The sequence below is a fragment of the Crassostrea angulata genome, chromosome 6 (assembly GCF_025612915.1).
Source record: "Crassostrea angulata isolate pt1a10 chromosome 6, ASM2561291v2, whole genome shotgun sequence".
Taxonomy (NCBI): domain Eukaryota; kingdom Metazoa; phylum Mollusca; class Bivalvia; order Ostreida; family Ostreidae; genus Magallana; species Magallana angulata.
The window spans coordinates 50,953,246-51,025,334 of NC_069116.1; the positions used below are offsets into that span (position 1 = coordinate 50,953,246).

Genomic DNA, 72,089 nt, shown 5'->3' on the forward strand with positions numbered 1-72,089 from the left:
ACAAGAACCCTTATGAAGGAAAACGATTGAAAACAAACACATTTTAAGTTTAAAGTTATGAAATACTTATTATTCATTATTATTATATACCCGTGTTACGTTGAGTTATGAAGACAAATTATTTTTATTACATATAGATATTAGTAAATCTGATAAAACTTTATAACATCTTTGTATGTTATGTAACCGAAGTAGATAATAAGTTAGAGCATCATTTTTTGATTTTCATTTGTTCGCCGACCCTTTGTTTGAACAGGCATTCATTGATTATCTTTTTATTATAAAATTAATATAAATTCAACCGTCTGAAACCTTTAAAATCTTAGTATTGATTTTCATATGACATCTGTGATAAATTTAAAGGACGAATTTACGTCATCTAGATTTGAACAATAGCTTAAAAATTTCAATTCACAGCTTGCCTACCTTTCTAATATTAAACTAGACGTTAATTTATGTCGCGGCGATTTAACATATATTATAACGTTTTAAACAATGATATCCTTTGAATTCTAAAACGATACTTAAAAAATCTATACTACTATATTGAAATAATAGACTCGAATTTTTGGGCTTTAATACCAAGAAATCGGAAGAGTATTGTCTTTTGTTTTATATATTTTAAACATCATTGGTACTTGAGGATTACCAATTTGTTTTCAGTTTTTCTCAATCAAGCTTCGCTAATTAATAATCATCGAAAATTCCTTTAAAAAATCCGGAAATCATCTGGATTATTTGGATTTTACAATTTTGCGCATGCGCATTACATTCATGCTAATCACGGGAGGCTCTTTAGTTTATGTTTCCACAATATCACATTTACATCAGAGACATATATAAGTATATACGTCCCTGTTTGCATGGATAAACTCAGAAGCGTTTTTACAAGTACATGTAATATTTCATTGAAAATTTGTCATATATTCTGTTCATCAAAGGAAATACGGAGATAATTTAACTCAGTGCAATTAATATGAAAAATTCCCGCCAGTTCCAAATGTTAACCTGGGGCCCGTTTCACAAAGTTGTCATAAGATTTATCATAAGACATGTCATAAGATTTGACTTATGATAATCATAAGATATGACATAGCTGTTTCACAAAGCTGTCATAACTTTAACTTATCTTAAGATAATCTTAAGATAATTATTAAAGGAGCGATTACATAAAAATTCAATCAGTAAATTGTAAAGTAAAGAATTTATTTACGAAATCTGCAGCATAAATATATATTTAATAACATTTCTGGATATATTGTACCGTATGTTTTTGTACTTTCTTTTGATAAGAATAATAAAAACAAACCAGTGAGGAAAATAGTGTTCTTTTATTGATTGTTGGTTATAATCTTTAAATTACTATTACTTTATTAATACCAGTATATAAAGCAACAGAAACAATTTTGAAATATTAATAAAATTTGAGTGAACACAATATTCAAAGGAAAGATGGCAATTACTTAGTTCTCAAGATCGAGTTTGAATTAATCTTCTAACTTCGGCACCGTCATTGTTTACTCCTTGGAATATAACATTGTCTGGTTGTTGAAAAACATGATAATTATTTATGTTTCGGGGCACATGGACGTTGTTTTTGATGCAAATATTATGTAGCACCACATAAGCAGTCACCTCTCGGGCCGAAAAAGTAGGGTCCCTCCGGAGCGTTCGATGCATCGGAACCTCATTTTAAGGACGCCAAACGCTCGCTCAATGGGGGCCCTGGTTTTAGCGTGGGCATCATTGTATACCTCCCCATGGGAGTTGCTTGTGTTCAAGACGGGTGTTAGTAAGTGATTCTTTAACGGGCACGCACTGTCACCAACTAGACAACCTCTGTTAATGTTGCCATTCTCAAACATTTGACACAAAACAGAATTTGAGAACACAAATGCGTCATGAGATGATCCAGGCCACTTTGCCTTCAAATTCAAAAATTTCAAATTGGAATTGCAAACTGCCATCACATTTATTGAATGAAAGTATTTTCTGTTAGCAAACAAATACTCATGAGTTGAAGGTGCCTGAATAGGAATATGTGTCCCGTCTATTGCCCCCATCACATTTGGGAAATTACATATATGAGCGAAGTCCAGTATAGTATTGTTTATATCTCTGTCAGTAGAAGGAAATTTAATATAGACAGGACGTAAGGCAACTAGAGTAGATGTAACAGCGTAAACAATTCTGGACACACTTGCTTTACTTATACCATGAAGATCTGCGCATACAGCTTGAAAACTTGCATAAAAGCGAAGCGCAAGAATGACTTGCAATGATGTTGGAAGGGCGTGTAATTTTTTGGTTTGGTGCTCTAAACGATCATTAAGCTCATTACATAAGTCAAAGATAACATGTCGTGGCAAACAGAACTTCTCTAAGATGTCACAATCGTTCATATAATCTAATGGGTTGATTCTGTCCCTGAATACACGCTCGCGCCTTTTAAGTTGCCTATTTCTTATCAAAACATAGGCCGCCGCCATGTTTAAAATTGACCTAAGAGAAGTATCTGGGTGTCTTAAGATTTTGAACAATCTTAAGATTATCATAAGTAAAGACACTTTTGTGAAACAGCTATGAAAAAAACTTATGACAAATTTTAGTCTTAAGACAGATATTTGTCTTAAGATAGCATTGTGAAACGGGCCCCTGGTGTGTAAATTCGAAGCGAGTAAAAAACGTTGGTGAAAAAGTGTTGAATTCTTCATTAAAATGAATTAAATTTTTAGATGAAAGGTATTTACAGCCTCAAAAATACGGAAGCGTATTAGTGCCACATATACACTTCACATTTTTTTATTTTCTACAGTTTGAAATGTAAATTTTACACTTTAATCTGTAAATTTCACACTTTAATCTGTAAATTTTACACTTTAAAGTGTAAAATTCACACTTTAAAGTGTAAAAATCACACTTTAAAGTGAAAAATTCACACTTTAATCTGTAAATTTTACACTTTAATCTGTAAATTTTACACTTTAAAGTGTAAAATTCACACCTTAATGTGTAAAATTCACACTTTAATCTGTAAAATTCACACTTTAATCTGTAAATTTTACACTTTAATCTGTAAATTTTACACTTTAATCTGTAAAATTCACACTTTAAAGTGTAAATTTCACACTTTAAAGTGTAAAATTACAGTTTAATCTGTAAATTTACACTTTAAAGTGTTAAATTCACACTTTAATCTGTAAAATTCACACTTTAATCTGTAAATTTTACACTTTAATCTGTAAATTTTACACTTTAATCTGTTAATTTTACACTTTAATCTGTATAATTCACACTTTAAAGTGTAAAATTCACACTTTAATCTGTAAATTTTACACTTTAATCTGTAAAATTCACACATTAATCTGTAAAATACACCACATGGCTGTTTTAATTAAATGTCTGACATTTCTTTGATCTTGCTTTAATAATAAACATTGCAATCGAGAAATGAGTTCTCATTAACAGTTTTCAATTTTTCAAAAACTGAAACAGTTATAATTAAATTCTCTTCGACAAAATGTATCAGTGTCGCATGGCCAAAAAATGTTCAACGCTAAGGGCTTTTTATAATGCAAGCTGTTTCCCTCGTCTTTTTCAATCAGATTAAAATTTTCACAAAAACTGAAAAAAGTGATAATTTAATGGACTAAAAACTAGCGATCACCACTAATTTATCTGACGACCAGCCGGCCACCACATAATTATATTTATATGGTGGCCGCAACATAAAATGTAGAATTATCTGTAACATTGTTTTGGGGTTTTGACTTTTTTGTTCACTTTTCTGCAAATACGCAGTCTACAAGCCTGCTAAATGTATACAAGACTTTTACTAGTTTAAAGCATCAATTTTATTCATTTGTATACAGTACAATTTTTTTTAAATATCAGTATGTAATGATGTCACTGCATTTAAGACAAAGTTTGAAATAATTGCTAATTAAAATATTTCAGTTCATAATGCTTCGATCAAACCATCGGAAATGATAAATACTCTCCAATGTATGAGTATATATAAGCCAATTTTACAAGATAGTGTGTAAATCTAACACTTTTAAGTGTAAAATTTACATATTAAAGTGTATATTTTACACTTTAAAGTGTGAATTTTAGAGATTAAAGTGTAAAATTTACAGATTAAAGTGTAAAATTTACAGATTAAAGTGTGAATTTTACAGATTAAAGTGTAAAATTTACAGATTTAAGAGTAAATTTTACGCTTTAAAGTGTGAATTTTACAGATTAAAGTGTAAATTTTACAGATTAAAGTGTAAAATTTACACTTTAAAGTGTAGAAAATAAAAAAAATGTGAAGTGTATATATGTGGCACTAATATGCTTCCGTACAAAAATGTTTGTTGAGAATAATTTAACTGTTATTTTCAATGCAGCTTCATTAAATAATTTTCTCCAAAATCGTTTCGAAGCGATTCTGAATTTTTTTGCTACATAACAGGCATATGGGAGGCATTTTAACTGTGGCAAAGGCGGTTAGATAATTCTAACTAAGCAGAGTGTAGTGAAATTAATATCATTATTGTAGGCTTAAAGCTTGGTTATATAAATGTCAACAATACGTTGTGTTGATATATGTATTTCGTAAATGTCCGATATCATATCCAATACCAACCCGTGCAAGCACGGGTCAAAGTCTAGTTGTTATAATTAAAATATGTTGCAGCCTCATTTTCAATAATACAGCACCCATTGGATGTGAGAAGCGCGATGCATTATGTCCTTTGAAAATCAGTACTAAGATTTTAAAGATTTCCTACGTTTAAATTTATATCAATTTGTATAATGTTGAATCTGATTCATTTACATCTTTATATAATATTTTTTTTCTTTTATTTTAAATCAATAATATAGTATTTGTTCTTCATAGGTGTTCTTGTATGAAATAACAATATTAATATTTAAGTTTCGCAATTATTCGCGAAAGTTTCGCGTTTATTCGCGAAAGTAACGCGTTATATCGCGAAAGTTTCGCGTTCATTCGCGAAAGGAACGCGTTATATCGCGAAAGTTTCGCGTTTATTCGCGAAAGTTTTGCGTTTATTCGAGAAAATTACGCGTTTATTCGCGAAACTAACGCGTTATATTGCGAAAGTTTCGCGAAGTTTCGCGAAGATAAAAAAAAATTTACCTACGAAAATGAGCTCAATGGGCTTTCGTACACATCAATGACCATAAAGTTCGTGGTTTGTTTGTTTTTTTCCAGTTTTTAACTTTGCATCCAACATTGCTTTGAATATTACACCAACCACTCATATATCATATGAAGTGGACTTAATTGGTATTGGTATCAATGGGTCGAAAGAACATGAAATTATAATACTTCATATTTCACACGCAGAAAAAATATATTGTAAAGATTCTGTAAAACAAAGCAGGTTTCTTATACACAAGTATATTATTCACAAAACATATTTAGATAAGTTAAGAATTTAATAATATAATACATGTATACCGATGCTTATCCCCCAAATGTTGAAAGAATTAACATATTGTAAAATCAATTTCAAAAAATATGTTAATTACTAGTATGTTATATTAATTACATGTATATCCGTTAATTTCAAAACTTTTCCCATCCCCCTCTGCTTACAGACCCTGGTCAAACAGCCGGACTCAATGATCTGAGTACAATTGTATGAAATCTAATTAACTGATTGTCCATTCCATTTAAAGTTTTTCTGTGTTCAAACAAAAGATATAGTCAAATATCAACGCGAAAGCATGAAAATATTAAAGTTAGACAAAGAGCCGGACGGTGTCGTATAATTTAAGGTCCGCCTCGTAAAATGGTCCGGGGCGGACCCATAATGTTAACATTTAGAGTCCGCCTTTGCTCTAAAAGGGTCCGGCCCGTATAAGAAAAGGTCCGCCTAACATAAAAGGTCCGGGTATACTAGTATTTTTCAGTTTTATTTTTTCAATATCGAGTGTTTTGTTACAAAATAAGTGGTATTATGTTGTAATTCTTATCAAGGAGTACCTACCCGAAGTGAGTAAGTAAATATCCAGCACAGTAAATAAAAATACACAATACATGTACATGAAGCTTGGTGAATACAAATAAATCACAATTATTACAGTTTAAAACTGGATTTTCATTTCAACTTTAATTTTCACGGTCGATCTTATATAAACAGGAATTGAAACTGATTGGTGTCATCAATTAAACAATGGTTCGAACCACGCGTTGTATACACACACGACCCTGCAGGTGCGATGGGTTCACATCTTCAGGTGTTTGACTGTTTGAAATAATCATGTAAACAATGGAAATTCCACACGTCCTCTTTTTGCACATTTTTCCAATACGGTACACGCCTAAAAACGTTACCCATTTTAAAGTCAAAATTAATATTCTTTATAATTCAATTACAGCGATACCTGCAAGCGGCATCATTGCTATTTTTTATTGCAGTACATATGTGTAAGTTATGTAAATTATTATAAATTGTTCAGTTCTTCAATCTTTCTTTCTATTTGAAATCATATTTTGGGATCGGACCTTTGCCTTTGTTATAAATATCAAAGAAGGGGAGTATCCAAAGGAATTGATTTGTTTATAAGAAATTGAACACATGTAAGATATATATTAAGTAAAGAGCCACATATTCCTTCGGCTGTATATGCATTTTGCATCTGGCAAAGAAAGTAAGGGGATTTCATAGAAAATATCACAGGTGCTTAAATATTACAGGTGCTTGAGGACAGGACTCCCTCCGAATTTAGAACTCGGGGCAGTTTACACATTTTTGGTAGAAAGTCATGTACACAAGGCGTCTTCCCACTTAGCCAACATGTTGGAAAAATACAGGTAAAGTGGTTTGAACATATTTTATTGCATAAATATATACAAATGGTTCGAACACAAGTTCTTACAACTTAGAGGTTCTTACCAAGTACATGTATAACAGTTTAGAATGGAAAGTACATAGAAATGGATATTACTAAGATAGTTAAATTATTGAACAAACGTACATGTATAAACAGTTCAATCTGTTGAATTTGGTTTAGGCAGCATAATTGAAATTACAAGAATCTGCCACAATCTCTTATAAATCTTTGAACAGCTAAATAAATTGACACTCGGTGATTCATCTCCCCACAAAAGTAAATGACAATTATAATGTTAATTTGATTTAAGTTCAACAGGTTTGAAAACAATTCATTTCGTGCATTGGTATAATTTTTACAACCTACAAACAAATGATAAGAATCTTCTGGTAATCCATATTGGCAATTAGGGCTTTCAATAATATTTTTTCTGAAAAGGTCGAAGTTTAAGATACAGTTATGTCTAAGTTTTGTGTGTATGATGTTAGGTCGTCTCTTGCCGAAGCAAAAATAGGACGGAGGTTTAATTTGGTTTAATTGAACACTGCTTTTGAAACCTGTAAAGGAGGAATTGTTTCTGATAAGTAAACTAAAACTATTCCATTTATTGATCGTGTCAGGAACAAACGATTTCTTGAATATTTCTAGTCTTCATTTTGGAATAGTATAGTCTTCTCGATTGCGTGTATTGTAATTCGATTCTAAAGTCCTGATAGAAGGGACAATTTCTTTTAAATAATCCGGTGCCAAATTATTATGAATTTTATACATTGTGCTCAATTTTGCTAATTTTCGTCTCTCGGAAAGAAGCATCCAACCTGTTTCTAAATAAAGGGACTCTCTTGAAGATAATATGGGTAAGCCAGTGAAGATTCTTGCTGCATAGAGTTGAACTTTTTCTAATTTTTCGACATCTTGTAACGAACAACCATCCCAGACAACAGAGCAGTATTCAATTAAAGGTAAATTTGTGTTGACTAAGTGGGAATGTGGTGCAGGTGGAGAAGAAAGGAATTTAATTACAGGTACACAACATACTCCATATAAGATATCTGAAAACTAAATGAAAAACAACCGATTTATTTAAAACAACCCCAACCTGCACATAAAAGATTTTTTTTTTCAAATGCAGTGGGGGGATACATTAATCATTTATTTTCCGTTAATTTTTAGAGATTCAAAATGGAACATGTTATGTACCTGACTTTAAAGGAATTTCTATAGAAAAAAGTCAACTACACCGAAGGTTTAGATAGGGAGGGGGGTCCTGTCCAAGCACCTGTGAAAAATATTTGTGTGAAAAGGCAAATGTTCACATCCCGGTTAAATGTTATTCTAGACTGCTGCCTGCTATCCCCACATATAGCATTCATTTTTCTTTTCACAAATATCGTATCAACATCATGACATGCATTTCTTATTGCCATTAGATAAAAATCGATACCGTCAGACAAATAGGAAAAACCTAGTATTTTAATATTTCTTTTCTTAATGAGCCATAACATTAATAAATCATAAGAACATCGGGGTCAATCAACGCAGTATTTCAACAGGCGGGCCTTTCCTTGGGCCATAATATTAGGTCCTACCCCTAAATTAAAAGATCATCAGGATAAATCAAAAGAAGTATCAATATGAATATCAATTATCTGCATTCAGTATTTCAACGGGGCAGACCTTTTCTTGAACTTTATTATTGGGTCCTACCCACTGAAATAAAAGATCATCAATAAATTAAAGTCAGTACAAGTGTCAACTTAATTATTTTCCTATATAACAATGATACCATTGCTGCATCGAGGCTGATCTTATCTAGGGATATGAAATTAGGCACTTCTCCTACATCTAAATGAGAGAGAGAGAGAGAGAGAGAGAGAGAGAGAGAGAGAGAGAGAGAGAGAGAGAGAGAGAGAGAGAGAGAGAGAGAGAGAGTTACAGTTATTAATCTATACCAATGCAAGACTGCTACTCTTAGACACTATCCCTTCTGATAAGGACGTCAATATTTTACTCCATGGAGATACATCTTTTTCTTAAATCAGCAAGGGTATTGTTTTTTATGCAGTTTACAAATATATTTCTTCATTAAAGCGCTTTATAATATAGCAGTTTTATCAAAAATCATATACATGTACCTTGCATATAAATCTAGTTGTTTTCTCCCTTAACGCAATTATTGTAAGTATGCTGTTAATTCAGCCTTTACTTTTCCATAAATGTGCTTAAATAGAAATCCCAACTTGGACATATCAAAATTTTGAAATTTGTAAACTTTATCGATGGAAACGGATTTACTTATTTAGTGTTAACTGGTTTCCAAATCCTTGCTAAATTATATGTGTGCATCATTATATACATATAAAAGTATTTTACGTTTTATTAAAGGAAGAGGGAAATAATTCTTTGAAAATAATGAGGTAATCAAATACTGTCGGGAGTAAACACTTATTCTTTTTAACAATATTGCATGCGCATTTTGGAGAGAGAGAGAGAGAGAGAGAGAGAGAGAGAGAGAGAGAGAGAGAGAGAGAGAGAGAGAGAGAGAGAGAGAGATTATTACAACATTATCACTTTTATTACTTTTTTAAACAATTTACCGGTAGTCAATTAAATCATGCTTTTTTAGTTATAGGTACGCGTATCATCTAATTAAATTCTTTTTTTCTTTTCACATCCTTATATTTACACGTTTTACGGGGCGGACCTTAAATTATACGACAAGTCAACGGACAAACAGGCTAAAACAGAAACTAAGGCAGAAAGCCTGACAGGACAAACACATAATGCGCTCGGAGACAGTTAGTTGACAATATTTCTTCGAAGATGTTAACAGTTCCAAGCGAGATAACTTTGATTTTTTAAATGATACGTATTAACCAGACAATCTGTTCAAGCTTGGACGATATCTGTAAAATAAAACTGGGGAAAAGAATGGAAAGTGTTGACAGAGTAAAAATGTATCACTTTATTTCATATAGTATACAGTGCTGTGAAATCGGAGTATTCTAGCAGGTGAGTCGCCACTTTGTAAGGTCCCAGTCCTTGATGAGCGTGATCAGTTGACGGGGGCGGTGACTGGAATGACAGACTTGATTCCTTTTATGGCTTCCTTGGCTGTGGTTGTCAACGTACTCAACGTGAAATACTGCCTACAAGACATATTGAAACATAATTAATTCAACAAGAAAAAAGTCATCGATCCTTACTTCTCATAAAACATCTTTAACCGAACTTTTGGATTTTGTCGTTCCAATTCAATTGATTATTAGGAAAGTTGTTTAACTTACTCTAACATGACCAATTTAAATTCTTACGATTGCAAGCGTGCCCTTTATTCTAGCTCTTCTGTCGTTTTATTTTACTTTCTTATAAAACGCATTACAACAGATACACGTAATTACATATTATTTATACAGTACACAATGAATACGCCTGATATAAGGGTGAAAGCTTAGGGTCAAAATACATGTAAGTCTTAACAGTTCGCCAGCCCATCTCTCATAAAGTAAATGCAAAATGAATTATAGAATTTAAGCTGTTGTTCATGAACGAAATCTATTACAAGGATACACAAAATAAATGAATTCTCTTAAGGTACATGTACCTTTCCGGCGTCGAAAAACGGCTGGTATTTGTTGCATTCGTTGTACTGAACACATTCTTCATTTAGCGCCCAGTCAAAATGGCTGACGAGGGAGTGAATCTGATCTACGTCATTCTTCAGTCCGACTGATAGACCTCGGGAATGGGCCTCTGTAAACAGAGACAGTGTACATGAAGTTTGAACATTTTCAAATTTTCCTTTTTTTTAGGGGGGGGGGGGGGGTGAACTAACATTCTTCGAGATTTTGAATTAATCTATAATAAATATTTCAAGATGGCTTGGTTCATGTATGTGCGACATTCCTGATCAAATATCTCATACACTATAGATTAAGATGTATTGAAGATGCCAAGCCTTATAAATGCTTTACGAAAATTCTGGTAGCCTCACCACTGGCCAGCCATTTGTTATAGCTGAGTTGGTCAGCTGCGGTCAGTCCCAGGCCGTTATGGTTAGTGTACCCATCTACATTGTCGGGCTCCACCCCGTCACAGCCACGTGTCACTGCCTTGTCCAGTCGCCGCCCCATGATGGCCTTCACTCTTCACCGGAAAAAAGGTTGACAGGTAAAATGTACTTTAAGTTAAGGAGGCTGCGTGGTCAACAAATAACCCATCTGATCTACCTTAATTTGAGTATATGAGTATTTAGTATTTTAATATAAAAGTATTAAGCATGGAGAAATTCCAAATTGTAAGCTTTAAAATTTGAATATAGTGTTTCTATACTTTTACACAGAGCTGATTAATGAAATCTAATTAAAACTGACAATCCAGGCAACAGTATTAAAACAATAAGCTGCAATTGCATTATCGTGTACTTTCATTGCTTTATTATGACAAAAAGTACCTGTCATCACGGATATCTAACCATTTCTCGCCTTCCCAATGCTCTCCAGATTATTGCCGAGAACATCCGAAGGAAAATCGTGTCTGTCCGGACGCCAGTTTTCGTAACTTCCGGCCGAAAAATAGCAGATCACTTTTCGACCCATGCTATAAAGTTAATTAAATGGCTTTCAGACATACACTTTAGTGACTATTGAATCTATGTGCTAAAAATGAATTGGGCGAGTATTTTCTCTGTCCCAGACGCCGACTTTAATCTTGGAATTACCATTATAAAACAAAAAATCTTATTAATATAAAAATCTTCATCTTGAAATTTCTTAATCAAGTTATCTTCTAAAAACAAAATTTTATCTTATATCAATTGTGAGAATATCTTTTTTTTAAATTTCAATTTCAATTTGAGTCCTTAAATTTTCAAATTCAATCTTGAAATCTTTAAATTGACCATAATTATATACACTGTCAAAATGAATGATTGAGGCATTCACTATAGAACACCGTTTGTTACATATGACAGGTATAATAGCTATTTGAAATGAAAAAGCATATTTTAATTCTTTGCAATGTTAAGAGTTATTTGATCCTAAATAATGATTCTCTGAGATTCTATGAGATTGCAACAATTTAGGGAGGTGAGGAAAGATTTACCGACATTTCAGTAGATAAGATAATGGGTGTTTTCTTGATATGCACTTTGATTGTAAGAAAAAAACAGGGTATCATTTCGTTTGATCAATTTTGCTAAAGATCACGTTGTTGATTACGAAAATATTACTAAATTATCGATTGGTTGTTTGGGTTTTTTTAAAGAGTTTTTCGATTGTGTATACCAAAGGCTGAAAAAGATGCCAATTTCAGTGCAAGTGAAAATTATTAAGCGTAAGATTGGAAATTCCAACTTTAAAGTAATATGAGCTGCAATTTTCATGTTGAAACTTTTTTTAAAGAAAATGTTATTTTCTGCTAAGATGACAAAAAAATCGTGGCTTTTAAATTTCTGTTAGCTTTATTTTTGTGGGAAAAGCCGTTAAGAAGCCTTAATTCAAGCAAAATTGAATTATTGTCATCCTGTACAAAAATTGATTTGCTATATATTTCTTAGAAGAGAAATCTTTCTTCTGACAAAATTAAATGATTTTTTCAAATCTTATTTTATCATAAAAGCTTAAGTTGCATGTAGACTTATCATTCTAACAGGTTTTTGAACCAAAATAAAATTCTAAAATAATACAGCTCATATTACTTTAAAAGTTATCATTTTGGGTGAAGTTTATTAAGAGACATCATTCCTCTTCTCTACTTTTGACTTTATAATACACGTGACCATTATTGTTATGAGTAACGGAATTATCTAAGACTGAAGGAAATCGCTGAATAAACATATTCTATGTTAAATCAACAAAAAGAAATAACCAACAAATTCAAAGGGTTGTAATTAACTGAGACAATTAAGACTGAAATATATCGCTGAATAACCTATATTTTCTGTATTGCAACACACATAATTGATTTGGTAAAATATTATACATGTACATGCCTGTGGAGTTGGGTTATGGCACTTTGATCGGCATCGAACAGATCGATATCGAACACGTGGGCGTTGACCGATGTATCGATGTGTCCACTGCTCAGCTCCCACTGCCAGGTATCGTGCACCCCGGGCTTCCACACCGCCCCCCGGGCCACGGCAAACCAAAGAACGACTGTCCAGATTTGCATGTTTTGAAGAAGGTCGCTGTAATGTTATCGACTGATAAGAATCAAATCATAGAGAGTTCAGTAATGCCTGATATAGCGTCACCTCTTACACATATGATAAGTCACAGATTATAATGAATTCATTGTTTACAGTTGAATATCATCATTAAAGTCACTGTCTGTATTCTACAATACAGGTTTTATTGACTCAATTACAATCATAAACATTGCTTTAACAGTCTTAAATAATACGACTTGGGTTTTTTTATCATTTACCTATATTCTTAATGAAATTGACTAGTCCACGGGGATTTTTTTTTCCAGTACTAGTTTCATGAATTTCATCCATTTAAGCATGGTGTTTTAGAGCGATTATTGTCGCAAAAATTACATCACCCGCGATAACTTTTCCCCGTAATGATTCCATTGCCAGTATGAAACACCAAATAAAGCATTTTCATTATTCATTAAACTATGTTTATCTATAAAAAGTAAGTGAAATTATGCAAATTGTCGGTAATGATAAAAAGATAGGCCCTCTTTGGTGTTTGACACAGACATACAGCCTTTTGTCCATTGTTTAAATTCTCTGTAATGTTACAGTCATTCTTTCCGTTGCTCAGTTAAAAAAAAAACTATCGGATAAACAGTATTGAATATGTAAAAGTTTGGCATGAATTTCTCCTCTGTGACCAGTATTACATATTTATTTACATCTTCCAGCAGAAAATTACAATCATTTGAAATCACATCATAAATTTTTGATGACCAAAGTATTCATAGCGCAATTAATACAACGTTATTCAAACTGTTTTGTTTTATGACAAATAAAACAATAACTGTCCTACCGTGTGTGTGTTTGTTGTCCGTTAATGAAGAAAACGATGATGTCGATGATCCCCTGTCTGAGAGTAAAAAATGTAACTTTGTTCAAAAACACATTTATGTTGCTTTGACTAACATCCGGGATCCGGTTTACAAATAAATAAATCAGAGATAACCTTCTTTTAAGGAATGATGTTAGTTTTAAAAAAAATTAAATTTAAAATTTGCATTTTTGCAGAATTGTCGAATGCCCTCGGGCTGATATTGATGTCTCTGGCTGATACAGCATGTAATATGGAAAAGGATAATGTATTTGATCTATTATCTTCATAGTTATATACAAATACATGTATATCATGTACACAAATTAATCTCGCGATCTTTCTATACTAAAACTATGGTGGCATATTGCTGCCACCTTCTTGAAAGATAAATTATATCAACATGCACGATATTTATGTCAACATGCACGGTAATTATGTCAACATGCACGATAATTATGTCAACATGCACGATAACTATGTCAACATGCAAGATAATTATGTCAACATGCACGGTAATTATGTCAACATGCACGATAATTATGTCAACATGCACGATAACTATGTCAACATGCAAGATAATTATGTCAACATGCACGATAATTATGTCAACATGAACGATGACTATGTCAACATGCACGATAACTATGTCAACATGCACGATAATTATGTCAACATGAACATCAACATGCAAGATGATTATGTTGACAAGCAAGTTATAATCTTTTTAATGATTTGATTTTTATATTGGTAATATGACCTACTTAAATGCCAGACTCTGACATCATAGCGAGCGCAGCTCGCCGGCGCGCAGCGCCGGCGCGAAGCGAGCTCTACCGGCAAGGCGTGTGTGAATAGAAAATTCGGACCAGTTGCACATTCATTCAACGGATTTTTTTGTCGTCAGCAAATCGGACCAGTAATGCATCGTTTTAATCGTCCCAGTAGTTCCCTGTAATCATGGCAATTTTTATCACTTCACACTCTCACGAGAATGAGCAAGACAAATTTAGACAGTTAAAACAATAACGATGTAAGCGACATACAGTCAATGTTACCTCTAAAGTTCACCTCAGTACACTTTCAATCAAAAATAATCGTGTGACGTCACAAACGTTTACACATTGATCCGATATATTTTTTCGGAGTCAGTAAATTTTGACCCACAATTCATAGTACCAATGGTTTCCAACCTCACGTTCCAACATCACGTTCTCCCGAGAATCAAAGTAAAATCTTTGAAAAGCTTATAAGATGTGTAATTTTAAGAACATCATGGTTTTTAAGTAAATAAAACAGTATACTTTGCATACTTTTATTTCTCAGGGGAGTTTTACAGAGTAAGACGATACTTAACCAACGTCAGCTTTGACGTCACAATAAGCACTGATAAGGGGAAATTACTCTAATTGAAGTTATTGTAAATCTGCTGAAATGACCAAAATCCTCTTAAAATCTTGCAAAGGCTAAGATAAAGAACAGCTGACGAATAAGGACATTTCTTCAGATACAGGAAACAGTTGTAAATTGCACTAATTTGGATGAATGCTCACAAATATTTTATTCACTATAATTACGGTAATTTCCTGAAACGTAACGTTATACGTAGCAGCGCCTTTTTTTAAAGTGGGTGGGTGGGTGGATGGCAGCCTCATCCAAAAAATCTTTGCAAGCAAAAAGAAAAATAAATCATGAAAATTCTAATCCTTCAGCTCTTTAGCAGTTCAATGGTTTCTTTATTTTCACTTCCATTTATTACAGGCGGGGGGGGGGGGGGGGGGGGGGAGGGGGGGACAACACCATGTTCTTTTAACATGATAAGCAAATATTTTTAAGCGTAAATTAAAAATAAAATTAAACATTAATTATTTTTTTTAAGTGGAGGGGCAAATCCATGGTAAGTCGATTTTCTATGTATAAATTGACAAAAATGAAAAAAAAATTAGCATGGGGGGGGGGCTCTATGATGAGTCAAGTTTTATATGTAAGTTTAAGAAAAAATGTCTACTGCAAAAAAAAGGGGGAAATCAATCAATCAATCATAATCACAATCACTTTAAAAGAGGAGATGCAGTGCAATGAATATTTATATATTAAAATCTTTATTATTTAACAACATTGTATCTGAGATTAAACTACTGTTCTACATATAAATAAATAAATTATAACAAATCTTATAAATTATGAATAATGAAAATTTACTGAAAAATAGGTATGTTTTATTTTTTGGCATTCAAATTTCACGTTGTTAATTTCATTTTATTAATTTATTATAATTCATTGTTTGATCACATGCTGTGCTCGCCCCAACGGTCGCACCGTAAAACATATTACAGATGTAGATACAAGATGCAACATAATTATAACAATATGTGACTTATTTATGTTGACATGCGAGATAATTATGTAGACATGCAAGATATTTATGTCGACATGCGATTTGTTCATGTCAACATGCCAGTTAATTATGTTAGAATGCAAGATATTTACGTGGACATACGAGTTAATTATGTCGACATGCGACTTATTTATGATTACATGCGACGTATTAATTTTTTATGATGATAGCGACTTATTTATGTCAACATGTGAATTAATTATGTCAACATGCAAGTTATCCCGCATGTTGTTATAAATAACTTTATAATGAATTCTAGTATAGTAGTACTCTAGATCTGTCAATACTGAAATAGCTGCCACAAATCTAGATGACATACTGTTACATGCAAATACAGCAGTTTTCTGTTAGAAATATTGCGCTCAGGGTCAACGGAATCAGGTTAGTCCTACCTAAACAAGAAGTGAGTTATAGATAAGAGAAAACTATAAATGCATCGCTCTTAAATGAATTTCCTTATCTAATATGTTTGTTCTAAATGTAATATTATTCACGCTCAGTGTAGTCGATGTGTTAGGATCATATTGGCATCCGCATCAGCATATGTCATGGAATGACGTCATTGGAGAGACCCACGTCAACAGCGGTATACATGGGGACGTTTACGTCGTTGATTTGTTCGACCACAGGGGAATTATTCCTGAGCTACTCAGGTACTTTAAAAACATATATACATGTATTTGGGTGAAGATAAAAAAAAGTGAAGGGGATGAGGCATGTATATCCCACTATACGTTTTCGACCTGAGAAATGTAATGTAATGCTTGATTTAAAATAATATCACATTTCCTCTAGATGTCAATTGTTTCAAAATGTTCAAAATGGCAAATCCAATGTGAATGAGTTAAAATAAATAAGTATGGAAAATGTGGATAATTATCTAATCTTCAACGATGTCATGGTAATTAAAAAAAGCATCTTTGCGAGAACAGTACGATAACTAAATCGTTAACCCCATATTTTAGCAAGGGTAAGAAGGTAGTCTGCTACTTCTCGGCCGGAACTTACGAGGACTGGAGACCAGATAAAGGTCAGTTTCCGCCTGACGCTCTGGGTAACGAGGACCCAATATGGAGGGGCGAACGCTGGGTGGACATCAGGGATACCAGGTCAGGGGTCAGATTATCATCATAACACCACTCAAAGACAGCCTCTGTTTTCTGAGAAAATAACAAGCTTTTAAATAAAAATATTATTTTGTGGTATTCATTTATAACCATAATGCATAATTACAAAAGTTTAAGATGCATTCAGAATAATTACGATACCACGTACATTGTACTCTTTTACAGATACGGTTATTTAATACTACATGTACTTTAAAAAGTTGATTTTGAATAAACCGAGTTGAATTTTCTTTCTCAGAATCAGAGACGTCATGAGAAAACGCATCCAGATGGCGCAGCAGCAAGGTTGCCATGGCGTGGACCCCGACAACGTAGATGGGTATACCCAAAGCGACCTGGGCTTCCACCTCACCTACGACAACCAGATAGATTATAACCGGTTCCTAGCCAGAGGTAAGTGTATATACTAAATGTACCATAAGTATCTCAACTAGAGCAGAGCTCGTGGCAAAGCCACGAGTAGGTCTTCCGTTGTTGCTGCGAGATGGAAATATATGATATGGTGTCAAACGATTTTATTTATATTCAAAATATTTTTTGCTTGTAAAGTGTGCTGAAAGCTACGGCAGTTTTAACACTGTAATGCACACAGGGTACTCAAAGATTAAAATGACGAGTTTTATTATGACGTCACAAACGTTGAACGCTGTTAACTGCAACGTCACAAGCGAAAATCAAAGTTCACACTTGCAGCTGTTACTGTGGCTCTTCAATTAATATGAACTAACCCTTAGAATAAGATAGGAATTTTAAGGTATAAATCACATTTGCAGACAAGGCATGAAGTTGAAATAATGTAAATATAAGCATTAAATCATGATTTTTTAAAGTATACAGTCTCATAACTGCAGCAATGTTTGCATACAAATTTTCATAATGCGCTAACGCGAGTTACTCAATTTGTATGCACACACCGCTGCAATTATAAGACTATATACTTCAAAAAATCATGGCTCAATGCTATAGTAATGACTAAACTTTCAGTTCTGCTTTTGTTTTAAAAACGTGTTTTATTTGAAAGCCTGTATATAAAACGTGTTTTGAAAAAGTAAGAAAGAAAATGTGTTAGGAAAACTATTTGTCGAAAACAGTTTATGTAATCGTTTCAAACATGTCTAAAAAATGAGATATGGCGAGTTAAATTTTCAAAGGTTAGCAAGCATTGTTATAAACAGTATGTACTCATGATTCATGTCAGGAATTGTATTTTTTTTTTTCGAACCCGCCTACTAAACACTTAACCTTTTCTCTAAGATAACTTCTATATTTGAATCTTTCAAATTTTTTTAAGACTGCATGTATGTGAAAGTTTAGAACTGTTGCGCGCTGACAAAATTTACAGACCCTGAAACATACTACTACACCAAAAAGCTGCAAATTACGTGCGAGAAACGTTTCGAGTAAACCGTTTAGCGTTTCGTGTGAATCGTGAAGCACTTCATGTAAACCGTTTAGCGTTTCGGGCAAAGCGTGCAGGGTTTCGGGCAAATCGTGAAAATCGTTTCGAGCAAAGCGTGCAAGAACCGTGTGAAACGTTCATCAGATTTCATTCGGAACTCTCTGACAATTTAATTGTTTCAAAATGGCGCCCGTGTTTTGCATTACTTTAAACTGTTTGTGATTGGCAAAACTCTTTTGTAGGTATTTTTATTAAAAAAATATATAAGAAATGATATACTTATCTTTTTACAAAATTGAATTAATTTTTAACAAACAAAAGAAATGTATATGTATTGAAATACGACTAGTTACAGACTATATGTATATATAACGTTTTTATACGATGTTTGTACTGGTACAATATTAAAATTCGCTATACATAAAAAATATTAAATACAGTAAGCAAAACATGATTTCTATTGGAACAAACCTAAATCAACTTTAACTTACACGATCGTTTTGATAAGCATGTATTTTTTTAAAATTAATTTACATCGATAACTCTTACTGAGATCATTCGGCTGTGTAAAAGCAGCACACATAACCTCTGACATCGGGTGAGACCTGCACCTGGCTGAACCTGTCAATCAAACTCTGTGTATTTGTTTTCATTGGATGGTCAAGCGTCTCTTTTTTTGTCAATAGCCAATGGAAAATTAAAGAGACAGTACGGCGCATCTTATCGAAAAACCGACTTGAGCAAATTTTCCGATCGGGTTCGGTATTTTTGTACTACTCATGAATGTATAAACTTTTAGAAAATTACAAAGTTCTCCGTGCAATAAATCTAATTATTTCATTAAAATTAATAATTATGTATAACCTATCACATAAATACATCGCAACGTGTTCGGGGTTCAGCCTTCTATACTATTACGCATGCGTATTTACTGTAAACAAAACACATGCAGGGCTCGCGAAGAATCTTCTGGACAGGTTTGTTGATAAAAATATGTTTTTTTTCTACTTCTCATAGGTAATAACTGTTCAAAGTTTTTTAAACAACCACATTTATTATCTTGTAAGCATGTACATGTATTTTTCGTGTTTATCATAGGAGTTGCTACAACCTAAATCTATTTTTATAAATGAGGCCCCTTGAGGGGTTAATTGACATATTTATGTCTATTCATTTTAAAATGAACCTAAATTAGTAAACCATTTATAAAATATCGAGTAAGTAAGGATGTGTTTCATTTAGAGAATCGCTTAAACCTCGTTTTCCATGATGACTGTAGTGGGACGAAGATCTTGTAGTTTTCAGCACGTGTCAATTACTGTCAATCAAATTTCACGTGGTACAAATAAATGATATAAGATTATTCCGGTTTGTACGGCCCTTGAATTTCCGGAAGCTCATAATTACGTTAATTAAATATGTGAAAGGGATTTTCATGTATTTCAACTATTATAATAAACGTTATTTCTTATTCCCTAACGATACAATAGGTAAATCTGAAGTTATTCACATATGTGTTTTCAGCTGTACTGTCTCTTTAATGACCTCAAGGTAATCGGAATCAGTATATGATGAAGCACACAAATTAAATGATAGAATATTTATTAATTATTTGAACGAAATTAAATGTAAACATAGAAAGATAATATACTGTTCTTTGGAATCTAGTTTATAGCTATTTTTACAAGTAATTATTTTAATTATTTAAACCACTGTTAACAGAAAACAAGAGGTCTTGGAAGAAATTAACACACAGGGATTTTCCTACAATGTACACAGTCGTGCATTTACATGTCATTATCATTGGAATCTATACCCATGGTACTTAATTCAAATAGATTATGATAATCTATACACTACACGCCGTTATACGGAGCGCCGGTAATATATACGAATATTGAGTAAAAAATTAAACCATTTTTACATCTTGTTCTCTTCAATACAAGGTTAAATAACTTGAAAAAAAAAATCCGAAATAGTAATTACAAATTTCTATTTTGTTTAATCATTTTAATTTTCTCTGAGGTACATGAATATGTACAGAACAAATTTATTTACGCGAATGATACGACATAGGAAAAAAATTATTGATTGTTAGTATAACATTTTTTTCTAACGATGGAGACTAATTTAATTTTAAATATTTTTCAACATTATCGATGTAAATAATATGAGGTTTATTTACTGTTTGTATTTTTACATCGTATTCTCTGAAACTAATAAAAGTACTTATGTTAGAAGAAAAATCAAATCCAGCCGAACGCTGAAAAACCGATTACAGTTTGTAATCATAGTTACGCATTTTATTTTAGGTATTGACTATTGAGTTCCGGTAACTTTTTTCTGGATGATTTTATTGTTTTATGTAGTAAAAGCACCCTTCCAACTGTTACTCAATTACATAACAATTGATGATCTTGGGCTATATATGTTCTGAGCTGTGGGCGCTGAAGCGACACAAGATTCTCGGTCGCACGTGGCGATTGAATTGACAGAGACTGACCGAATAAACAAACAGGTGGGAAATTGAAACAAAATTTTACACATACATGTGTAAGAAGAAGTCACCAAAAATGATTTTCGACAGATCTGGATATCTTTTCACCAATTAAAAAAAATCCAGTGCGAGCACCTGTCAGCGGGGCGGGAGGAGGGGGGGGGGGGGGGGAGGGGGGCGCAGCAATGAGTTCGCTTCCACAATGAAACGGACGACCATGTAGAAAAACTACAGAAGTGATCAATATGTGACCGATAGAATCTAATCTAAGGTTGTTTAAAACTCATGTGAATATTCTTTAAAATAATCATCGAATGCCTCAATTCAGGACATTCTTTTATCGTGCTAGCACCTACCGCAAACATGTAACATGGAACTTTGATTATAATTTGATTTGATTTTTAAACTACCTTGTACGCTATTGTATAAATCAATGCTTAATCAACTGTACAAGTAAAAAAAATTACCTTTTCATCTTAAACCAATATAATAGTTGAAAATATAATAAAATATAGTTGTGTCCGTGCAAAATATGAAACATGAACGCGTGATAAGGTACATGTAGATGAACACGAACCGACCGCGGATAACTTGTCCACTCGCGCCGGATCTCCTCAGCCATGTGCGAGAGATGGTTTAATTTTTTTTTGGGGGGGGGGGGTTGATTTTAAACAACAATTGTACAGTTTTTAAAATATTTTAGATAAACAAACCAACCATTAATTTATGTCTGACGATGTTTCCGATTTGGAGAAATATCGTTCGTAAATATTCATTTACACTCAAATGTTTAACTAAAAAAATACAAGATGGACAAACTTTTATAACATAAAATTAAAACAGTTCTTGTATTTACGGCTATATTACCTCAAATACGTTCATATAGATGCAAGTGAACGTCGCGGTGTGCAAATCTTGTGTATTAGATAACCGCTTACCGCTAGGTAGTGCAGCCGTGGCTGATCTCCTCGGCCGTGGGCGAAGAATAGATTACGTAAAGGTACAACGCACAGACACGTCGCATAGCTCAGAACCCAGGAAGATTTGAAAAGTTTGCAGTATAATGACCTTACTCTATCAAATAGAAGTTCTTTATTTTAAACTAAAAACCCACAATTGATCGATGTTTATTATTGCTTTAGATTGAGATTGACATTGCTTTTATTACTTAACTGAACGATTTCTTAATTGACACCCAATCGTTTAATCCAAAAAAAATTATGTGTAATCAAAACTAAAACAATTTTTGAGTTCGCGGCAAAATAAACTCGTACATGAGAAACGCAACTCTCGTGTATTAGATAACCACTGACCGCTAGGTAGTCCAGCCGCGACCAAGGTGACCGATTTTCTCGGCCGCGGGCGAGGGAGAGCTTACGTAATGATACACACACAGCTCTGACTCAAGGTAGATTTTGAATGCATGGTGTTTATAACAAAAAGGTAATGCATATATTTTTTCATTCCATATTTTGTGTTTACTAGAAAAGAAAAGAATGTTTTGTTTTCCAATTCGCGTTTTTAAGGATTGTGCACTATAACAACTTAACAACAATGACTTAAACTCCTAAAAAAAGAGCATGTATTCTAAAAAAAAAAATTCTTATGAATTAATGCCTCCTGTATAAACCAGCATACTTTCTGCGGTAACTTCATGCCAGTTATACGCACAAAGTCTTTCGTTAACTTGTCAAATAAAAACAGGTACATGCTAACATGTAAAGCTTTTTACACTCATACTACACAAATCACTTACAAAATAACATTGAAACGACCTTCATGAGATCCCAACAAACAACTTTTTCAGCGACATCCATATCAAAATCCTAACCGTTTTTGAGTTATTAAGCAAAATTTTTTAGGGGCAATTGGCCCTTAATTTAAGGGGCCAGCCCCTTTTTATTGGTGTCAAATAAAAGCCCTTGATATTTTGCACAACTTTTATTCTACATGTCTTAACAAAATGTTTTTCGTTTAAAAGATATAAAGGAAAACATGTCTAAATTTTTGCACTTTTTTAAATCCTGTTTTTTGACCCCCTACCTTTTCCTAAATAAAAAACGTAATCTAAAAACAAAAACAGATGTGCACAACTACAATGTCTCTGTTATTCAAATTCGTTAGATTCCCATTCCCTGCTATCATAGTCTCGGAGCCTTTGTCTGGAAACAAAAGGCCCTAAAAAAATTTAAAAGGGGAATAACTCTTTAACGGAAAGGGAATTCTACATTTTATGAATTGCTTAAGATAGTGTTTCGTAAAGTACATTAGCCCTGAAAATTTGAGCAAAAACCGTTCAGAAATGAGCAAGATATGAAGCCTCAAAGTTCGCGTCTAGGAAACAAAAAAAAAAAAAGAAAAATAAGAATAATCTTAATTTTTTTCCCGCACAATAATAGAAAGGTCTTCCGTTGGAAACGGAAGACCTTAATAAAGTATTCTTACCATATGAATCGTCTTTACTATTTTAATTTCGTCATGCAAAGCTCGTTGGCATTAATTTTCGTGTATTCGGTAAAATCCAATACTTCAAGAATGCGGTGCTCGATGGTTCTCGCAATACTTGTAAACAATTCTGCAGAGTTTCTTTCTTCCATGAATAGATCGGCTGAACAACATGACATATTAAAATTAGTGTTCAAATAAAAAAAATTGAAACCAGAGTATTTTGATATAAAACCATATCTAAGATGAAATACAAATAACACACATTACGCGTTACCATGGAAACTGTTGACAAACCATATATTCTTAAAAAAAAACCAATCGAAATAAGAACATGCATTTTAATTTAATAGTGCATATTTTTTTTTATTTCAGAGGCTCACAACCATGGACTTGCCATTGGACTCAAGAACGACTTGTTACAGATCAAAGACCTACTGCACGACTTTGATTTCGCAATCAATGAATCTTGTGAGAAATTTCATTACAATGGTCAAAGCAACTGTCTTCTGTACCAGCCATTCTTTGACGCCAGAAAGGTAGACATATTGTCAAATATCAAACTATAAAAGAATTTTCAGATTGATCAGATAAAACATATGCACAAAGGACATGTTGTGGCAATACAATAGGAGATATAGTTATTACATGTAATACACATGTACTTTATTACATATAATTTTCAATTGTTACAATATCTCATACAATAATTCTTAACTTGTGTTCGAAAAGTAAATTTCAAGTTAAAATCATCAAAAATAATTCATGACACTTTTTTTTTGTACTGATTTTATATTTAACTTGTAATTGAATAGTAGCAAAGGGCACATATATTCAATTTACTGAAATGGATGTATAAATATAATTATATAAAAATTACAAAAGAACCAAAACATTCAGTCATTTTTCCTTTCTCTCTGCAGCCTGTTTTCCATATAGAGTACGTACGCAGCTCTTCCGAGGCCCACACTCAACGTAGCGCCATCTGCAGCAACAGACCTTCCGACATGAACACCATTATAAAAGTCGCACTGACCAACTTCAAAGTCGGATGTTAAGCATTGCAATAAACAGGAAGACATTTCTTTTATATTTTTTTTATTTAAAACAAATAAATATCCATATCGCTGAATTTATGTGAGTATTTTCTTTATGGCGTACAGTTGTATATATGTTCATAGGTTATTGGTCTAAAGTTGTTAGCTTGGTTGGTTACATTGTGTACCAAGCCATCCTTTATAACATTTACATTCATAATTTTCAAAATCAAACACATGTACATGCACATTATGTGCAAGAAATAACTGCAGTCCGGTAGATTTCACCTAAGAATTGCGCACGCATTTCCCGTGTCCACTGCACAAAGCCGCACCGCATTTCTCGGCAAAATCGATGACTTTTTTGACGAGCGGTCCAAGAGAAAATTGAAGGTAATCCTTGACATTTTGGCAGTCCGCCCGAGATTTGAAGTTCTTACTGCTGTCCCAGAGTATTACCCCGTCCATCCCAGCGTCAAAGGACTGCCCAATGGAGTTAATTAGGTCCTCCTTCATCATCAAAACAGATGGTACATGTACTTAACAAACGTAACATGACGGATGGAAAATTTCCGATAAATTTCATAAATCTCAAAACATTATTGAATTTTCATTAAACTCCTTTGGATTATATGCGTTACCTGTGAATAGAACATGTCATTGTCCGTGTATCTGTAAGTACTGTATGCGTACATTCGTGTACTGCTTGTAGAAAAACGAGAATGGACTCTCAGAGTTTCGTTCAGGATCCCTTGTACACGCTTCTGATGGCTAGAAGGGGAGGGGAACTTGGAGGATAGATATATGGAGGGGTACAGCGAGTTACTGGCTCTGAACAACCAACTTAGTCTGAAATATTGGAGAGTAATTATACAATATTGTATGATACATCCTCTCCAGCTTCTCTCTCTCTCTCTCTCTCTCTCTCTCTCTCTCTCTCTCTCTCTCTCGCATGTATAGTCATTGAATTCTAAATATGTAAACAATCCATACTGATCATTGAATTTCATCGTCTCCTCGCTGCATTTATCTTCATCTTTTTCGTAGTTGAAACATCTGGGGAAACCATAAAACCCCCACGAACCACGTGGTCCTAAATCTCGGGCTATCATCAACGTCTTTTCCATTAATTTTCTTAAAAACAAAACCAATCTACTCACTTCATGTAAGATTCATTATAATTCTATATATCACTGATATAACAGTATTTTAAGGAAGCTGACACACCTGTCCGAATTTTTATTACAATATACATGTATATACCGTGATTAAGTACCTCGCTGACTCTTCAAACATAATTCCCGCCATTTTGTCTATTATTGTAGAGTTCCAAGCCGGGTATAAAAATTTGGCCAGTTTCTTGGACTCGTTGATGTATATAAGTTTATCTGGTTCATATGTATTTCGTTCAAATATTGGCCTCCAGCTTTCCCAATCAATAACCCCTTTCCCCAAAAAGTCTTTGGCGGGAACAAGAACATCGATGTCGTTTGCCACTTTCTGGAAGTGATGGTCGAATGGAACTTTCTGGTAATATAAAAATAATCATGTCAAAAACAGTATCGTTTCTATATTGTGATATGCGATATGTTCGATACACGTACATGTATGTGAAGGTTGCTGGGAGGCGAATCGCAAAGTTTTGAACAGCGACATTTTTGCAGTTCCGTTTGTATCTTTGTACATGCATTTAAGTACAATCTTACTTGTGGGATTCCGCCGTTTAGGGCCGATCCATTTGACAGATATTTCGGATATAATCCCGGAAGTGGTTCATAAAACAAAACCACTTCTTCTCCCATGAATGATGTATTTTTGTTACTATCTATCCTGAATTGTTTGAGATCAAACTCAATGTTGAATTTTTGAGAGCATACTTCCGATGGCACATTCCATGTAGCAACAAAGGCCTGTCTAGTTTCAGATCGACTGGAAAACAGAAACAAAATGGAAATGTAAAAGACGGCAAAGATTAAAGTTTCATACATGTTTATCATGTGATTGTTATAAGGAGTTGGTTGGCGGATCCCTAAATTTTGACTTTACTTTACTTTACTTGAATTTTGATTTTTACTTTTTATGTTTTCATATAATTTATGGCATACTTTAACATGACTCCGTTAAATATTATTCTCTGTTTTTGTTTTTGTTTTTTGTTTTTTTTTTTGGGGGGGGGGGGGGGTGTTGGATTTTTTTTTAAATATAGGTACTTTTTAGGCGAATGATTTACTGAGCTTAATGAACGAATGATGATAATGGCTGAATTAACAAGTTTCTGTCACTCCGGAAGTGGACGGAATTGTATAATTCCTCCGTTTTGTACTTTTATACAAAAATGGAAAAACAGGCAATGGTCGAATCAAGAGGTAATGGGACTATGTCAATATGCTCAAGCCAAATAAACATATCGGTTATATTCATTATATTCCTTCGAATTTTCATCAGTAGGTAGGAATATGGAACGCCAAATTAACATATATTCAAATATTTGTACCTATCTTCAAATAATTGTACCTATCTTCAATTCAATTGTACCTATCTTCAATTCAATTGTACCTATCTTCAAATTGAATTAGAGATAGGTACAATTCAATTATACCTATCTTTAATTCATTTGAAGATAGGTACAATTGATTTGCAGATAGGTACAAATGCAATGAATTGAAGATAGGTACAATTGAATTAAAGATAGGTACAATTGAATTGAACCTATCTTCAATTACTAAAATATTGGCAATAATGAATACTCCCTGTATAGTACTGCATCAGATGAAGGCGCATCCATTTTGAATATTGTTGCTGTTGTTGTTTTGTATTCATACGCGACGCTTCATTTACATTATTTACATTTTTGATCAATGACACTTCAAAGTTTCTGATATGAAAATGTTTTATTAAATGATAAGAAATGAAGATAATTTTTCTGTTGATCGACGTATCAAAGAAAAAATTGACCGGAAAACTTTTCCATCAATGCTATACGTCGATCAATAGAAAAATTATCATCTTCATTTCTTAAATCAATTGTTTTATGTAGAACGTTTAGACCAAAATACAGTCAGAATGCATGATTTTAATATTTTTTTATCTTTATTTTCAAAAATTTCTATAGGCACTTGATATCCCATCAAATAGAGGGGTTGTTGGTGCTTCCCTCAAATCCCTCCATGTTGAAATGTCTTCAAGGGAGCGTTCATTTTTTTCAACAATACACAAAACGAATTGAACCTAGGTATAATTGAATTGTACCTATCTTCAAATCCTTTGTAGATATGTCTGAATTGAACCTATCTTCAAATCAATTGTACCTATCTTTAAATGAATTTTACCTATCTTCAAATGAATTAGAGATAGATATAATTCAATTGAACCTATCTTTAATTGAATTGAAGATAGGTATAATTCATTTGTACCTAGGTATAATTATTTAGAGATAGGTATAATTATTTACACCTATCTTCAATTCAATTGTACCTATCTTTAATTCAATTGTACCTATCTTTAATTCAATTGTACCATTCAATTGTACCTATCTTTAATTCAATTGTACCTATCTTTAATTCAATTGTACCTATCTTCAAATGATTTAAAGATAGGTACAATTAATTGAAGATAGGTACAATTATTTGAAGATAGGTACAAATATTTGAATATATGTTAATTTGGCGTTCCATATAGGAAAAATGGTCTAGAGCGAAAATCGTATCCCTATAATATAAGCACGGGCGCTTGTTTCATACAGGAGGTCTATTTAACTATACACAATAACAATAGACCAATATGAAACAAGCGCCTGTGAATATAAGGCCTCTATAAACGTTAATCATGTAAAAATCGCTCGTTTAGGAAATGTAAAGTGGCGGTTGGATCTGTTGATCTGGATTTGTATTATTTACTATCTACATAAAAAAATTGTGTGTGCCTTTGGACATATATGGCCAGAAATTAGTGCAGTAAATGGTCCAATTGTATTTATTAAACTGGATGTACAGCTGTATATGTAATCTGCCCTAAGATCTTTTTGCTTTCCGACGTACACAAACCTGTGAACGAAGTGCATATTAAAATCGATGAAATGGAAAATATCCAAGATATCTTCTTGGCACATTGGCATTTTTTCAATTGGAAAATTCACACAAAAGCAGATTTCATATAGAGACTTCTAATGGAAAAATGTTGACATCTTTTCTCCATTCGGAAGCTATTAAGTCACCCAGGATACCTTGCACAATTTTTCAATATTATCATCCAGGTACTGTCATGTCTGTTGCAATGCTAAATCCCCATAGACTTTTTATATTTAGCTGTGTATTGGAACCCGACATGCTATAGCTAGAGGGGGTGTTTCAAAAGAGAAATGTTGGTGGGTTTTTTTTTAAATATTGAATGAAAATCGTTTGAACCTTGAATAATTTATAAATGTTATTTGATTTAAGAAAATGTGCTGAATAAATATCTTGGGACATACTATACAATATTTTACTAATTCATACTTAATAGTTAATCATTCCCCTTCTCTACTTTTGACTTTATAATACATCATTATTGTTATGAGTAACGGAATTATCTAAGACTGAAAGAAGTCGCTGAATAAAAATATTTTATGTTAAAACAACAAAAAGAAATTACCAACAAATTCAAAGGGTTGTAATTAACTGAGACAATTAAGACTGAAATATATCGCTGAATAACCTATATTTTCTGTATTGCAACACACATAATTGATTTGGTAGAATATTATACATGTACATGCCTGTGGAGTTGGGTTATGGCACTTTGATCGGCATCGAACAGATCGATATCGAACACGTGGGCGTTGACCGATGTATCGATGTGTCCACTGCTCAGCTCCCACTGCCAGGTATCGTGCACCCCGGGCTTCCACACCGCCCCCCGGGCCACGGCAAACCAAAGAACGACTGTCCAGATTTGCATGTTTTGAAGAGAATCAAATCATAGAGAGGACAGTAATACCTGATATAGCGTCAACTCTTACACATATGTTATTATAAGCCACAGATTATAATGAATTCATTGTTTACAGTTGAATATCATCATTAAAGTCACTGTCTGTATTCTACAATACAGGTTTTATTGACCCAATTACAATCATAAACATTGTTTTAACAGTCTTAAATTATACGACTTGTTTTTGTTTTTTTTTGGTTTTTTTACATATATTCTTAATGAAATTGACTAGTCCACGGGGGTTTTTTTTCCAGTACTAGTTTCATGAATTTCATCCATTTAAGCATGGTGTTTTAGAGCGATTATTGTCGCAAAAATTACATCACCTGCGATAACTTTTCCCCGTAATGTTTCCATTGCCAGTATGAAACACCAAATAAAGCATTTCATTATTCATTAAACGATGTTTATCCATAAAAAGTAAGTGAAATTATGCAAATTGTCGGTAATGATAAAAAGATAGGCCCTGTTTGGTGTTTGACACAGACATACAGCCTATTGTCCATTGTTTAAATTCTCTGTAATGTTACAGTCATTCTTTCCGTTGCTCAGTTAAAAAAAAAACTATCGGATAAACAGTATTGAATATGTAAAAGTTTGGCATGAATTTCTCCCCTGTGACCAGTATTACATATTTATTTACATCTTCCAGCAGAAAATTACAATCATATCAAATCACATCATATATTTTAGATGACAAAGCATTCATAGCGCAATTAATACAACGTTATTCAAACTGTTTTGTTTTATGACAAATAAAACAATAACTGTCCTACCGTGTGTGTGTTTGTTGTCTGTTAATGAAGAAAACGATGATGTCGATGATCCCCTGTCTGAGAGTAAAAAATGTAACTTTGTTAAAAAACACGTTTATGTTGCTTTGAGTAACATCCGGGATCCGGTTTACAAATCAATAAATTAGAGGTAACCTTCTTTTAAGGAATGATGTTAGTTTTAAAAAAAACTTAAATTTAAAATTAAATTTGCATTTTAGCAGAATTATCGATTGCCCTCGGGCTGATATTGATGTCTCTGGCTGATACAGCATGTAATATGGAAAAGGATAATGTATTTGATCTATTATCTTCAGAATTATATACAAAAAAAAGTGTACACAAATTAATCTAGCGATCTTTCTATACTAAAACTATGGTGGCATATTTCTGCCACCTTCTTGCAAGATAAATTATATCAACATGCACGATAATTATGTCAACATGCAAGATAATTATGTCAACATGCAAGATAATTATGTCAACATGAACATCAACATGCAAGATGATTATGTCAACATGAACATCAACATGCAATATGATTATGTTGACAAGAAAGTTATAATCTTTTTAATGATTTGATTTTTATATGGGTAATATGACTTACTTAAATGCCAGACTCTGACATCATACAAATGTAGATGCAAGATGCGACATAATTATAACAATATGTGACTTATTTATGTTGACATGCGAGATAATTATGTAGAAACGAAGATATTTATGTCGACATGAGATGTGTTCATGTCAACATGCCAATTAATTATGTTAGAATGCAAGATATTTATGTGGACATATGTGTTAATTATACGACGTATTTATGATTACATGCGACGTATTAATTCTATGATTACATGCGACTTATTTATGTCAACATGTGAATTAATTATGTCCTGTTGTTATAGATAACTTGCATGTAAACATAATTATCTCGCAGGTTGAAATAAATATATTGCATGTTAACATTATTTACTCGCATGTTGACATAATTCTGTTGCGTCTTGCATCTATGATGTCAGATACGGGCGTAAGTAAGTGATTTTACCATATTAAAAATCAAGTTCTCTTAAAAGATTTGTAAATTGCATGTTGACATAATCATCTTGCATTTAGACTTTTAAATTATCTTGCATGTAGATGGTAGAAATATGCCACCATATTAAATAAATAAAAAGCAAGTTGTTATATAACAAACGTGCCATTGAAGAGGTTTCAGAAAGGTAATTTCGACAAACTTTATAATGAATTCTAGTAAAGTAGTACTCTGTTAATACTGAAATAGCTGCCACAAATCTAGATGACATACTGTTACGTACAAATACAGCAGTTTTCTGTTAGAAATATTACGCTCAGGTTCAACGGAATCAGGTTAGTCCTGCCTAAAACAAGAAGTGGGTTATAGATAAGAGAAAACTATAAATGCATCGCTCTTAAATGAATTTCCTTATCCAATATGTTTGTTCTACATGTAATATTATTCACGCTCAGTGTAGTCGAGGTGTTCGGATCATATTGGCATCCGCATCAGCATATGTCATGGAATAACGTCGTTGGAGAGATCCTAGTCAACAGCAGTATACATGAGGACGTTTACGTCGTTGATTTGTTCGACCGCAGGGGAATTATTCCTGAGCTACTCAGGTACTTTAAAAGCATATAATTTATACATGTATCTGGAAGAAGATAAGAAAAAGTGAAGGGGATGAGGCATGTATATCCCACTATACGTTTTCGACCCGTGAAATGTAATGTAATGCTTAATTTAAAATAATATCACATTTCCTCTAGATCTAAATTGTTTCAAAATGGCAAATCCAATCCGAATGAGTAAAAATAAATAAGTATGGAAAATATGGATAATTATCTAATCTTCATCGCTGTTATGGTAAAAAAGCATCTTTGCGAGAACAGTACGATTACTAAATAGTTAACCCCATATTTTAGCAAGGGTAAAAAAGTAGTCTGCTACTTCTCAGCCGGAACTTACGAGGACTGGAGACCAGATATAGGCCAGTTTCCCCCTGACGCTCTGGGTAACGGGGTAACAACATGGAGGGGCGAACGCTGGGTGGACATCAGGGATACCAGGTCAGGGGTCAGATTACCATCATAACATCACTCAAAGCTTCTGTTTTCTGAGAAAATCCCAAGCTTTTATATTAAAAAAAATTATTGTGTGGCATTCATTAATATCCATATTAAATGCATAATTACAAAAATTTAAGATGCATGCAGAATAATTACGATACACGTACATTGTATTCTTTTACAGATACGGTTGATTTTGAATAAAGCGATTTAAATTTTCGTTCTCAGAATCAGAGACGTCATGAGAAAACGCATCCAGATGGCGCAGCAGCAAGGTTGCCATGGCGTGGACCCCGGCAATGTAGATGGGTATACCCAAAGCGACCTGGGCTTCAACCTCACCTACGACAACCAGATAGATTATAACCGATTCCTAGCCAGAGGTAAGTGTATATACTAAATGTACCGTAAGTATCTAAATAAAGTATTCTTACCATATGAATCGTCTTTACTATTTTGATTTCGTCATGCAAAGCTCGTTGGCATTAAGGTAGTCCATCTAACTAAGGTGAATTTAACATTTTTGATTGATCTTTACTACATCAAATACATATTTTAAAGCTATTATATGGCTGACATAAACAAACTTGGGTGTATGTATGTAGTCAATTAAATGAACTTTTTGCACTTAAAACTTTTTAAGAGTTGTCTGCCCTAACGGAAAATTTAAAAAATCATTTTCTGAAAATATGTATGGTAAACTATGAATAATTTTAGCATATTAGAAGACGGAGAAAGCTTTTGCAACTTTTTACCAAGAGAAATGTGAGAAAATTACTTGTACTAAAGAAATATAATTAAAAATGTATTTTTTCCATATAGACTTCAATGTTAACTTCAACATATGATAAATTTATTAATTTTTTTTTAAGATTTCAAAGGTGAAACTTTATCATTGAATAAACTCCTTAGGTAAGGTTTGCGGTTACAGGGAGATAACTCACACATTTTCATAACTACCCTTTATTTCAGTTATGACGTCAAAATTTATATGACGTCATAATTGATTTCAGGTTTTTTTAATTTCGCGGGTTTTTTTAGTTTCAATGAAAAAATAAGAGAACACAAGCATTTTATCAATTTCCACGAAAACGAAATCCGCATCATATTGTTTTGAATAGTGTTTTAGAAACATCAGATTACACATATTCTAAGATACGTTTTTCCTGAAATCGGTGGACTTGGAAAGGTTTCAAATAAGATGTTTTCGTTTACATAATAGTAGTCCAAAATTAAGACTTTTGTTGCATTTTATTCTATTTTTAGATAGTTCATCAGAAATCAATAAAAGTGAATCATGATATTAATAGTGATATTATTTTCGAACATTTTAAGCATAAATAACCCCCATAATAGTCACATATAAAATGTACATATTTTCACGAAATTGTTTACATTTCATCAAAATGAAAATTGGAAATCATGAACTTTGACCTTTTGTAGTTATAAAACGGGACGGGCAAAATTCATTTGAATTTCATGAGAAAAAAGACTTTAGTATAGTGAACAAAATGGTATGTAACTTTGGTACAACCTCTAAAAAATGCAAGCCGCAAACCTTACCTTAAAATCACACTAAGATATTAGTGATCAAACTTGCAATCTGTAAGATATGAAATATGATAGTTATTGATGGACTACCTTAATGTTCGTGTATTCGGTAAAATTCAATGCTTCAAGAATGCGGTGGACGATGGTTCTCGCAATACTTGTAAACAATTCTGCAGAGTTTCTTTTTTCGATAAATAGATCGACTCAACAACACAATTAATAAAAATTAGTGATAAAAAATGAAACCATGCATTATATTATAAAAAAGATCTAAAAGTTAACCATCTTTAAGATGAAATACAAATAACACACATTTTGCTTACCATGAAAACTATTGACAAATCATATATTCTTTCTAAAAAGGACAATCAGAATCGGAACGTGCATCTTAATTTCATTGTGCCTAAATTAATTTATATTTCAGAGGCTCACAACCATGGACTTGCCATTGGACTCAAGAATGATTTGTTACAAATCAAAGACCTACTTCACGACTTTGATTTTGCCATCAATGAATCTTGTGAACAATTTCGTTACAATGTTAAAAAAAACTGTCTCCTGTACCAGCCATTCTTTGATGCCAGAAAGGTAGATATGATATAGAGGTTTCGCATAGCTATTTTTACATATAATGTACTTAAAAGGATTAACACTGTCCCATGTATGAATAAAATAACTCACAGTCTGCGCATAGAATTTGCAACATTTAAACAATAAAATGCTTTCTTTGGTGATTCATTAGGGATATGAAGGTAGCGACATTGCAGAAAAAATACATAACCCGCGTTAGCGGGTTATGTAATTTTTTTCTGCAATGATCACTACCTTCATAACCTGCATGAATCATTAAAGAAAACATTTTATTGTTTATATTAACATCTTTTTTTTAACTAATTAATAAATTGAGCGTAAAAGCAAGTAAAATTCACTTAATTACTGTTAACATACATAAGTACGTTAGCGAAAAGAAACAGCTAAATCGTCTCCTGTGAGACTTTGAGCTTTGACATCATCATGATTATTTCTTGCAGTCCGTGATTTTTCTTTGGTAGTTGTAAGTCTTGACCGATCGAGAAACACGGCGTGTCAATTTCAGACCTGTCACTTTCATGTCAGTGTCAGCCGCTGTAAATTTCGATCAATCGATAAACGGGGCGTGTTTATTCCAGTCTGGCTGTTTCTATAGAGCTATGAATTAACTATAAGTTTCCGTAAGACATTTAGGGAATAACACTTGGTAGATACATGTAAATATAAAACTATAAAAAAAAAAATCAGATTGGCAGGTTGTGGCAATACAGTATAAGATGTAGTTTTTACAATCATGTAAAGCGTGTGCACTAACTGCATATTATTTTCAATTTCAAGTTTAAATCATCAAAAAAATTAGTCATGGCAAAATTTTCAAGCAATAATTTTCAAATTGTGTATTAAAATTATCACAAATAATTCATGACAATTTTTTATGTCATGATTTTTAACTTGTGATTGAATATTAGCAAAGGGCACATGTATTCATGTATATTTCTTTCAATTCACTATAATGAATGTATTGATATATAAAAAATTAAAAACTACAAAAGAACCAAAACACTGCAGTCATTTATCAGCTCCTTTCTCTCTGCAGCCTGTCTTCCATATAGAGTATGTACGCAGCTCTTCCGCGGCCCACGCTCAACGTAGCGCCATCTGCAGCAACAGACCTTCTGACATGAACACCATTATAAAAGTCGCACTGACCAACTTCAAAGTCGACTGCTAAGCATTGCAATAAACAGGCAGAATTTTCTGGGGGTTTTTTAATTGAAGAATCTAGCTGAATTTTAAAATGAGTATTTTCTCCTCTGAAGAATTTTGGTAAAGCTTGAATGTTAATGCAATAATGGGGTAAATATATGTTTATGGCGTACAGTTGTATACTAGTATATGTGCTGCTAAGTTATTGGTCTAAACTGTTAGCTTGGTTGGTTACATTGTGTACCAAGCCATCCTTTATAACATTTACATTCATAATTTTCAAAATCATATACATGTACATGCACACTATGTGCAAGAAATAACTGCAGTCCGGTAGATTTCACCCAAGAATTGCGCACGCATTTCCCGTGTCCACTGCACAAACCCGCACCGCATTTCTCGGCAAAATCGATGACTTTTTTTACGAGAGGTCCAAGAGAAAATTGAAGGTAATCTTTGACATTTTGGCAGTCCGCCCGAGATTTGAAGTTCTTACTGCTATCCCAGAGTATTACCCCGTCCATCCCAGCGTCAAAGGACTGCCCAATGGAGTTAATTAGGTCCTCCTTCATCATCAAAACAGATGGTACATGTACTTAACAAACGTAACATGACGGATGGAAAATTTCCGATAAATTTCAAAAATCTCATAACAATATTGAATTTTCATTGAATTCCTTTGGATTATGTACGTTACCTGTGAATAGAACATGTCATTGTCCATGTATCTGTAAGTACTGTATGCGTACATTCGCGTACTGCTTGTAGAAAAACGAGAATGGACTCTCAGAGTTTCGTTCAGGATCCCTTGTACACGCTTCTGACGGCTAGAAGGGGAGGGGAACTCGGAGGATAGATATATGGAGGGGTACAGCGACTTACTGGCTCGGAACAACCAACTTAGTCTGAAATATTGGAGAGTAATTATACATGATTGTATGATACATCCTCTCTCTCTCTCTCTCTCTCTCTCTCTCTCTCTCTCACATGTAAAGTCGTTGAATTCTAAATATGTAAACAATCCATACTGATCATTGAATTTCATCGTCTCCTTGCTGCATTTATCTTCATCTTTTTCGTAGTTGAAACATCTGGGGAAACCATAAAACCCCCACGAACCACGTGGTCGTAAATCTCGGGCTATCATCAACGTCTTTTCCATTAATTTTCTTTAAAACAAAACCAATATACTCACTTCATGTAAGATTCATTATAATTAGAAGATGGGTGAATAAGGCGTGTAAACTGCGTATACGAGGATAGATAAGATACTATAAAATTGAAATATCAACAAATCTCATAATTTCTTTCTAAATTATTGAAAACAATGTATATTTACCATAACAACCCTTAAATATATTAAATATTTGGAATAGGTTGATTTAAACTGGGGTATGCGTGTCAAAACCTCCTAATAGTGTCATTTTTAGAACTTCATTGACTTTTCTTTTATAGAGTGGGTCTGAGCTCCATATTTTTGTCATGGTCTATATAAGGTATAAAGGAAATCAAACCGATTTCAATCAACAAAAACGTGGAGAGATGACCCACTATGCTTTAAAAATCAAGTATATTTAGTTTGAAAAATTTTAATTTAAAATTGTATTTTACGACTTAACCAAATGGGCATTTGCGCTATCTTGTTCCCCCATCTTCTCTTTATATCACTGATATAACAGTATTTTAAGGAAGCTGACACACCTGTCCGAATTTTTATTACAATATACATGTATATACCGTGATAGAGTACCTCGCTGACTCTTCAAACATAATTTCCGCCATTTTGCCTATCATTGTAGAGTTCCAAGCCGGGTATAAAGATTTGGCCAGTTTCTTTGACTCGTTGATGTATATAAGTTTATCTGGTTCGTATGTATTTCTTTCAAATATTGGCCTCCAGCTTTCCCAATCAATAACCCCTTTCCCCAAAAAGTCTTTGGCGGGAACAAGAACATCGATGTCGTTTGCCACTTTCTGGAAGTGGTGGTCGAATGGAACTCTCTGGTCATATAAAAATCATCATATCAAAAACAGTTTCGTTTCTATATTGTGATATGTGGTATGTTTGATACATGCATATGTAAGTTGCAGGGAGGCGAATGGCAAAGTTTTGAACAGCGGCATTTTTGTACATGCATTTAAGTACAATTTACTTTTTACATCTTACTTGTGGGATTCCGCCGTTAAGGGCCGATCCATTTGACAGATATTTCGGATATAATCCCGGAAGTGGTTCATAAAACAAAACCACTTCTTCTCCCATGAATGATGTATTTTTGTTACTATCTATCCTGAATTGTTTGAGATCAAACTCAATGTTGAATTTTTGAGAGCATACTTCCGATGGCACATTCCATGTAGCAACAAAGGCCTGTCTAGTTTCGGATCGACTGGAAAACAGAAACAAAATGGAAATGTAAAAGACGGCAAAGATTAAAGTTTCATACATGTTTATCATGTGATTGTTATTAGGAGTTGGTTGGCGGATCCCTAAATTTTGATTTTTACTTTTTATGTTTTCATATACTTTATGGCATGCTTAAACAAGACACCGTTAACAGTGGTTAAATATTATTCTGTTTTGGGGTTGTTGTTTTTTTTTTTGGTTTTTTTTTTATATAGGTACATGTACTTTTTAGGCGAATGGGCTACTGAGATTTATAAACGAATGGTGATGATGGTTGAATTAACAAGTTTCTGTCACTCCGGAAGTGTAAGGAATTGTTTTATCGAATATTCCTCCGTTTTAACGTTTGTACTTTTGTACAAAAATGGAAAACCAGGCTATGGTCGAATCAAGAGGTAATGGGACTATGTCAATATGCTCAAGTCAAATAAACATATCGGTTGTATTCATTATATGGTGCCTTTGGATGCTAACGCAATACTTTTTTGACACAATTAAATCCTTCACCCACCGTGCCGATCGGAGGTTCTTCATGTTCTTATTCCATTCAGCTCTCTTCACCGTTTACCACTGTTTATGTAGCGTATTAATACTAGGCCTATAGTATAAATACTTATCATTAAAAGAGAGCTTATAGGATAAGATGCCCCAGTGCTTTACATGTTTACCCCTAAAGGTAAGCGCTGGTAATTGCAGTAAACGGTCCAATTGTTACAATTAAACTGGATGTATATATAATCTGCCCTAAGATCTTTTTGCTTTCCGACGAATTCTAATAGCAATACACAAACCTGTGTAAGAAGTGCAACTAAAATCGATAAAAGGGGAAATATCCAAGATATCTTTATTGCATATTAGCATTTTTCAATAACAGATTTCTTACAGAGACCTCTAATGGAAAAATGTTGACATCTTTTCTCCATTCGGAAGCTATTAAGTCACCCAGGATACCTTGCACAATTTTTTTAATGTTATCATTCAGGTACTGTCATGTCTGTTGCAATGCAAAATTCCCATTGACTTTTTATATTTAGCTGTGTATTGACACCGGACAAGCTATAGTTTCCACAGGAGAAATGTTTGGATTTTTTTTTTTATATTGAATGAAAATCGTTTGAGCCCTGAAGAATTTATAAATATTGTTTGATTCAAGACAATGTGCTGAAAATAATATTTTGGGACATACTATACAATATTTTACTAATTCGTACTTAATAGTTACTTTAAATTCCTTATATTACGCGAGTACAATGTACTTAATTCCGCGATAACACTGTTTTGTATCAAAATCGCGAGAATATAAATTCACGAACGCAGAACATTTTTCCATATTTCTTATAGTTCCCAACTCTCAGAAAATAAAGGCGAGATTTTAAAATCCGTGATGGGTGTTTCTCGCGATTTTACGCGGATATAAATTCCTCGCCTTTAATTACTAGGAATTTACAGTAATAACAATCAGATTTAGATTTTAAAAACCAATTCTACCAAAGTAAGTTGTGAGTAATTGCAATGAATATGTCATAGGTTCTCCCCACCTTTACCATTTTGTAAAACACTGATTGATCATCTTTGATAAAATATATCCTTTTGTGCATCCAGAACTGCAATATTTAATAACTGAATAATAATTAAGTATGATGCGTGTTAGTTCCATAAGACTGTAAAAATATGGTAGATTCGGTAACAGTTCTTTTAAGAAAATGTAATTGAGCAAATGGCTACATGTATATACCCATACATTGTTCACAAAAATGAAATTGTAATCAATATATTGCACTACTTTCAGACAAAATGAAGAAAAAGAAACTCCTCTTTGAATTGACAAAAGCCATTTCAAAAGTGGATGAAAGTATGGTGAAAATGACCATCAGTCAAGACGTTGATCTGGATGCAACAATAATTTACTCAAAGACTCCTTTGTCATACTCCTTAGAGATGGATGCTGAAAACATTGCAATCTTACTTCTTGAAAAGGGAGCAAACCCTGAAAAGCCAGCTACCTGTGAAAAGTCTAATCATGTTCTTTGTCCGATTCACTCTGCATCCAAATTCAATCAAACTAAGTTTCTTTCTGCATTGTTGAAAAGGAATGTGGACTTGGATGTAAAGACCAGTGCTGAGTTAAGTGCACTACATTATGCAGCTTATGCAGGTCACCTTAGTATTTGCTCAGACCTAATTAACCATGGAGCTAATGTAAACAGTAGAGATTCTCATTCTAGGACTCCTCTACACAGAGCCGCTGAAAATGGACAAACAGCAGTCATTGATTTACTCTTCAAATCTGGGGCGGATGTTTGTGCGGAAGATGAAATGGGAAATACACCTTTGATTATAGCCTGCTACTTAAACCAAACATTAGCAGCTAAATCCTTACTGGATATGTACAACAATGTAAATTTTTTTAATAAGGAAGGAAACTCTGCTCTTCATGTCGCTTGTAGTCAGTCCATACAAAATTCTGACAATTTCAAGAAGACTACATATGGACGTGCTATATTTGGACGGCAAATGTTCCATCATAACCATGTATTTCATTTTGAATACAAACTTGCTGATATTTTAGTTTCGAGTGGTGCTAATGTTGAAGCAGTGAATACAATGGGATTAACTCCCTTTGAATGTGCAAGAACCTTTGTGACTCTAGAAACACAGTTAGCCTTGCTAGAAAAATTTGTCAATGCTGGACTCTGGGTATCAGATTTTTCACCCGATACATATGTACCCCTGAATCCTACATTTCAACCTGATTATGAAGAAGTACTTTCATTTATGCGTCTTAAGCAGATTACTTTAAAACAGCAATGTAAACGAATCATTCGTAAAAGTATTGTTATGAAGGGAGGTAAGAGCATGCAGTGCTATGTTGGTTGTCTACCTCTTCCAATGCAGTTACAAAACTATTTACTATAAAAATGGCAAAGATTTACAAAACAGAGTTGACCTTAGATTTCTGTTTAGTAGCAAATCTACACCAGGTTTTGTTTGACAAAATAAAGATACCAAATTGAATTTCTAAAAATTTGATGAAGTTTACGGGCATGGAAAGTCAGTTTTGGTTTCCTTTTTCATATGCAATGGCAGTTAATCAAGTACGGTGTGTATTCGATTTCTGGCAAGTAGATTGCACAATATGCATGTAAATACGTAAATATTAGAAGTGTGAACTTGATCTTTTTTATTACAGCTTTTATGTAGTTTATGCATCTTTATTAATTTTTCACAAAGGTACTTCGGTAGTACACTTAAATTAATTTAGATAATAATGAATTTATCACATTTTCTATAGTACAAGATAGAATGGTTCAACTTCTTGTATTATTATTGGTCGCAATCTCACTATGGGAAAATAAGGTTGGTTGATCAATTTGCCCCCCCCCCCCTCCAAAAAAAATAATTATAATTGATAAGTGGTTAAGAGATTCAAAAGTGTGGCACAGATCATGTTTAATTTGTGACATCACAATTCTGTCTAGGAAGTTCTGTCATGTCTATTGATCACTAAAACCTTGCTAATTCCAAAATTATAACCTTTGTGTTGTAACAAACTTAGCATTGAAAAAGTGATTTAAAAAGCGCTCAAAATCAATTCATTTAAATTAAACATTTATTGGAACTTACATAAAAGTAAACATAATCAATAATAATTTACATGAGTTTCAGTTTGAACTACGATATAATGTCATAAATTGCTGGTACATACACTTAATGTCATAACATGATTGTGTGAAATAAAATAAAACCACAATGAATCTCCAATGTATCACCATATTCTGCGAATGTTGAACCATCAATGGGTTTAGAAGTAACATAAGATTTTCAGCTGGCTTGGGACATGAAGTATCTGTAGACAAATGCTGCAGCCAGGGCTACTCCTAGGGGTAGCAACCAACCAGTCCAGTTCCTGAAATATAAAACCACAGTTGATACTTGTACATACATTAAAATTAAAATGATCACAAAAAGTTCATATATATCGAAAATGTTTACTGATTAAAATCATTAAACAAACCCAAAACCAAAAATGTACTTGCCCTGATGCAGAGCCTGTATTTGGAGGATTGAAAGAGGTGTTGGTCTGAAATATACAGAATTAAAGATAAATCAGGCCTAGAACAGACTACAATAAAAATAAGGTCCCATAGGCTCAGAAATTCCAATACTTCACGACATGATCAAGGGAGCAACTCCAACTCCCCAACCTCCTTACCGGTACCTGCATGAAATTGGGGTCTGTGAATTTTTTATTTTCAGTTAAGATACTACATGTATTATACTATATCAATGTTAGAGCCCTCTCCAAACACCAGAATTACTGGCCCCTGGGCCGTGAGGTTCAATTATACATGTATTGCATTTCCTTCTCAAGAACATGTATTTATTCATCTTGTGTTCATTTAGTCACAAAAAAATTGTAATCTTAAATCTTTTAATGTTAAAATTAAGATGGACTGCTTTCCCATTATGTTTTAGACAGTGAAAATGTCAATTTCATCAAGAAAATCAAAAAGAAATACAATGTACAACAAAATTGTACGAGTAACTTAAAATTGGTCTGAAAGTATTGTTATAAGAAAACTTGTGACGGTTATGTTTTATTTCATTAAATTACATGGCTAAAATGATTAGTTTTTAAGAAATATTTAGTATAACATCTTCAAGTTTCATATCTTTATAAGTAGAGATTATTGCATAGGATTGCCCATGCATCTTTATTATAACTACATGCATTTTGAAGAAAAAAAATTATGTAACAATTGTCATCAAATATGAATCTGTTTACCGGTAATATTCCAAATAAGTAGGCAACAATTATCCATCATGATTTTAAGCTGATTACCGGTGCTCATCACCACCAAAGTCCCACAAGACCGTATCATTCATATATTAAAGAATATACTTGCATAACAAAAGTTAACTATATATAGTTGTATATATAGTTGTATAGAGATAGTTGTATATATAGTTGAATAGAGATACAGATAGAGGCTTAAACATTTGTTAAAATACTGCTTACCTTTACTGATGTTCCCTTTTTATCATCCTAAAGTAAATAAATAAATTAAAATAATTTTCGTTATACATTTATAGATATATGAAATATTTTTTCATCTCATATTTTGAATCAATTATATTATCAGGGTTGTGATTGTCAAAAAGTTGCTCCTTCAGGTGCATTTTAATCATCAATTTGTGAACTTACTGGGTGAAGTTCGCCTATTAAATAATCTTTCATCAGCTCTCTGGCATCATTGGAATGTCCAACATCTTCAAATGCTTCTGTTGCATCTCGGCCTGTAACAATGAAGACAATGATGAAAACAATGGCCAACTGTCTAGTAATATCAATTACTGATTCCAATGATTGACATTTACTATCAGGCCTATAAAAAAAAATTGTGTGTTTAGGGTAACACTTATGAAACAATTAGGTTAGGTAGGTAGGGATTTTTTTTAATTTTATCATATTTTTTTCTGCATGAATCCTAAGAATGTTTGTTTGTGTCATATTTAAAAACAGATTTTTTAATAGAAATAATATAAAATTCACAATCAGATAAAAAGAGACATCTAAAAATGGTAGGATAGGGGCATTTTTGTAGGTTAGGTCGGGTTACCCTATACACACAACTTTTTTTTTTAGGCCTCACTGATGAGTCAGTTTATAGATTACAGCACATACCTGCTTGTTCCAACAGAACCTCTTCACCACCAGGATGCTGTTCAAAACAAGTTAAATCAATTCAATTCATTGACAAAAACCACATGTGGCCCAAGTCATACATACAGTATACAAATAAAGTTACATGTAGTATATACATTTTTTATGTTAAATTCATGTATGAAGTTACAAAATATTTCTTGTTGACTTAACATCTGCTGGATTAAATTTTTTATAAGATATACATGTGTAAGTAATTAAAAAGTGAACAATATTCACTTCGTAGTTGTTTATAAAGAGGACATTGAGCAAATAAAAAATGATGTCCATCTTCAACAACAGTAAGACAGTTAAAACAATGTCTTTCATCCCTTGGAATAATAGGATTGCATTATCTGCCAACCTCTATCAGTAATACGTAGGCGCCAAGTCGCTTATTCTTCACTAAGTCAAAATAGAATGAACCCTCTTGGAAATGGAGAAATTTAAGTATGGTTGAATTTCTGAATTTCAATCTTGTTTAGATTTTGTATACTTATTAATCGGCTGTAGAATTGATTGACAATTTTCCATTACCTTTTTCTTTAATATTTTAATGTCTCTGAAAACTAAAAATTCTACAATGCTTTTTCAATTTATTTTAATTTCAATTATTTTTGAAAACATTTATAGATAATGTATTAGTATGTGAACCAATAATATCAAGCATTCTTTGTACCGTATACAGTTTTGCCAACAAGTTTTTCAATTGCCTGCAAGTTGCTCATTCTCTTAATATGCATGTTGTTAAAGCAAGATCTGAAACAATTTTCTGCAATTGTAATAATACCTGTAATATTGTCTGTATAATCATGATGATAATTCATATTTTCTGAAAACAATGGGAAGTGCACCCAACTCTTTCCTTAATGCTAAATAAGAAGCTTTGTTAATTATTACCAACCCGTAGAATCATCTCTCATGATAAAATTTTGAATTTTTGTCAAAATCTTTTGGGTTTTTTTTTAAAGCACACATCCAAATTTCAAAGCATAGAACAAAAATTGCACAATGCATGATTTATAAATCGAATAAATTGAACCAATCCTTAAACAGTCTGTGAAAGACTGTGATTGTTTGTTAGTTTTGATTTGATTTTAAAATATGCCTTCCTTAATTGCTTTACCTGCTAAATTCTCACATGCATATTTCAATTCACCATTTTTACTGTTTTCGTGCTTCCTTATTATGTTTCCTCAAAGATTTTAATATGATTTATATAAAGTAGTTATTTGGGGATGCTTGCAACTTTTTACCTAGTTTTTTGACTTCATTTCGAAGCTTTAAACATTGAATTTCAACATTCATTCTTTCAACATTTAATCAGTTATCAAATTGAGAAAATGGACAGGTGTTAAAGAAATTATACTGCAATATTCTTAACATTGATTTGGGGCGTTTAGTATGTTTAATTGTGATCTGACATCAGTAATCGGTGAGGAAGGCAAAAACCTTATACAAAGCTTCTTAAAAAGAAGCAGCCACGCCAAGAAAGATACATGTAGCTGCACGATTTCTTGGGGAATGTTTACTTGAGGAGGCGAATATTGAAAAAAAAATCACCCAAAATTCATTTCAAACGGTCGACCATTCATATCATTCATAGAAATATTACATAAAACTTCTCAAACTGACATTGAAACCTTTGTGAAATAGACATGATAGAGGTCACAGTTCTACTTTTTGACCAGTCTAGATATTGCGAAGTGATCAACTTGTTGCTTACCTCTTCCAAGAATTTTGTCACATCATAAACATTGTCGTGAATGATGAGCCACGTAGATTTGTCCTTTTTGCCAGTGACCTCAGACTCTCTATAAATCTTTTTCTCTGACATGACGATGCTAAAATCTTAAAAATTCTCTACGTGCTTGCACCTTGTTTTTTCACCGGATGTTGTGTAACTACAGAACCGTATACGAAAGTTCCCGGAATCATGTTCGTCAGTACGTGAACATGTGAAGTATAGATATGTGGTGTTAAAGAGATGTATTGATCATATTTTGAACAATCTAGAACAAAGTGTTTCCGATCTTCGATGAACAGCATTTTGAACATTTTTATCCAGGAGGGAGTTCAGAATATATACACTGTACCATTGAAGGGCACTGACTCTTATAATCATGATTGTTAAAACAAATTCATAATCATTGGCGGATCCAGAAGGGGGGGGGGGGGGGGTTCCGGAGGTCGGAACCCCCCCCCCTCCCCCTTTCTCTGGGACATATGAATTTTTTTGAAAACTTCTAATGCCTATTTAAAGTCAATTTTCCCATTCATAATATAAATACTGTAATCATCTCAAATAAATGATTTTACAATTGCTTATCTAAAGATTTTCTCACAACGTACCGTAATTTAATTACACGTATTTCTGATATGAAAAAAAACCTAACTATTTTTTTATCGAAAAAAGTACCCCCCCCCCCCTTCAGCATCCGGTGTTCACTTCCATGAGTAAACATACAGTTTGAACTGATAATCCATCGAGTAAAACGACGTTCAAGTACGAGCACACACATTCGTTTTACTTTTAAAAGCTGCTTTCAAATTTATTGTTTAGTTAAATTAAGTAATTACTAGTATAATTAAAAACTTTTACTTCGTTTCATATGAAAAAACATCTTCGCTAGCCAAGGGTTTACGATCCGCTTCTCTCCTCTACAACAGGAGAGAAGCGGATCGTAAACCCTTGGCTAGCGAAGATGATGAAAAAAAGAAAAATACAGAGAAAATTAAACCCGCTTATGCGGGTTATGCTATTTTTCTGGAATGCTAGCTACCTTCATACTCACATGAAACACAAAAGAAAGACCTTTTTGTTTTGTTTCAAAAAATCAGAAATCATGTTACAAAAATACCGTGTAAGGGGTAACCCATTATGGAAATGCACAACTTTTCAAAACTTTCCTGATTATGATCGCACCTGTACTAGTGCCGGATGAGATGGCGCACCCATTACAGAGGTCACATCAATTAAGTTCCCTGGGACGACTATATTGCTTGTACAATTGTATTACACACATGGTCCATCTTTTCAACAGATAAACTATCCCAATTTTTTGTCATATCCTATCATTTAGACCTTTCTTTGAGAAGGCAATCGATAGAAATCAAAATCGATAAATAGTTCAGAATTTACACATCGAAGACATAAAAAAATTACCCAAAAATTATTTTTTTTAATAGCTTGTAATTAGTCTGAATTATTTTTTGTTTCTTAGTGTTTCTTTCTATTAAACACAGACTCACTACTGTAGACTTGTTTTTTAGGGCTAGAAATTATGCAAATCTTCCTTACCTAAACCTATACGCTTAATAAATGCAGTGCACTCTGATATTAAAATAAATATGAAATAGATATTGACGAAATAACTGTTTATTAAATTTACGCACGGAGAACGTTCAAAAGACATTGTTTATTGACAAATAATGATTTTTGTACGCATTGATTTCATCAATTGGACCCCCCCCCCCCCCCCTTCCCAAATTGCTGGATCCGCCTCTGTTCATCATATCTTTTACATTTATATAGCATTTTTTATATATTTGATTTTACAATTTTGCTACAAAAAGATAATTTTCCAGTGTCTGATTTACTTATATATTTCAGGTATTAAATTTTTTACATATAACTTTTCAGAATGGTGTGAGAGATATTCAAGAAAGTTATGTTTTGGGTTTGTAGCAATGGAGACACTCACCTTTTCCAAAATACTGTACACAAATTCTTTATTTCTTTCAAATGCAAATATTACTAAATAAAAATATTAATAGCCAAGTTCCCGCTTCTTTTCTTTCAGCCTCTTATATAGTATTAAATCATATGAACATAACATTACTTCTGTACATGTGTCACAGTGGTACAAAGGAAAACACGCTAATTTACATGAAACAGTCAGATTTGATACATTTTGCACTCCAAGTATGTCTTTAAATATTAGGTGGTGTGTTTTTCAAAAGGAAATTGGTCCGAATAATTGAGACATCAAACCACATTAATTTGAAATTAGACATCCATATTCAGTCAAATTCATAACTAGAGAAGTATAATTTTAGGAGTAATTCTATGTATTAAGGAATATATCGGTACATTAAACCCTCGATCTGAACCATTTAAAAATTTATATCAGGCTTTTTTCATTAAGCACTCAACTTTTTTTTAAAAAATGCAGTTTTCCTTCATGATAACTAAAAAATTTCACTCAAAAGCTGAAAATATGTACGAGTTGCAGTTCTTAGTTCAGAGAGAGAGAGAGAGAGAGAGAGAGAGAGAGAGAGAGAGAGGAGAGAGAGAGAGAGAGAGAGAGAGAGAGAGAGAGAGAGAGAGAGAGAGAGAGAGAGAGAGAGAGAGAGAGAGAGAGGAGAGAGAGAGAGAGAGAGAGAGAGAGAGAGAGAGAGAGAGAGAGAGAGAGAGAGGACTCAATGAATGTATAGCTGAATGATGATCTATCACTAAAATTCACTAACTAGAACCGATTACTAATAGCAAGTTTTGATTTCCAAAAATGAACTTTTATAGCAATATTTCTTATTGCACTTTTATAGTAAGACAACTATCTCGTGTATTACAGGATGTTGTACATCGGACAATTCGATCGTTCTCTGAAAATACCGTTGACAAGATAGAGTTTAAATTCTGTCTGGAAAATGTACACGTTACATATTGCTTTCCATCAATTTCAAATACCACTGCTCAATAATTTCACATGTTACGTGTTTTAAGGATTAAGTTTACTCAGAGGTACAAAAATTCCACATGCATTAGGAAAAAAACTACTTATCGAACATTTGGTTGCCCTAGTTGAGACTTTAAGAGATGTGTAGATGATTCCTGAAATTTGTTTTTTCCAACACCATTCACTTATAAATGCATTACTTTTGGTTTTCATACTTCATTTTATACAAATTATATCTGCGTGAACACAAGGATAAATTTTGACGCGTATTATAAGTTTTATATATTAATTGATAAAAAAATCTGTGTATCTGCCCGTAATAATACTAAAGTCAATAAATTTAACCGAGTTAGATGTAAAGAACATTAAAACAAAAAACAAAATTACTGTTCAAATTTGTTAGTTGGTTATTTGAATTTCCTAAATATGTTTTTACTCGTTTTTCCATATTATTTTCCTGTCATCAGTAGCAAAAATTGAAATCAATTGCAATCGAATTACATATGTCCTATGTATGTCGTAGAAATAATGAATTTGAACAATTATTTTCGTGGTTTTTTTTTCTATAAATATATAAAGCTTTATCAACGTCAAAATTTAACCTTGTATTAAAACAGGTATTATTTGGCTTCTGGCCAGGAACGACAAATATATTTGCACCCTTTGATGTCAGCAACTTATTCACAAAAATTCCCTTATAAATCAAACGCACTTAATTCAAAATCCATCTCCATCAGTGAACTACTGCAACTTTGGGGTTGGTGTTTTTATTCAAAATGCTTCATTATTTTATCTAAAAATATCTTAATTTTCAATCCAAATCAAGCCAAACTTTCATTAATTTGCTAATCAATTAATTGAAACACAATGTCGCTTGCTTGTTCAGACGATCGTCTTTAATTTCAACACTTTACTCGACTACCGGCGGCGTATCGAGCGGCTATTTTATGACATTTGACGACATTTGAAACTTTGACATAGACCTCTGCGCCTCCCAGGGTCAAGTTCACGTATATTGCTTTGATGTGTTGAACTTTGACCTTGAGACCTGCACCCCCAGGATCAAGATCGTTTATGTATATGTTGAACTTTGGACTTGAGTCTTGTAGCTCCTACAACCAAGATCCCTTTTTATATAGTGAATGGTGTTCATAGCACCTTTTGGGATTGCTGGTCGCAGGCAGCTTACATGTACATCATTAATTGCTTTAGAAACATTTCAGTTGTACATTGTACCTTTCATCAGCGCCCATAACCCATAAATAGTGACAAATATGTTTTGTGTTTACTTATAACCTCTGAGATAACACAAACATGTGATAAAATTAAACGATGTCAAACATATGTTTAATTTCTAAATGAAAATCATTTTCAGTTATTGTATCAAATGGCTTAGCCTATAATGGAACTTCCCGTTCACATAAAAATAAAAGGTACAGAAGAAGAAATGCACATAAACTATTTCAAGCTCTACGAGGATTTTACTTCACAGAGAGAAATTTACAGGTCTAAAAATATATAAATTAAATAACATACACTATATCGATAAAACATATAAATACTGAATACAGGGAAATATTCGCCCGTTTCACTTTCACCCTTTCGCCATCGTTGTCTGCGGACGAATTTAAGACTGGGCAAATACTCCAAAGTCTCAAATTAATATCTCTCTTAAAACACAACTGTGTCTGGGCGAATTCAAGACAGGGCGAAACTGTTTGCATGTGTAGAAGGACGAAAATTACACGGGGCGAAAATAACCCTTTACACATTAGTAATACATTCATTTTATGATAGAAGTATATATAACAAAAAGAGTAATTATGCATGTAGTACTGTGAAAATAAGACGCAAGTATTCATCACACAAATCCACAAGCGTCCGATGTTAAAACATTTTTGTAATGAAATTTTTCCCTGTACTATAATAATAAGTTATCACGTACTTATCAGACACGTTTATACGGGACTCAAAGTTTATACTCTGTCTCAAGTTTTTTTTTCTTTAGAACTAATTTTATAAGACAAAAGTTCTTGCTATACATTATACCAGTTAAACTCTTTTATCAAATAGTGAAACTCATTCAAATGTTTTGTCCAAATATCGCAAGTAAAGATTTCATGTTCTAAAACTATTGTTTTCATTCATACTTTTCACCATTCAACGCAAACACTAGATCGATTTTGATGATTTTTATGCGCACTTTGTGACAGTAATTTGATATGATATGACTTATGAACTAAAAGAAATAATGCCATGCAGTGCTCTGTTTAATTACCTAGAATTCATTAACGCTTAAAAAATGTCTGCTCTTTTCATTGCTAACTGTAACATGTTTAATCTTGAACGCATATACTTTATTATAACCTTAAAATAAATCTTAATTTACACCCTATTCAATTCATTTTTGAGTTATTGAAGATAGCATGCATGATCTAGCTATCAAAGTTCATTATTTTTATATTTCATTAATGCAAATTTGATTATTAATATTTTCTTTTATCCTTCGTTTGATTGAACTCAACCTTATGACTTTTATAACGAGGTAGCCAACACCTTCAACTTCGGGGTGAATTCATTCTCACAATAAAGAATTAAAATATGATAAACTTTACATATTCATAACAACTGTCATACAGTGGTAAGGGGCTGAGAAATGACGTTTGACAATCACGACACCTTAACAAAGTCCTGGGTATTCGGGGGTTAATGGCTAAAGCCATCTATCAAATCACAAGTGTTGTGTGATATCTCAAATGCTATTCATCTTATTTATGACAGGCGGCCATTAGAGGGTGATACACAGGGGATCCCAAGAGCCGGGTTTAAAGTACCTCAGTTTGATATTAATTTATCACCTTCAGTGGTGTTGCAATGATTTTCAAATCAGATGAAAATCCTATAAAAAGTGACGTTTGTAAAAAGTCAACTGGTGCGAGGCACTTTTGACGGTCTAGGCATCTTTTTATGTAAGAAAACCTACCTTGATTTAAACCCACTTTCTAACCTGACGACATCATGCCTTTTTTTATCAGCAATACCATGCAACAGAAAAAGAACAGGTACAATAAACGCTTTCAGTCAGTGTCATCAGCAAATATTTAATCAGATTTATGAGGGCTAAAACAATATGTGCTCTGTACTGCATGCTCCCTGAAACTCGTGATAACCCCATTTATGACACAAGTTACAGTCTCTTTTCAAAGTTCACTTTTTAAAATTTCATTTTGAATAAGAGAGAAACAGTCCTTGATGAACCGGACAATACACTACACTTTGAATACTTCGACTACTAACTATCAAAACTTACATGAGTTCAACCAACGTTCATCATTTTGTCTTTTTTCTTCATTGTTTAGTACCGAATTTGTTTTTATTGAATAATGTTCTCCTCTTAAACTTTAACTAAAACTTACATAAACCATGACTACTTATTCAACTAAGTAACATTTATTCGCTGAGTCATAGCTTAAAGGACGAGAAAAGGGGAGATAATGCATGAGTCTGTTACTCAGCGGTCGCACGCTGGCTCTCTTGCCTAACTTCTTTTGGACACCATAATACAAGAACAGTGCCTTAATGAACATAACAGCAACTCAAATTAAAAATCTCCTGCCAAATTTGTTTGATCTAATTACCAAACATTTTCTAGTCTGAGCTTTCATAAATATTGATTAAATCTTTATTCATTTTTATAGAGTTAATTAAATAATTTTCTACAAGTTATTATGATAGGAAATTGAATTTATTTAAATGATAGGATTGTCTATACTTTTCGCTTTATTTCAGGATACTGAATAAACCAATTTTACGCCGAACATTTATTTCTGTTGTGAGAATTGACATGACTCAGGCATCTATTAATTCAAGGACAAATTCTAACCGGAACAATTTTAATCATTTTGTTGTGATTAACGTTGAAAAGTCCAAGAAATGATACAGACACCGACAGGAACCAGAATGAGTCATTTTGTACCTAACCATGTTGTCTACTAGTGCCACTTGCTTCGGTAAGATTAGTTATATCAAATCAGAAAATTAATTCCATATAAATGTATGTCTTACAAAGTACGAATCTGAAATATTTAAATGAATTATAGATACACTGTATATGTCTATGAAAGTTTCGGAAAAATCATGTGTGACCATTTAGAAAATTCACACGCATACAAGGGGTCTTTGTCGGTTTGTAAGGAATAAATCACCGATACGGAACATAATTAGTCTAGAGTCAATATTTGTCGTTTAATATACTATTAGATCAATATTATAGAGTGAAGTTATGTTTGCTAATGAAAACGTACAAAAACGTATTATTGGTTTAAGAAGAAAAACAATCAGAATTTTACATCTTTGGAAAAGCACTATCGTACAAAAAACATTACAGATACCTCTATATATTATACTATTTACGTTATTAAACCTTTCATTATAAAAAAGCAAAACCCAGACATGGCATGGCTCTAATCTAAAAATTATATTTATTGCGCTTTAAGAGTGTCAAGTCAATTACAAGTCCCAAGGACTCCTATTAAGGACTTAGACACAAATTTAGCTAAAAATGATTTAATTAATCAAATTTTGACGTTTAGAACAATTAACTGGAGTATTTGTAAGTAATGCTTTTCCAAATTTGATTGTTATAAATCAAGTTACAAGAAAGATACAGAAATCAGAATTATTTATTTAATCAACGAAACCCAAGTCATGATTTTGTTTACCAATAATTTACTGTAAAGAAATTACTTTATTTTCGCAAACTGACTTTTGACAAACATACTGTTTAATTGTATTCATAAATAAATTAACATGAAAAACAATTAAACATTAAAACAAGGTTTGAATGGTACTTCTATGAATACATCACCACTGTAAACAAAATCAAGGCCCCAGCTTTGAAAATAAAACAAATAATTGCGAATTATATACCAGTATCTCGCTTGTAATTCGACTAGTGACGAATTTGGTCAGGCATTAGTCCTAAGAATTCTCAAGTTAATCACTCAAGATACTGAAATTGAAAAGTTGAGCTCGAATCGTATCTAAGCCCCTTTAAAAAGAAGTTTGAAAGAACAGCAATTGGCACATACGCATTAGTATTCCGCTTTCTTTGGTTCAGAATTTTGAACCACAATTAAAGCTGAGATATCTCGAATAAATGAAATGGGTTTATTTCTGAGAAATCCCAATAATAGTTATACATGTATCAGTTTGCATTGCAATTGCACTAAAATACATAAAATATAGAGTGCAAAGTTAATTTTGATAGTTTCTTGAAGTTAACATCTTTCTTAAGGCGTTGCCTTGTCGGTGACTTGTGCCATCCAGAAACAATGCGCTCTTGCACTCCATACATAAAAGGAAAGAAATGACAAAAATGGAGTTTCTTTGAACTTAAGTTTTTTTGCACATCACCCACAACTTTACACTTAGACGTCTTTCCGACTCAGTTAGTTACTACCATTTATGCTAAGTCATTTGACAGTTAAAACGCTTCATTCATATTAAATGTACAAAAAATTACTGATCGCTATCGGAAAATATTTCGACGGCGAAATACGACCCGCAAGTGGCGGTTGTGCGGAGTTCTACTAATATCAGGAAATGATATGGAGGAATTTGCTTTTGCGCCAAAATGTAATTGAGATCTAGAATTTGAAAATGAATGATTGTCAAAACCTGATTAGCATTACAAAGCACCTATTTGTACCCTAATATTCACAATACAGATCCCGTATTTTTTTTTACTACAAGATGTTTATGATTCTGGTTTCAAAATATATGCACCGAAAACCTTGAGTTTACCATTTAAGTTTTGATAATATTTTTATTTTCTTTAAGGTTTTAAATTCTTATTCTTAACTGATGAAATTGAAACTGATTGAAATTTTATTTTGTTGGTTTTAATAATTGTGACGCCGTTTCCTTTTTTTATCTAAAATTTTCTACTTTTACGACAATGGAGAAGACATTGGTGTTTATATTTGAATGGGTTTCAAAGGGTAAATTCTTATCTTTAAAAGAAAGAAAGTATTGTCCTTAGATTTGAGAAAAAAAATTGAATTAAATGTCAAATACCAGGACCAGTTTATCAAGTGCGTTAATTACAAGCGATATCCTGAATCTCAACCATTGTAGACCAAAGAAGACGATGTCGGTAATAAGGTTAAAACTGTAAGATCTCCTATTTTTTGTCAAGCCCAAGACAATACTTGCGTAAGTAAACAAATGCAAAGTATAAACATGGAAGATAAGTAGACATGAATGCCAATACCTTTATAAATGATGGATGCATTATATTTTAAAACTAAAAACGACTAGTATTATCATGAGATTAAAAAAAACTCGCCAAAAAAAACGAAATATATAAACTTAATTTTATTTCATTGAATAAACACAAATACAAAACCGATGTAAAATAGATTATAGTTTTATTCAAATTAAAACAGCAACCCTTCATCACGATAGATATGGATGTTTGAATACTAAATACATTATATATTATACGATACATATTACGTACTATAAATCAAATATTGGTACCCGAATATCTAACGAAATTAAGCTTCAGATTAACTATAAATCGCATTAATGTTATCCATACAAATCAAAAAATACACTTAAGATATTGTTGATAAATTCATTTCAATTAATAATTTTAGGTATTGGAATACAACTTATTTCCAATTTCATTAATTTCTAGGTCAAGAGCACCCGAGTTAAAAATTCTAAGTAAAACTTAAAGTTCAACCGTTATTAATTGTAAAAACTTGATATTCGTAACCTTGTTTTTTTAGTAGAGTCGATGACTGTCGCATTGGAATTTTTTCAACCATACAGCTAATTGGAAAATCACAGTGACATTACAATTTTTGAATCTATTGATTAGAAGTTCATTTGGACTTATAAGGTACTTTTCTATGGTTTATGCATATTTCTTCATAAGTTTTCAAAATCAGTTTTATACATAATATAGCAAACAAGCTAAAGAAGTAAACAATTGGTATATGTACAGTTAGAGAATTGAAAAAAAATATTAAAGATATACATGTACATGTTCATATTTACTGATTGAAATATTGGCACATGTACCATTGTATTATTTGTCTATCTGTTGGAAAAAATATATCCAAATACCTCTGTGCAACCTTCCTAGATTCATTACTGTTTCAGTAGATATAATTTTGAATATATTTATTGGTATTTTCTGTCATAATTAACTTACTTCAAAAAAGATTAAAGTAATAATGTGTAATCAAAGATACAATATTAATTCTACATTTACAAAAAATGAATTTCGTGTTATTGTTTTTTTTACATTTTCGAAAGTCACATTGGAATCTTTATTAAAGCCGTGGGGATGGTTACGAAAATTAATTTCGTGTATTTAAGCTGTTTCAAGTTTGGATACATTTGCAATCAACTTTTTCGGCCTATAACATCTCATTCACTTTGCAAGTGACCTTCACTATTGGCACGCACTCAGTTTCTTTTGCTTGAGTTTACCTTATATATGTTCTAATTTCGTTAGGTTTCTTTTTCATACCTGCACACAAAGCAGGTGTGCACCTAGTAATCCACTTCGAACATTAACTACTATCATACGAGACAATTAACTCCACAATCCGGCGTGCTGTCTTTCACTATCGTCGCCATCTTGTCAACGTTTCCTCTAGTGAATGAACGCTTCTATAGTCACTTAAATTACTTTAATCCGCTTAGAAATTATAATTTACTGATTATCCAAAATTATGTTTGAAATTGGGAGTCATTGGTACTCTTGAGGCATATTATCGTATTTTGCCATTGGTCGGCGGTATCGTTTAGTCTAATAAGTTGTGTTCAAGTATACGTGAAAAATCAAAGGTCGCAGTAAATAAAGGAAACTCTATTTTGGATGCAAAGTAGGGATTAGTTTTATTATCATGAAAATATTTCCAACAGAGTTCTCACATATTTTATTGATGCGCATAGTAACGCTTAACGCACCGATATAACCTTTACTGCCTTTAGTATTTTGGTTCACTTTGATGAAAATTTTTATTTGTCATTGAATGTGGCTGTATTAAACTCTGCTCCAGTTCTCAAAATGTCGTTCTTTTCTAAAAAAAAAAAAAAAATAAATAAATAAATAAAAAAATAAAAATAAATGAAATACCTGTATCACTGAGGAACACTTTAAACGAATACGAATGTATAGACATGTATTGATTTCAGGTGCAATATACATTGTACTGTTAAAAGTATGCATACATTTTGAAAAACTGGTCTTTCCAAACTGGGACAGGGTATTTCCAACAAAACATGGTATAAAATGAGTGCATCCTCGGCTATTTTAAGCAGCATACAGGCAAATGTATCATATGCTTTATTCACTGGCATATACTTTTGAGTTATATTTATATATACTTTGTGGGTAATTGTATATCATTATTATTGTAATATAATATCTATCTAAAGGGGAATTCTCGAAAAAATTAAAAGCCTGGCCTTGAATCAGATAGACGTGCCAAAAATATAGGTGAGGATAGTTAAAATAGTACTATACATTTTTGTCCATAACTAGAATTGTTTAGATTCATAACAAGATAACTCTTTTGACATTGAGCAGTATTAAAGTCATCTTCAGCGTCAACAGTGTAGGGATAACAGCATTCCAGTCTCATTGATAATCTGGGTAAAACCACAACCGCCTTGACAAAAATTTCTACCAAAGAGTAGTTAGTTTTTAACACAAGGCAGTAAAATTGCATACTTAAAAAGTGTAAATAGATGACAACATTTTTAGTTTGGTACATTTGGTAAATTGTACATAGTCAAGTATGATATCCAGCATATAGAATGTAATTGCATCTGTTAAATTAGTACACTGTATCTTGTTTAGATTCAAATCTTGATTTCAAAAATATACATCATGATACTTACGAAATACGATGACATGGCTTATGATTTAGACGGAAAAGATGTCAGTTAGTGGGCTAATAATGATTGAAAAAGATGGGATAATTTGACATAAAACTGTAAAACTGAAAGTGAATGTTTCATATTTTATTTCGATTTTTTCATGCAAAATTGAAAACTAGAGTTAGAGATAGTCATCAAAATGAATAAAAGAACAACAGTTTTTAGCCTTACGCACAATTTAGAATAAGCTTATTATTACAATTTGACCACGTTTCGGCGGTCGTGTCCTATATTTTGTTTTTCTGTATATTCAGGAAATCTAGATACCGCAATAAGGGTGTCAACGGTAGGCGGCAATCGGGTGTGTGCAAGCTTGATACATGTCAGTTATTAATAAGTGTAAATGACAAAATATATGATATTGAAAATCAATTATTAAGATGTAAATCAAAAATTTCATTAATTTCAAATTTCATTTCTTTTTTATTTAAATGAAAACAAGGTATATTTAAACACGACATCGGTCTTTCAAAGTATCGCTTTTCTAGGACACCGGAAGCTAAATCAATATCGTTAAAATTCGGTTATCTCAAGGTTAACATCTCCAAAAGAACTTGTACGTTTCTCTCTGATTATAACATATATTAACATGTCGTTCAAATATTAAGGGGAACAAACATCACCTACCTCTTACCTAAGTGTGTTTGACATACTACCTTAGATTTACTTATCTTTGTAGTTGTTGGCCAAGATTCTAATGTTTTGATATCAATTTGGAGTAAAAGACATTTAACACAGGTGCGTGTGTACTTTGTGAAAATGCATTACAGCTAATATCAAAATTTCAGTGCAGCAATTTTCTCAAAATTGGGTTGGTTATACCCTAGTCAGTAAATGTGTTTTAAATTCTTTTCTTTTTTCTCACTAAGCTGTTTATCATTTTCTTTGAACAAAAAACTTGCATGCAATGCTATATATCAATTGTACTTTACGTGGTTGAAATTGTAAGTTTGGTAGTTTTCCATAACAACCTGAATGATATGGTGCCAAACGCTCCCTTTATTACCCATTAGTAACTGTTATATCGCAAGACTTTTTCTTCATTGTCACCTTAGTTTGGTCTTCCTGGCAGATTTAACAATTATTGCTAGCTTTGTTACTTCATTTCACCGAAACAACACCGACGAACAGTTGTTGTTCTCCAAAGTGTCGGGTTTATGATATCTGACACAGTGGTCTGTATTTCTTACGTGAATCACCACGATTTTGTCGCCAAAGGTTTAAGGTAATCTTGACAAATAAACTAGGGAAGACGGGTAATGTAAGAGATAATAATAATACCTTTGTGTTTTTAATTAAAGTTGTTTTGATTGGTATAGACTCCGTTTTATCTGGAACACCGCACTTTGATAAGACTTGCACTTATAACACTGCAAGTTGATCAGGTTTTGTGTTGAAAAAAATAAAAGAGCTTTACTCTAATCCGAGACACGCATCAAAAACATAAACAAGGAATAATTAATGAGGTTATAAATCTGTTAATATACCCTTTTCTTGAACCGGAAAAGAAAATGTTTTAAAAATCCGTCTATTACTATTGTTACAAAGAATTGTAATACAAAAACTATTAAAAAAAGATTTTACTTACACTATTAGATAATCCAATTTAAACATTCTTGCACACTGCAGACAAAATGGTTTTAGTTGTTGTATTTTATATCAAAGACTAAAAGCTATTTTTAAGGTTGCCGAACAGTTTTCAAATTTTGATATTTAAAACTTAATCACTGTTAATATTTTTACGAAAATTTCCTTTAGGCGATAATGTTTTTAAAACAGTCAATGCGTATTTTACCTTTAGATATAAAGCCCTCAAGAAGCATTAAAGTATGCGTTTCTAACATTAGGATATCAGAGGGTTTTTTTTTATAATATCATCCAAACTGCCATCCAATTTGCCTGTGTATATACAAGCATGTGTTCAAAAAGGTTCAGACCAGATGAAGAACATCAGTTTGTTTTAGGTATTTTAACCTCTTTGAAATTGATAGTTTTGTATTAAAAACAAAAGAGCGGAACTAAAGAATATGGGTCTGTTCTATTTGGCTGTTCTATTCCATATGTTCATGGCGAATTCAAGAAATATGCTGTAATTTTACTGATATAGAAACCGTGGTTTGATCAACTTCGTCAAATACCAAATTTCGTAGGTTTCGATGTTAAGAAGATCCACGAAATCTAATGAAAACCAAGTAACAATTTCTTATAACATGTGGCATTGTAGTGATATCATCGTTATCTGTAAAATTACAAATTTATTAAAACCGCGATTTTCATTATATCCACAAAATTTGATGCCCACGAATATCAAGGAAACCACGGCATCGTTATCAGTCTGCATCGTGAAGTTGTTGCATTTTGTACTCCCATTATATTTGTTTTAAATTTTTTCAATGCAAGTTTTATCTTTCAGAGCCAACGACATCATGAATATCTGTTACATGTTTGTTCTTAGACCACTGCTGAATGATCTGACCAGTATCAGGGCTTAATAAAGAACTCTTTTTTGGTGTTTGACATTGAGTTTTTTTAATCAAATCTGTTCTGAACGACATAGGCTTTGCTTATATGGAATAGTGCACTTTAATAAGACTTGAAGTTATTAAAAGGTGATTAGGGGTTGTGTTGAGAAATCAAGATAAAACAAAACACAAACATAACAGTAAAACAATGATTGCATAACACGCATGTCGAATATTATTATTATGGGGGAAAGTTAAGAAAACAGCTTTCTTCAACCTGTAAAAAATGAGAAAAAACAATGATTATAATCTTGTATCATACACCAAAAAGAAAACAATCAAAAGGGTATTTACAATTTCGTTAATCTAAGAACTAGTCTATTAATATACTTGTCGATGATGCTTTAAAATATATCTTTGTTTTGATCAGTTGTTTGACAACATATCAAAAGCACAAAACGTAAAAAGCGTTTTTTTTTTTTACATTTCAACAACCATTCAACTGATTGAATTCATAAGAGAGTTTGCATTGAAATAAGATTTGAGATAAATGGTTAAAAATCTCTGAATTCCGCACACTTTAAACACACCAGCCCATATCATTTCTTTTACTATTTTATTCCCTCGACATCATAAGCTTTTAAATCACAATACATGCTCAAATAATGTTTTTGAGAACGAACATTTTATAGAAATTACATTGAATTATAGATGAAGACATTGTGAGAAACCATTCTCCTGGATTCCTGTATTGTAGGTCAAATGACGCTAGACTCAAAGTAAAAAGTAATCTGAGAAAGACTTTTAACTGAAACATAACATGATAGAAATAAAAATCGAAATTTCCTTTTTCTAAAAGGATGCTTAATCGATTGACGTTTTTCAAGATTCTATATAATTTTTTTTGCGAAGGAGGATGGTACATATCTTCACTAACTCCACGTTGAAGTGTTAGTATCAGTATGTTAGTGTATAATTCTTGAGAAGAACCCTATTACAACAATAATACAGCAAAAGTACAGTACAGCAATAAGTGAATCGATATCCCTCCTTCAACATATATTTGTATACAAATTATAAAGCTCAAATAATCAAATATGTTCTAGTTTACGGTAGAATGAATAAATGTAATTCAAAACCATTTTCTGCCATATAAGTATGCTCTGTTTGGCTATGTGCTTGATTCTTTTGATTAAAATTTATTGTTATGTGCATAAAAGCTAAGCTTTTGCAAAATTGTTTACGTTTATTCATATACAATATGTACCAGTTACATAAATCTAATATCCAACTCCTTGCGTTTATTAAAAATATATCACTTACGTAAGACCAAAGAAAACCTATTTTTTTCACTAATATTTTTGTATATTTAATCAGCTCTTGATAGAGTGCTAAAATTGCCAATTTTTAATAAATGTAACGATAGTGAAAAAAGGTGTATGAATTATCATTTACTTCTTTTGAAATATGATTTCAGAAAATACTGACAAAAAAAAAACCAATGAATGTTTTTTTTTCTCATCAAAAGCCCGACTTGACGTTTAATATTGGCAGGGACTATCGTTGACATAGGTGATAGCCTCCAAATCTATTTCCAATATAAATTGCGTGACACTGTCTTAATCTTATTCTTCTCTAAATTAGTTTCTTAAAAAAGACTAGCGTGCCAGTATGAAATACAGCCCTGAATTAAATTTTCTTATTAAATACTGACTTTTAAGTCGTCTTTTTTTAATTTAAACTTTAAAGTTGATTTTACAAATTATCATTTGATAATTGTACATGTTTATTCTATTTATACGGGGACTTTTATCAATGAATCATTATCAAGGATAGAATAAAATGATTTACTTTGATTGTATTTCTTTGTTTTATAATGAATACAACGCCAAAGTAAAGTATTCTTAAATTAATTTCAAAAAAGTAATTTAAACAATGGTTTATGGTTTATTTAAACTCGTAAAATATACAAAAAATCGTCAAGTTATATGGCAACTTACTACAAGAACTTCTAGGGAAAAATGAGGTAAATTCATTTACATGTACCTTGTATTAGCAACATTTATTTCAAGGCGTTTGTCTGTTAAGTGGAATGGTTTTTTTTTAAATTAAAGACAGTTTTATTGGTTTTCAATTATTATTGAAAGTTTGATCATGGTTCTTTAATCCTTTAGATGATCTCACTTGAAGTATTTTCTTCTAAATACAGTTATAAACTTTTGTAATGTATCATGAAAAAAAAATCAACTTAATGAGATTAAAATAAAGGTTTAAACAATTGATGAATGAGCATAACTGACATTGAACACAAAAATACTGTTAATTTTGTCTGGTGAATAATTGATGAACACATACTGCCAAAAAAAACCTTCAATATGATAGTTAAAGCTCATTTGTAATGAAGTCAATGAACTTGCCCCCCTGTGAAAAAATGTCAGAGTTAATGATAAAAAGCTATTAATCTCAGATCAGTAAGTATATTTTGAATCAATATCAAAATAGAAATAAAATAAAAATCCAACATACGTAATATATGAAAATAGAAGCAAGTAGAAAGGAAACTTTAAGTACTATGATTCTTTTAAAAAATTAAAGTTTCAGATTAAATGTATGTATTTTGTTTCATAAATTTAAATGCGATATGACAAGCATAAAGATCCCGTCGAGCATCAATTAACCTGATACTTCCAAGATACAATTGTTGTTACTTGAACAGTTAAACACTGCAGTCTTTATCACATTGAGAAGGATGACAAATCTTATCAAAAATTGAACGTAACTGAGCTAATAAGAGATCAAAATTAATGAGTTTTGTACTGATTTCTTTAGTATGGTGACCGTCTGTCTGTTCGTCGCTCATTGTGTTAACGTTTTCAATTGTTAAATGTTTTTAGAAAATGTTGATAGTTCATGTTTGAAAATATATATATAAATCTTCTGCAAAATAAGATGGATATTTATTGTAAGACTATATAGGAAGCAAGCAACATGCAATATAGGGGAGCATCCGAAAAATTTTCTCCATTATTTGGAGACATTTTTACGTATTCAAAGAATATCTGACATATACATGTAGAATGGTAAAAAAAAAAAACTGTGCTCAGGTAAGGCACTGAACTCTCGTTGCTATTCTTCAATATTGGAAGAAGAATTTGTTTTTTTAATAACATGTCATAATTATAAATTATAATTTTAATTACATGTCATAATTATAAACACTCATAAAAGTATTTTTCAAAAATTCAATATAGGATGAAAACATAGCTATAGAGTATATTTGTTGGAATTTTTTTATTTTATTTTTTTATTATTACTTATGCTTTTAAGTTTTAATCTTTCAATTACACGTAAATCAATTTGAAAAGAATTTGCTTTAATGGAAAACTATTTGCTAATGAATACTTAACGTGCTGAATAATTTAAACTTATCATCATCCCGTCTTTATACCTATTTACCGTATTTATATTCAGTTTTAAGCAATAGAATGCAAAGATATGTTTATGTCTAATGACCTTCAACCCCAGTATGGAAGATACGATTATATTCCACTTACGAAATGTCGTTCAACCATTGGACGGTAGCACTGAATTAAACGTGCTTCTGTAATTATGGTATGGGAAATTTGTATATATTTCACAGCGAATGTAACAACCTTATTGGTCAAATGTTGTTACTCTTTACAGAACCAATCAAACCTCGTGATACGTCCATCAATGCAATGATAACAATGTGTAACATTAATGTGTTGTCTTTATCCATTGGTTAATTTGTTTATCTTCAGAAAGCAGTCTATTTTTGTTTCAAAACATAATTTTGAATCATTAGCTTTTGTTTAATGGGCATATAAAGTCTGCATAAACTGTACACACTTTGTTTTTAAAGTATATATTTATTCAAATACATGTTGAGGAACCCACAGAAATGTACTATAAGAGCTTTCTCAAGGTCAAAAATTTGAAATTCAGCATATTCTTACTGACTATTTAAAATTCCTTCCCTCATTCACTTTCATATCAAAATAACCCTCATCCAAAGATTTCTTGACATTCTCAAGAGCGAAAAAGTTAATAAATGGTTCTCTTTAATAAAATTTCTAAAAAATAATGACACATTTGTACTAAAACTATAACCTTGTCCATTCGCCATACATGTAGGTACATAACCTTGATAAGTATGTTTTGTTGTGCAATTTTGATTATGCTGTCACAAGTAAATGTCAATGTTCTCATGAAATGTTATTTCATGTTTAAAGAAAAAAAGGAGTTATTCTATTTCTTGATAACCAAAAACTCAAATGAAAATCACAAGGTAATGAAAACCCACCCCTTGGGTCTGCATTGACTTCGTTGCAAATATGATTTTGAATTCTATACATACAGTACTAATGTTCTGACAAAATTAGCATGAACTACTGAGAAACACCAACAATTCAAAATGTAACTCTTAACGGCTTTAAAAAAGACTCGTAAGAAGCACTTTTCTCGAAATTTTTAATGTGTATTGGAATACATATTTCTTTAATGTATATGATACATGTATAGCCTTTTTTATATGCATGAAATCCATTATATTGATTACTAATATATATTTTGCAAGATTCCAAATATGTGAATTTAAAGTTTTGTTCTTGCAAAGTACTTTTAACCATTATTAACATTATTATCTAAGAAATTTCTCTTAACACAAAGATGAACTTATATTCTTTAGAATAAATAGCAAATGATAGCGAAGAAAATGTCTTCGTAAAACCTATTTCTGAGCACAAGGACTTAAGATATAAATTTTCCTAAATTACCCAGTTTACTGTGTAGAAAACTTTATTTATTGATACGTAAATGAATAATAATTCCGTCAGTTTTCATGTGAATGCATAAAGGCCTTTTTTATGTGTACCCATTAAAGGAGCAACAGAGTTTTACAATTTAAGTGTTTAAGTAAATTTTGTGTACGAGGGTCAATCAAAAAATACGAAGACATTTGCCATATGTTATTTAACGTCATACAATTACTTAATTAAATGGACATAATAATTTTTTTTTTCAAAATCATTATTTATCAGGAATAGAAAATAGCTGTATGAGTGTATTTTATCAAGTGTACTAAGTAATCTCCTAAACTGGTCGTATATTTTGGGCGATATGCATTTTTAACTTGAATTACTCACATGCCTTTTTGCTTATTTCAATAAATGCTTCCGAACCCATAAAAATATCAAATAACCCCCTGTTTCGTTTTCCTTTAAATATTTATATAATGTATATATTTTGTAATGAGCGTTTAACCCTCTGTACCAGAAAGCAGCCAATAAATCATGGCTGACGACAGTTGGCGGTCAACCATAACTCATTCTCTTCATCATAAACATAAAACGTGTATTATTAAATCAGCCAAAGTGATTTACGGACACCATTTGATATTCAGCTCAGAGGGAGCCCGCGGTAATGATGGACACGAATTTCTAATTCCTCCCACAATCCATCTCGTTCAATATCGCATGTCACGTGATTTTTATCGGTTCCTTGATATGCAGATTCCGCACTTTTCTTTTCTGGTTTGAAAAAGTCGATACATTCCTTTTCATGAATAATGGTTTCGAACTTATCGTGCCTGAAATAAATTTCCCCTTTTCGATAATGCTTTTAATGTAGGTGAAAGGGGTTAAAAATGATTTACTAGATGTAATAAATATGAAATAAAACTGTGACTGAATCCATGACTCTTTTTAAAAGATATTCTCAATTTCAGTTTGACTGAAAGGAAATTTTGATGGTTTTGTAGATAAAGCCAGTTTTATTTTATTCTCATTTAACCCGTGCCCCTTTTTCTTTTCATAAACATGAGTTTATCCAGTTAAAAAATATCACTCTTTTGTCAAAAACTGAACTTATCGATAGTATGAAATTTTCTAATTTGTCATTTTTGATGCATAATTTCTATTTTTACATTCCACAAATAGAACGATAATGATTCTAAATTCTTAAAATGTCGTAGTCTCAATTTTAGCATATATTAATATTCGTTCAACACAATTAAGGATATATATGAAACTAATAAATCATCTAGGACAAATTGGAAATCTATGCTATAATTCTTAATGTATGTGTGCTACATCTTGAATCATGTTAATGTAAGATGTTAACTATACGAACATTTGAACAGGTTTTTCATATATCTCTTCTGTTTAGCTGTTTTGTTGGCGATTAACTTAATGTTTTTATATAAAGGGTGGTGGGTGACACGAACTAAACAATATTAAATCAATAGGTAGAATAATCTGCTATATTACTATAAAACGTTATTTGTACAAAAATCAAATTATTTTAAAAGATTAAAATGCTAGTTCTAGTTCACTGGTCAATCAATATAACAGTAAACATAACTTAATAAAGGATTATTTATTTTACACAAAGCTTCAAAAGCAGTTTTCTAATGTTAAGCAATATTAACTCTACAAACGTTTGTTTGCTTCACATAGTGAATGTCTCTTAAAATATAAGAGGAAAGATTGAGATGCATATTGAACTAGTTCCAAGATGAACCCCATATAACGGTGTTTTCGCAATGGTCTCCAAATTAAATTAATTAATAATTATTATAACAATGACGAACTCTTGAAAAGACAAATTTATACAGGTTAGTGTTAACAATATTTTTAGATGATAAGTTGTCGTAATTCACACATTTAATCATCTTCTGATACATGTATACTGAATCAATCATTATTATAATTACAATAGCTAAGATCAAGAACAAAAGTTGACATGATTTAATGCCCTGGGTTACCATAACCTTTCTTTTTTGGTGAAAACCACGATCTACGAATAAAAGTATGTAACAATAAAAACCTTTGACAATATTAAAAATATCTAAAGATAAAACTCATTGTGCTCACAACATCTTTAATCGTATGAACTCATCTGATGTACTATAAGACCGATTATGTGTCAATAGTTGAACTTATTGGTCGTGGTAACTTCAGATAAAGTAGTCTATGAATATAAGGTGATTCCACTCGGTTCCTACATCCACAACTGTATCTTTATTGTTTTCAAGATTACGAGGGAAGAGAGTGCAGTCTGTCGTGGCAATTAATGCATATTCTACCTGTGTGGTTAACCACAATGGCGCGATGAAAGTTTGATGTTCCTTTCTTTATTAATAAGACGTTTGCTGTAGACCTCTCACAGATTTCTGGTTAATTGCCTGAGTAAAATTAACATGGCATTTAATTGTTTAAGCATTTACGATGGACCTTTTGGTGTAGAGGATTCATTCAATTGCCATTAAATACTGAATGGTTTAATTCCACATCTGAAGTCAAATCGGACTGACATATTTGGATTTTTTGTATTAAACAGATATGTGTACGCAATAAAGACATGATTTTCTTAAAATATCATCACAGATTTTTACACAATAATACTAGTAAGAATATTTTTATTTTTTGAAACTCTTCACCATGTAGAAATGTTAAGTGCAGCTGCAATTGCAAAGCACTGTATTAAAGTCTGTGCTTTGAAATTCAATGTTAGCTTACATAAGCACCGAATATCCGACAAAGCATTTGATGATTTCAACTAAAAATCTAGGAGAAAGTGTAAGAGTTTAAGAGTTTAAAAAAGTTTAAGAAAGTTTCAGGAGAGAACATAAATAGGAATTGTGCCTGCTGTTCAATCCATTTCAATGTATTTATATACTTGAATAAAATACTTTTAAATTAAATTAAAGTTTAAGAAAAAAGGCGAGCAATGAAATTATTCTCTGAGATTTCCCAATTTAAAATTTGGTTGACCTTTGGTCTTGATCATGATCTGATTATTCAAACACTGGATATTCAACAAATAAGGAGGAAAACTATAAAAATCAAAGGATAAGAGTTACTGTAGCATTTTATAACCATAATGTATGACTGATGATCAGTAGCTCTCTGATTGAGATTTTTTCTCTTGAAGGCAGTTGATAAAATTGATGCATGTATCCGTGTGATAAATCCCATTCACAACAACACACAAACTTGGATTAAATAATTAATTTTGTGGCTAGTTATGAGTAAATCAGGCACAGAATAAGACTAAAATATTCTGTTCTCTCTTCGTTCTTTTATTACAATAAAAAATGGTTGACGACTATCAATATATGATAAAAATAACGAATGTTTAGATCAGTTTGATTTATGGAATTAAAAACCTGCAATGCTTGTTATTTCTCAATATTTAATATGTACATGTATGGTAATGTGTTCATTTAAAATGTGACAATGGGTTAATTTCATGTCATAAACGAATCTACTCACATATATATGTCGCCATTTTCAGGTCGAAAATTTCATAAAACTCCCCTTCCATTTGTTTTCCGGGTAATTTTTGCTCTCCCTGGGCAGTTTTGCTCATACTTTACACCTAGTTTAGTAGCTTAGTAACAAACGTTGTAGTTTTATCGTATGATCATTGATCATTATGTGATATTTTACTTAATACACTCCAATTCATATGCCTAGGAAACGCAGTTCCACGAAGCTTATTCAAACTTATTACGAGTACTGTTGCAATTCATATTAAAACTGTGTCCTCGAGCAAGTTGAAACTGATTCAGTCGATTAGATGAAAACTGTGGAATTTAATTCTGCACAATGTTTTGAAAGAAATTAGTAAACAAAAAATATATTTTAATTCGACCAGAAAAGATTATGACTACGTATATAGTTCATGCAATTTAGCTTTCAACAAATTAAGATGTTATACAGTTAGATATTTAATTCTTGAAAGTCTCTATGAATTGTTATACTTTTCTGTATAATGAATTCGATCCCAATTTTTCAAGTTTCCTTGTAATTGAGAAGACGCCAAACGATCGCCTCATAACTTTGCTGACGTCAAAGTCACATAAGTTTAACCTTTAGCACCATGTTTCATGCAAGTTGTTACTATATAATCATCTTTAATGATATTTTATTTGACGTTTAATTGTGATGAATAAGCATACACCAAGCAAAAGACGTTAAAAAGTGAGACCACTTTCTGCATTTCATTCTCTGATTCGACAACGAAATTTTAATACCTAATCAATGAGCATATCGATTTATCAAATGTCGATATTGCAAGATTATGAATAAAAATTAACAAGAAACAATCAAATCATTTTCCCTAAACAATATTGTTAACTAAAGGTTCCTGTTCCTCATAGTTTTCCTGCTGATGAAAGAAGCTGTACTAGTGCATGCACTTTTGAATAACAACTGTACTTTTGATAGCATTAAAATTCTTTTAAAACTTTAAAGAGAAAACATCAATATAATGTGTTATGGAAATGGGCATTCGGTGCTGATAAAGCTTTCCTATCAATGCGTGTTGGTCATCGAAGTTTTCTGAATTCTAACGGTATAAGGCAAAATATGCTATATGCTATTCACTGCCTTTTTGAATCAATAAACAATATCACAAGTGATCAATTAAACGGATGCACATTGTGTAGATAGATAGATAGATAGATAGATAGATAGATAGATAGATAGATAGATATATATATATATATATATATATATATATATATATATATATATATATATATATATATATATATATATATATATATATATATATATATATATATATTTTTAATGTTGACTAAAAAAACGTGAATAAGCTGCACTAATGCTGGATTGGGTTCTTAAGTAAATGTGCATTATGGTGAGCTTACATCTTAGAAATTTTAATCAAATATCTAAATAATATTTCAGTTGAAAAATGTCCAAGTATTATATTTTTTATCGTCTTATGCCTACAATTCTTAATTGAAGTGTTTCTTATGTTTCACAATTTTTTACGTAAACTAGTACTGTGTCATGTTTTTGTTGGGTTTTTTTCTTTATCCAGGTTATATATTGCTAAGTCAATAAAACGAATTCAATATTTTGTAGAGTTATATGTAGTTGTTTGTCATTTTCTTTTTAATCGAATTGGTATTTTATTTTATGCAATTGCAATTTATTCGTTAAAAAAAAGTTCTAAGTCACATTCTTATAGCAATGTTTTAAAAGTTCTGTACTATGTTTGTATTTTGACAACTGAAACTGGAGAGTTGTTATTAGGTCAATCATTAGAAATACAGTAATTATTTAGGTGTTGCTTATTGAAAACTCGTTGTTTTTTTGATTTTTTTTTTTTGATTTGGCATATAAAAAGGATTGATTTTTATTCATTTGCATTTGCTTTTTGGAGAAAAGTGGTTCCTATTTTATCACAAACCTTTTTCTAATAAACTTTTAACATTAAATTATGTAACATATTTTGAAATTTGGCTAAATTACGAAGTTTTCACGATGTGGAGTTACATTTTATTTCACAATTAAAGTTTTCGAGAACAGATAAGAAAAAAACCACGCTTCTGGTCTAATATAAAAACTTTTTCGTGTTTTTAAAAAATAAATATCATCGTATTATTCCCATTTTTACACTAACTAGTACGTTGAAATATCTATACGTAAACAATATTCCTTAGTACAATAAATAATGATAAAACAATTCATGAGTTTAAGAAAACTGAAAATAAAACGATTATTAGACACCACTGTATTAATTACAGAATCTACTGGATAATAATGCAATTTTGAATAATAAATCAAATGGGTTTTTTTTATCATAAACCCGAAAATTCTAGCTGGAATATGAATTCCATCAATAGTATCAGTCATTTTATGTCCGCATTGTTATGAAATATTTTCGCGCTCTGATCCACTACGCAGTTTTCCAAGCATTTGATTGAATAATTTCCTACTGGAAGTGCTTTTAATTGTAAAACAGTCATATGATTGACAAGTAAAACAGGAAACAGACACATTCTTAATAACAATTTATAAATGTGCCTCTGCGATTGTAATGAAATTGTCATATCAAGAACAATTATAATTTCAAAACAAGTACCATGATTATATATTCCACAATGCCTAAATCATGGATATATCTTACTTAGCTTAAATAGCTTCGAAATCATTCTTGCATTTTATTACTTAAATATTTTAATTGGTAAATAATATTAATCCAAATAATCTAAATTGGCGGAGACATAGCAGATACTGGTTAAGTGCTGAGGTGAACAATATCTGACATATGCTTTCTTATTATGAACATATGCATAAAACGAGTCCCATCAACATGTATAAACTGTTTCTTAGTCAACACTTGAAACCAAAAAAGTCATGTACGCGTAATATTTTTTATGAGACCGTACGGGCCGAGTTACATGTACATTGAGACAGAAATCACTAACATGTACAAAGCAATCATTATCTCTCCTTAACCACCATCAGGTGACGTCTCCTCACTAGTAAAGGGATTATGGAGGGAGACATAAACAGTAAATAGACCCTATAAAGAGCGCATTGTGAAATTTTTATGTCAGTTATATATCGTGGATATAATATTTAGAATCTTGATAATTTTTAGCCGGGCTCTGCTGAAAGCAGAGTCCTGGCTGTAGGCAGGCAAATCGCTAATGTTACTATAAATAGCACAACTTCAAAAGTAAACAAAAAAACAAACAGCGTCAAAGTAAAAGCTTCTGCTATACTAAATAGTTACACGATGTTACACGTTTTGTCAAAAGTGTTGGCATTTTGTTTCTTTTTTCATTTTCGAGAGAATTGTCTATCTTTTTAGTTTTCTTATTAATAACGTGTTTTAAAAACAAGGCTATGCATTTTGGACACATACAATCGAATAGTTTCCATGAACTACTTTGCTGTGCGTTGAAGAAATGGGGATTGAATATGTAAAGCTGGTTGCAAAATTCAAGGCAGTAACTGTTGAACTTTTTTCTACTAGACAGACATATTTTTGTTTATGGCCGCTTACAAAAGAGCCCGACTTTCAGGACTTCAGTACTTTGATTCTACCTGAATTTCCTTAAAACGGAAGGTATAAGGAAAGCGAACAAACAATATCTATAGAGACATAAATGGATAGTTAGGTAGAGAAGTATATGCA

The 72,089-nt window shown here is 32.1% G+C and overlaps 4 protein-coding genes and 1 pseudogene across 4 annotated transcripts; 2 read left to right on the forward strand and 3 right to left on the reverse strand.

Moving 5' to 3' along the window:
* Positions 1–9,793: 9,793 nt before the first annotated feature.
* LOC128189167 (uncharacterized) lies at positions 9,794–26,156 on the reverse strand (annotated as a pseudogene).
* A 5,794-nt stretch (positions 26,157–31,950) lies between these two features.
* On the forward strand, positions 31,951–35,943 carry LOC128189166 (uncharacterized). The gene is made up of 5 exons (XM_052860664.1): positions 31,951–32,156; positions 32,460–32,603; positions 32,832–32,986; positions 34,579–34,742; positions 35,782–35,943. Exons 1-5 carry the CDS (start codon positions 31,969–31,971, stop codon positions 35,914–35,916), a joined length of 786 nt encoding a protein of 261 aa, XP_052716624.1. The 5' UTR covers positions 31,951–31,968; the 3' UTR covers positions 35,917–35,943.
* A 3-nt stretch (positions 35,944–35,946) lies between these two features.
* LOC128189165 (hyaluronidase-like) lies at positions 35,947–38,423 on the reverse strand. Its single transcript, XM_052860662.1, has 5 exons — positions 38,059–38,423; positions 37,642–37,892; positions 36,920–37,060; positions 36,589–36,796; positions 35,947–36,457 (listed from the first exon to the last, which is right to left on the reverse strand). Exons 1-5 carry the CDS (start codon positions 38,347–38,349, stop codon positions 36,110–36,112), a joined length of 1,239 nt encoding a protein of 412 aa, XP_052716622.1. The 5' UTR covers positions 38,350–38,423; the 3' UTR covers positions 35,947–36,109.
* Positions 38,424–38,579: 156 nt separating this feature from the next.
* Positions 38,580–41,762, forward strand: LOC128190099 (serine/threonine-protein phosphatase 6 regulatory ankyrin repeat subunit A-like). Its single transcript, XM_052862010.1, has 2 exons — positions 38,580–38,693; positions 40,088–41,762. The coding sequence occupies exons 1-2, from the start codon at positions 38,663–38,665 to the stop codon at positions 41,212–41,214; spliced, it is 1,158 nt and encodes a 385-aa protein (XP_052717970.1). The 5' UTR covers positions 38,580–38,662; the 3' UTR covers positions 41,215–41,762.
* A 128-nt stretch (positions 41,763–41,890) lies between these two features.
* On the reverse strand, positions 41,891–45,916 carry LOC128190100 (cytochrome b5-like). Its single transcript, XM_052862011.1, has 6 exons — positions 45,729–45,916; positions 43,985–44,021; positions 43,505–43,596; positions 43,319–43,345; positions 42,336–42,379; positions 41,891–42,205 (listed from the first exon to the last, which is right to left on the reverse strand). Exons 1-6 carry the CDS (start codon positions 45,837–45,839, stop codon positions 42,121–42,123), a joined length of 396 nt encoding a protein of 131 aa, XP_052717971.1. The 5' UTR covers positions 45,840–45,916; the 3' UTR covers positions 41,891–42,120.
* Between the last annotated feature and the right edge of the window lie 26,173 nt (positions 45,917–72,089).

Bases quoted from the DNA above. Each gene is read 5' to 3' on its own strand.
- LOC128189166 (XM_052860664.1), top strand. From the start codon at position 31,969: ATGTTTGTTCTACATGTAATATTATTCACGCTCAGTGTAGTCGAGGTG. The intron at 32,157-32,459 runs GTACTTTAAAAG...CCCATATTTTAG, and splicing joins ATTATTCCTGAGCTACTCAG to CAAGGGTAAAAAAGTAGTCT. The intron at 32,987-34,578 runs GTAAGTGTATAT...TTTATATTTCAG, and splicing joins TAACCGATTCCTAGCCAGAG to AGGCTCACAACCATGGACTT.
- LOC128189165 (XM_052860662.1), bottom strand. From the start codon at position 38,349: ATGATAAACATGTATGAAACTTTAATCTTTGCCGTCTTTTACATTTCC. The intron at 37,893-38,058 runs GTAAGATGTAAA...TTATATGACCAG, and splicing joins TTAACGGCGGAATCCCACAA to AGAGTTCCATTCGACCACCA. The intron at 36,458-36,588 runs GTAACGTACATA...TTGATGATGAAG, and splicing joins ATGACATGTTCTATTCACAG to GAGGACCTAATTAACTCCAT.
- LOC128190100 (XM_052862011.1), bottom strand. From the start codon at position 45,839: ATGTCAGAGAAAAAGATTTATAGAGAGTCTGAGGTCACTGGCAAAAAG. The intron at 44,022-45,728 runs GTAAGCAACAAG...TGTTTTGAACAG, and splicing joins TGACAAAATTCTTGGAAGAG to CATCCTGGTGGTGAAGAGGT. The intron at 43,346-43,504 runs GTAAGTTCACAA...TATTTACTTTAG, and splicing joins TAATAGGCGAACTTCACCCA to GATGATAAAAAGGGAACATC.
- LOC128190099 (XM_052862010.1), top strand. From the start codon at position 38,663: ATGGAAAACCAGGCTATGGTCGAATCAAGAG. The intron at 38,694-40,087 runs GTAATGGGACTA...CACTACTTTCAG, and splicing joins GGCTATGGTCGAATCAAGAG to ACAAAATGAAGAAAAAGAAA.